Here is a 71,582-nt window from a genome sequence, read left to right as displayed (position 1 = left end):
GGTGGGAAATTAGAAAGGGAGCTTTAAGAAAGAGATAAGTTGATGTGTGCAGTGAGGCCTCCAGACCTCCAGGACCTACTAGGAATACCGCGCTCCTGATTAAAATCACAGCTATCATTAAAGCAGCGCCCAACTCGACGTTTTTAATTGAGGGGTTTTAAACAGACACTGTGACTTGACTACAAAACACAGAAAGCAGAGGCTGAGCCCAAAGGCGCTTTCTCTGTGCTTCCAGCTGCTCAGGCCACTAGTGTTAATGATGGATCCTCCTGCTGTTCAGGCCACTGGTGTTAATGATAAATACACCAATTAATTTTTCAAGAAGAAAATGCATGACAAATACCCTGTGAGTTTTTGTGCACAAACATCTCATCAAAGTTGTTTTATTTACTTCATGATGCTTTTTTTTTTCTGCAGGTGTTTCTCCCTGTCTGCAACGTTCTGATTTATCATTGTTGCATTGTTGTTTTTCTCCTCTTATTTTACATCAGATGAATGCAATCACCGCACAACCAAAATCCCCCATAATAACTCAAGCCTGTTTTTCTACGCTCAGATCCCCCGAGACGTTGCCAGTGAGACATACGAGATGGTCTCTTTCATTGGTCGAGGCATAAACTGAAACAGAATGTCAGGAGTATTGCAGACAAGAAAGCACTTTGTAAAATTTTATTATGCCTTGATAGATGATTTGCACCTGTTCTGATTACAACCATAAAACACAGTTCCAAGCTTCATCATCCATCTCTTGAAGCGGAATATGCTTGGCGCTTAACTCAAATCCCCTATTGTGAGATAATAACACAACAAAAGATTTTGTGCTTCGGAGCTTTGGCAGGATTTAAAGTTTTTTTTTTTGGCGAGGTAGATTACCTGTTTTCTGCTGTCTTCTCTTGTTAATTAACTCTAACAACAGCACGGTTGTACTTTGTCAGACACCCAAAGCCATACTAACACCCCGTGGCCTCTCTCATCATCTTGTCTCGTCTCTCTCCTCCTTTGCTCTCCTCTCCCATACTTTTGCAGTGTAGCCAGAAACTTAACCAGAGGCCTCGCTGCCCACTATCGATCTGCGTGTCGTAATGATGGCTGAGAGATTGCCTGCACCAGGGAGTGATCTGGGAGCTAGTGCAGGATTAAGGAAGGCATGGATTGCTATCGATTTCTATCTGATACAATCATTTCATTTGGGCTCAAATCTCCTTCCTGGTGCATTGTGAGCCAATCCACAGCAGAGATCTTTTAATTCACCCCTCCCCTGCTCCTCTCAGAGGAGCCTAATGCTGTAACATGCCTCTTTACTAACAGGGTTAACACCTCCTGTTGTTCTCAACATTACTACAAAACTTATTAATTAAGGCCAACCCGAGGACTAAGACCTCAGGGCCCCACCCCCATGAGAGACCTGAGATACAATGAGGTCTCAGGGAAGATCTCAACTTGACCAGCCGATAGGTCGGATGGTTAATACAGCAATGCTCCGCTGTGACAGATTTGTGAATAGCAGGGTCATTTACTCTGATTGATTGTTTGGTGTTGAGAATGCCCCATTTTCCCCCTGAAAATAAGGCCAATTTATTGAACAGCGGTGTCTCATGGGTGAGTGTTTTTAATTTGTTGTCTCTGCTGATGAGATGTATCACTGTCACTGGATTTATGTCCTCAGCTCAGCATGCAAGGGGGCCCTTTTAACACTCGCACTCATTTTACAGTGTGAAAACATAGATCATTGATGCTACTCTGTGGTAGATAAATGAAGAGGAACATGCTTGATACATAGTGCCATGAAATATATCCCTTTCTGCTACTTAGAAAATAAAATGTGAGCTATAACTCCACAACCCAAACCGAGTGTTGCTGTTGATGCTGCAGTACACCCACGCTTATCACCGAAATTAATGTGGACGGATGTTATCAGCTCAAATGCAACTAATATTGTGTTTATCCCTTCTGCTTTTCTTTCCAGGCTTATGGCAGCTTATTATCTCTAGCCTCTGCACTTCTGGGTTGATGAATTTCACATAGTAGCATGCTGACACAGACATGCTTTGTAAGGGGCTTGTTTCCTAGCATGCTCTTCAATTAGTCCAATTTATGTAGCAAGGCCCGGATTCACCTTCAAAGCTGGGGAGCAAACAGCCAGGCGTCTATTGATTCGGCCCTGCTTTTCCTCATGGCCATTGATTAAATCTCTGGCATTATTTGCTATACAGGCCAGGGGGGTGGCATTATTGCTCTGCTGTTACCTGACAGTTTTCAGCCCTACCAGACAGAGAAATAAGGCCACCAGAGGTAGAAGAGAGAGGGATGTGATGAAAAACAAGAGGATCCCCCACTTTTCTCTTCACCCCCTCTCTTTTTTTGAACTACGGGAACAGATTTGTCCCTTAATGAAGGTCTCACCGCGGAAACGAGAGTGGTCGAGGGGGTCACAGGGGTTCCGGGAAACGCCCTCTTATCCCGGGCTGGCTTACCCCCACAGCCACTGGAGATGACAGTGCCCCAGTCCAAGTGTTTGACCCCTCAGATTGATTTATCGTAATCAACTGTGGACCAGGAAGAATCCGGAGGATGCCTGTGTAGTGGGGAAAGGCACCTTGGGACCATACAGACAATCACTAGACCCTCCATCAATTTAAACATGACAGGAGCCAAAGACAGAGAGACAGAGAGCTGCCGCTGGTGAGGGCGAGAGAGGAGGAGGTTCGGGCGGAGGCAAGGTGGGGATGGATAGATGAATGCGTATATATGTGTGTGTGGGTGTGTGTGGATGGGTGGTGATAGTGGGATATAGGACGGAGGGTCCCTAAGGCCAAGACAGTTAATTAGCTTTGTGAGAAAACAATCACACTAACAAGCCAAACAAACTTATTAGACCAGTCCCATTATCCCTCCTGCTCTCCCAGGGCCACTGCCAAAGTGGCAGTTTGAGAGACAGCTTTTCTTCAGTCGCCATTGTAGATTTACACCTTTGCATGCTGATTCTGGTCAGACACCGAAACGCGCACAAACTCTCACATATTCAACAAAACAGATGACTGCCCTTGTGTGGAATAATACTCACCCGTTCAAGCATTCTTGCTTCTTTCACAGAACATTTTTAATCACCACTGAAATGTAGCCTCGATATTTGTTTTGGCAGGAAATGAGAGCGGGTTCAATTATGTGTGAGATACAAAGGGAAATGATTCCACAAGCACCCCTTCTCACTTTCTTCAGGCATGACTGCACCACTAGCTTTATGTCACTGGTGTATAGTACAAGCCGGTGATAAAAATGAGCTTGGCGCATAAAGCAGCATCTGCCCACGCAATCTGCACCACACTGAGTGACCAGTCTTGAGCAGCCACTGGAAGCACAAACACCCCCCTCCATTAAATAATGCTCGACATAAATTCTAAAGGAAGGGAGGGGATCACCAAATTTGGACTCAACTCTCAGCAGACAGTGTGATTTTAAGTATTTATATGCTGACCCATAAATTGTAAAAAGGTGGCCTCTGCATGCATAAACACACACTATCTCCCATGTCCATCTATCACACATGCAAACACAAAGTCACGTAAAACCCTGATGCACATAATCAGAGATGTATTTGTTTAAGTTTATGACCAATGTGAAGCACCATGGTCTTGTGTTAAAGCACGTGTAGTCTGGTACCACTGGCATATGGGCGCATGGGACGATATGTCATGCTGAACATAAAGGGGCCAGGGTGTAGAGTGAGAGCAGATGCAGTCCTCCAGGGGTGTGGCTGGCACTGGGCTGCTTTCCTTGGCCACTGTCCATGCTCTCCCACTGGTGCAGGACCGTAGGAGATGCCTTTAATATGGCTTTAAGTCCCATTGAACAGTGGGGAACCTAGGGATCCAATTTAATACCGGCCAGCTGCCCAACTCTCCTGCTCACAGTCTGCCATATGTAGATCTTGGTGCGAGTGAGTGTGAGCAAGTTGTGCGACTATGTGCGTGTGAGTTTCCATGTTTTAATGATGCATGTATATAGAGTGTATATGGGGTTGATGTAAATGTGCACACAAGTGTCTGGATTTCTTCTTAGCTCATGCATGTTTGCAATGCGAAACCTTTACAAACCAGAAAAAAACATAGTGTAGTCGAGAGAAATGTGATCATCAAATCTGCTTCAACTTGATGAGATTTCCCAAAAGTAAAAATCAGACCACCTCAAAACATTAAGAACTAAAGAAGTGATATAAGCAATGAAACAGAAATTCTAGATAAAGGTTCTTAAATATAATATCTCATTTATTGCTCAGTTTAGCAGTTAATAAGAGGAATTCTTGAGACAAGAAGTCTTCTGTCTGATAAACTTTTTAGACTTGTCAGCTATAGCCAAAAAATAGACTGAATATCTCACTCACACAAAAATCAAGATCAGTTACCTTGAAAACATGTTTAATCATTTATCTTGCATAGGAAAAAATAAAATGTAATAATCCTAAAATAAGATATTATGACTTCACTGACTTGCCCTTTTTCCAGTGTAAAAGATAACAAGGAGGCCAGCAATGGGTACCAGCCATGGTAAAGAGGATGAAATCACACTCAAACTATGCTCATTTAATCCAGCGCAGTTCGGTGCCTCTCTGTTCTGGTGGGTGCGGTGTACAGAGCGGCTAAAAAATGTGGCATTCCAAGAACGGAAGGGCCCCACAGTGCTCTCCCTCCTTGGGCGAAAAGCCAAACCCCGCTGCCCAGCTCCTCCTCCGAGAGCGGCGAGAAGCTGTGAGAGCTGAGGTTTGACACTGGGCCACTGGAGACCAGCTACCCTAACCTCAACCCTGACCCCCAAACCACTGCAGGGCTCCTGAGGCCACCTTCGCTCGGAACACGTGGCTGACATTTATTGTGCCGTGGAATTCACAGCCCCCTCCGTGATCTCATAAGCTGTATATGTGTACAAATGGGGGTTTGCGTGTGTGTGTGTGTGTATTTCAGGTCACCATTTTTACAGAGGGGAGCTAGCTTTTGCTACATGCTTCATTACTTACAAAGGCCCTTTTGAACAGGGCTGTGTCATCGTTAAAGTTTGCTGACTTTAACTAGTTCCACTGTGTGCAGCTTATCCTCCCTGACTGATATGAATGAACAGTGTGTGGAGAGGTGAACCAACAATTGCAGATAAAGTGTTTTTGTGTGTGTGTGTGTGTTGTGTGTTTGTGCATGTGTGTGTGCCTATGGTGAGTGCAGAGTAATGATGCGCTGTGTCTGACCAGAAAGTCACATCTTAATGATGGATGGCCGATTATAGAGGGATCTCGTCCCCAGCCCAATGTGCTCTGTTATTAGCATGCATATAAATGGATCATACCCAGCAGCCTCTTCACTCTCACTTGCTAACTCCATTAGATATGCAGCCCTGTCTCTCCATCAATAAAGCATAGTCATACTGGGAATTAGTGCGTGTGTGTGTGTGTGTGTGTGTGTACATTATGTGTGTGCGTATGTGAATGTGACAGACAACAGCTCTCAGTTCACATTAACTCTTTAAGACCTGACCGAATGTCACTAACATCTCTCTCCCCTCTCAGGTGTCATAAGGGCTTCTTTCCCAGGGTTGCGTGCATGCGTGTGTGTGTGTGTGTGTGTGTGTAAGTGTGAGGAATGAGTGTTTTTCCAGACTGTGATTCTAAACCCCCTTTTCTAGTGACGTCATGGGCCCTTTAAAAAGAGTGAAACCTTGTATTGTTAAAAGACTGAAAACTCATTTCACAGGAGAAGCACATGTTGTGGTTGAGGGCGGGGTGGAGATTCTGGTTTCTTTAACATTTGTTTGTATGTGTATTTAAGTGTGCGTGTGTGTGTGTGTGTGTGTGTTCACACATGTGTCTTGTGTGTATCCATCGATATATATATCATTACATATTGGCAATGGTGCTGCTCAACCCTGTAACTAAACATAGTGGTGAGCATACAGTGTGTGTGAGTGTGTGTATAGGTAGAGGGTACACTCTTTGCCAAAAGGCATTTCCTAATTTACTACCTGGCAATCCTCACTATGGAGGAAGCACGCCATCCAGGGATGCATAAATCTTTCTAACATGCAGGTTATTGCTCTTTTTATGTTGAAATTCTGCTTGCTTTCGAATGTTACAAACAGTGTTTGCTTTAACAACACAATCTGTTCTACACAGCCACCATTTGTTTTATGGAATATACGTTTTAGAGTTACACTCACGAGCAACAGACAGACTGCGAGAGATATAGCGGAGCATAATGAACTGCCTCCCTCCCCAATAATCTACAAAGTGACATCAGCACCATATTTAAGAGGAAAAAACGTGAATTATGTAAAATGTCTGGCAGCATTTCCCACCTCATATTGCTGTGGTAAATCATTAGAGAGCATCATTGAGATTGCTGCTACAAACAAGAATGTTTCATAAATCTGTGTCTGTAATTTGTGTGTGCATTATGCCAGTGTGTGTGAGTGTACTTGTATCATTAGACTATACTCTAGTCTCCTTAATGATGCTGATGTTTCTTCCTTTTGAGCCACTATCTGCCAATTTGGGACAAGTTACACATAACTCTACTAACAAAAATGTTATCATTAGCTCTTTGCTGTGACCTTTTGTGTGTCTCACAAGACAAACCAGCAATTTCTTCCAGTGAGCTTCGATTGAAGCATCTCATAATGTCTGAAAGTGTTCCCCAGTATGCTCTCTAGAAATAGCAACACATGCAGCACAAAAGGAAAAGCAATACTGAAGCACTTGACAGCATTTGAACTTTCTTTCACCCTCAGTATCTTTTATTATTACAATATCTGCAGGCCTTGACACTTCCACACAATGTGCGAGTGAAACGTTCACGACATGTAGCTGAAACTTTGACACCATTCTCAGCCAGACAAATATGTGAAACAGGAGATAGCAAGAGGTAAGTCACTGTAAGCTTTTTTTATTTTTTACCCTTTTGGAAATAATATTGGGACATAAAGTAAGCTTGAGGCCTCTCTGGTTTATAGCCACCAGCAGCAGGGAAGGACCTCTGAGTGGCAAGCATGTCAAGTTAAATATGTGCTCTGGCTCCTGACACTTCAACCCAACAGTTCACATGTTGGCTTCACGAGGCAACCGCTGTTAGGGCAGGCTTCTCGGTGTGTGTGTGTGTGGTAGGACAGAAGAGAGGAGGTTGTAGAACAGAGGGATAAGGGGTGGTGAGGAAGGTAAAGGGAGGGTGAGGTGAAGGGCGGTAATGGGGTCAGCCTCAAAGGTGAGGGCTATAATCCATCAGTAACCTTTCCTCCCACACATGCACCATACAGCCATGTGCAAGGTATGCATCTTTAAGCACACATAAACACACTCACACTGACATACACACTCTCATGTAACCCCAGCATCAAACCCAAGCCAAGCGTCTGTTGTTTGATGAAAACCAGAATGCCCAGCCAGATCACACAAATCCCCCTTTAACTTTCCAACAACTTTAGCATTACAGGCCAAACTGTGTCTGTGTTGACAATACTTAATGCCCAGGGATTATCCTTAGAGTTCAACAAAGAATTTAGACCGCTGCCGTCTCACTGTGGGTTTACACAAGCTTTTGATGGATACCCCTGAATCTATTAACCAGCTGTGTACTGTAGGTGTAGCTGTACCCTCTGGAGTGCTGCATCACTCTTTAGTGCTCTGTAGTTTCATGTTAATTGTACCAGGCTCCATCTAGGTGCCAGCTGGAAAGGATGGAATATCCCGAGCTGTCATCAGCAGCTTGTTCTTAAGCCCCAAAAAAACCCAGAGTGTTCATATTCAGTCATCTGCACTTTATTACTGAGCTGAAAATGCTAAAATGTTTGCTTCTCTTCTCTTCAGTCACCAAATGAGATGTTCAACAAGTACACCCAACTGAGATCTGTAAAGTAGTGACGAAGATGCCAGAAACGGTGGAAAACCTCAAAATCCACAAGCTTAAGGTTTAAATTTAATTTGAAACTGAAGTGCTCCTCTCTTTCCTTTTAACAGCGAATTAAAGAGAACAACCCAAGATTGTATGATGCTGTTGGAATAATTCATTTTTTCTGGTTGCCACATTGCTTAAAGGGTGTATAGGCATTGAAACTTGGCTGGCCTTACAAGTGAGAGGAAGAGAGCTTTAAACCTCCGGCCAGGTTCTGCCTGGAACAAGGCAATCTCCTTCGCTCACAGAGCCTGCATTTTTAATGAGAACATCTGCTCCGGTGGCCCTCTGGTGGAACCGAGGCTTGCTTAATCACACAGTCGAGCCCCTCAAGTCCCTCGCAGTGGGATCTGCTCAGCCCAGTGATCAGACAAAGCTGGCCACTTCGCACTAGAGCAGAGTACTGGCTGGTGGGGAGAAAGGAAAGGGGGGTGGAGAGGGCATTGTGGATGTATTATATTTGATGTGGGGGAAAAAAACTCATCCATATCTAGTGGAAGTTAGAACAAGACAGTGAAAGAATCTGACTGAAAAGAGACAAAGAGTGTAGGGGAGACACAGACAGAGGTTTATTAGTGCAATATGTGCAGTCTGCTTCCTACAGGTGGGACTGAGGCCAGACTGACACTAATAGGGGAAATTTTGAAATGGCATCTATTTGGTATTTTGCATTCACACACCTATGGCAGCTAGCTACCATGCAAGGCGCTGAATATGTGGGGATTGAACCACCAACCCTGTGATAGGCGGACAACCTGCTCTACCTCCTGAACCACGGCCACATTTCTCTCATTTGGACCTCTGTCCTCACTGTTTTCTGCCCCTGAATACTGAGCTTTCCGAAAGTGATCATAAGAGTGGATCCATTTGAAAAAGTTGGTGTGTTTTTATTGTTCGGACTGGAAAAATTAAGGTTTTCTAAAATGCTGTCACATGACTGTTAGCTTTCAGATGTTGTTACGTAGCCCTTTTCCACATATTGCAACAGTAACAGTAAGAACCTGTTTTTATTGCTTCCAGCTCTCCCTGTATATCTTTCTGTATCGGTTGTTATATGATTGCACAAGCATAACATAGTGTTGTGGTCAAGTGCCTTGTTCTAGCCACCCAGGAACGACTGTTAGTCTTGGTTGGCAAGTACAGTAGCTTTATTGGGCCTCAATGAAACCATCATTCTGAACTTGTGCTGAGCAAAGAAATAACAAGATATGTCAATGACAACATTCATATTCATATCAGTCTCTGACCAAAAGGAGTATCCAGCCATCAGTTATCCATGTCACAATCAGGGCTGTAATGTACAGTTCTAGAGGAAGAAGAAGAGGAGACTCTGTTGTTTTGGTATTTCATCGCAGAAAGAGAGCTTTTTTTTAATTATCTGACTGAAATTGTGTGGACAGAACCATGTTTACCGTTCATGTTCCCAACAGTGTTTGGGATGCAAAATGTGTTTTAAACAGATCTCCATCATGTGAGAATGGCCAGGGGGAGTCGACAGTACCTGTGTGAGAACTTTGACTGGAGGATCTCTCTCAACCTTCAGGGAGCTGTGACAACACAAGATCTGTTACGCAAAGAAGGGCTATATCAACGCATAATAAACCAATCAAATCAGCCAGTGCTGAAAAAAAAAGAAGCTTTATAATAAACATGAAATATGTTGTAATGAAACAGTTATAAAGCGGTGCTGTTTCTCCCATCAGGTGATAATAAAATATTGTCTTTCTCTCTATTTTTAGCTGCAAAATATAATTGAAAAAGTATAAGACAGAGAAAGCGTTGTGTGCTGAAATTATACATCACTGAGCTCGCTTATTCAAAATGAAATCTCTGCTGTGCCATGTTGTTAGGCTTTTGCTCCAAATCTGCATATTGAGAATATTTTCTTCCAGCTGTTGAATGTGGCTAACCACAAAGTGCAGTGGAGATTTTGAAGAGGCAAGCTCCATGAAGTAAGTGCATTTTAACTATATTATAAATATGGGGTTAAACATATCAACTAAATAATGAATCACTAACATCCAGAGTATCAAAATCCTTTTGTTTCAATTTGCTGCGTAGGTCCTGTCGTGTTTTTGCTGAGGGTGGCACTTTTATACTCGGCAGTAAAGAACACTGATTAAAGTTTGTTAACTAAGAAAGCAACACAATTAAAAAGAGATTAACTCACTCATCTTCTTGATGAAGAAAAGCACTTTACCGGCATGAGATCACTGAAGTGCTTACATTGGAAGGAATTTGGAAGTTTGAGTGTGTGTGTGTAAGTCTGTGTGTTGCGGTGTCCACATGTGTATCTTGGCACATGCACAGTACATCTGTAAGAGTGTGAATTTGTTTGTGATTGTGTGCGACTGTGTTGTCAGGTGCATATGTCCCTGCATATCCATTCCATCCATTTCATATAGTGAACGGAAATCTGGAACGGAAATGCATGTACATGTGCACACACTTCTGTGTGTGTGTGTGTGTGTGTGTGTGTGTATAATAGCGACAGACAGACTGACCCTCTTAGCACACTGAGCGCAGTGAAATACGAGCTGCTGAGATGCTATGAGACTGCTAGCCTCTGGTTGAACCTCCAATGAGGCCCACCTCTGCCTCCACCACCACCAATTAGATAGCACCCATAATGCAACCTGAAAGATGCACTGAGCCTGGTGGCTTTATAAACATCCTCCCTGTCTACGGCTAACGCTCACAGCCTCGTCTTTCCAGCTCAACTTTGTGTGTGGGTGTGTGTGCGGCAGGCGTGACAGTGTATGTGAGTTTGAGTGTTGAGAGTGATAGATCCTCCCTTCCAGGGATGCACTCCCATCCTGACAGTGAGTGTTATAGTCATTGCTCTCTCTCTCTCTCTCTCTCTCTCTCTCTCTCTACATTATCTTATCTGATTACTCTCTCAGCCGGGATGCGCAGACATACTGGAGACTACAGTGTAATATAACATGCCTATATGACTTGTGGTTGCTACATGAGATATGCCACCACACACATCATACCACCGGTAACATCAGACCTGTCTGCTTGCCTCTGAGACCTGACAGCTTCATTGTTATTAACCATACACAAGAGCCAAGGCACAGACAGCCCGGCATATCAATGCTGCAGCAAAACTCTGTAATTACGCCGTAAATCAAAGCAATCTCCGGCCAAGCTCCGACCAATTTATCTGCAGACCTAGATTTAATGTGCACAGGGAGGTTGTCTTGCCTCGTGACTTGTGTACACCTCAGAACGGAATAAGGAACTAGCGGTGGCGTGTAGAGCACACTGTACGGCAATGAATGATGCCACCGCCTCATGCATTCTCCATCTTTTCAGCTGAAAGATAGCTTTCCCAGCTTTGGCTCATAAAGTGGCAGTGAAACTGTAGCCTACCATCAGTATACAGCACTATTAAATAATCCACAATGTTTTCAGTGGCCTGTGGGGACGACGCAGAGGATGGTATAAACATTAGAGTCAGGAACAGCCCTGCAGTAAGCCTTTTTATGCCATGTGAACAGGTGTGAACTCTGCCTCTCTGCTTTCAAACAATTGTTAGAAGTAATAAGAGACATCAAGCTTAGGATTCTGCTACAGGCTGCAACAACACATTCTCCTTGAAGTAAATCCAAATGATGGTCTTCTTAAAGCTGTATAATAACAGCTTGTGAATTTCATCCTATAAATACTGTCTGAATTTTAAATAAACTCAGCAGCTTTGAGTCTTGTTGTTTGCATGTAGCTGACACACTTGCATACTGCAAGGCATAGCGCTATATTGCATCAGACATACTGTAAAGTAGAGGACTTAACTTTAAATGGGCCACCGTGTTGCACCGATCCATCATTCACAGAGCAGTCTGACTCGTTTGAGGTCAGGGGAAAGGATCAGTCGTTTAGGGGGGGCAGAAAATTGAGGTCAGAGGGAAAGAGGAAAGGGAGTGTGGGAGGATAGGAGTGAAAGTGATAGAAAAACACATACCAAGCACTCGCATATATATATACACACACAGCTATGGTGGTCTTCATTGTAGATGCTGAATACACCTTCTCCTGATGTTGTACATCAGGGTAGGTGCTGGCATCAACTGAGGAATTAGTCTGAGGTTTTAAAAACATCAGAGTAAATTGAAGATAAGTTTCAAGTGAGGTTTCTGACATCAGATTTTAATGAAGACAACTTTGGCTCAGATTTAACCATAAACACAAAATTGCAACATTCGTCTCCTAAGCGACACTTTCCTGTCTTTATCTCTCGTTGGCCATAACATAGTGTCAGTCACAGAGAGACGTCTTCAGACTTTGTGTGATATAGATTATTTTTCATGTTATTTACCATCATTTAGTCTCCATTACTGTGGCTCTCTGCTCCTCTCTCCCTCCATTTGCGCCAAAGCATGCAGTAAATCCAATGCTTTTTGGCTGCTTCTCCCTGTTGATACTTTCATGAGGTCTTGCACAACAAGTCAGTAAAGAAAGAACAGTGAGATGGGGTAAAAGAGACAGAGAAAGGGTTTAGAAACGGCGAGAGATTAAAGAAAAACACGTGAAGAGTCAAAGGGACAGACAGAGAGTGTTTTTTGGCCAAACAACATGGTGTCAGATTCTGCTGGAGAGCTGTGTGGGTGTCTCTGGGCTGACATGGCTGTTACAGAGAAATCCAATGGACCAGTGACTTTTCAAATTAAAATGTTGCACTGCGCATATTAATCACACCAAGATAGAGGACTATTACACCCTTAGGGTGTTTCAGTTACTTGCCTATTGGCGAGTATCCATTAACTACCTCAGCGTAGGAGTGTTGATCTAGAATTGGTTTTGCTTAAATATTAAAAGCAGTTTGATGGCTAGTGGTTTTACAGCAGATTATTACTCCTAGTGCTCATTTATTTTATACTGTTTTCCATCTTCACTAGTCTACTTCAGAATGGAATGGTTATCAGAGGCATTTCCTCCCCTGTTATGAATGTGTGCAAGTGTTCATGTACGTGTGTCCGTGTGAGTGGATATGGGTGCATGCATCTGTAAACCCAACCTTGTCACCTCACAGTAAGACGGTCCTGGGTTTAAATCCCCGCTGGGGAACTCTTCATGGAGTTTGCATGTTCCCTCCTAACATGTATGTTAGTTTAATTCTGTCAGTGCCCTTGAGCAATGCAGGGAATGGATTTCCCTACAGGGATCAATAATGGATAACTTAACTTAGTATCTCTTCCTTTTGTTGCCAGACTTCCTTTCCAGGTAACCCAGAGGTCAGTCTTTGTCAGGTGATTTTGAGATGTACCAGTTACATTTGCCTTTAACTTCTCTGTGAAAGATGACTCAATTGCTTTTGAACTAATGCCATTAGCTTAGTACTCTTTTGGAACGCTGGGCCATTGTGATAGAATAGCTTAATTTGTTTTAAAGCTGTCTTTAAAACTATCACAACTGTTGCCTCACTGTACGTGTTAAATATAAACAAAGTTCTAGACCAAACAGAGGTAACTTTCTTGCTAAACAGCAAAACTAAGAATGCAGTAATTACAGTGCAAATGCCTCTGAGACACTAGGATTTTGAGAAGAAATCCCAGCTCTCTTACCTAAATATTTCACTCCTGTAAGTGCTTCTATATGTGCATGTGGAGTAGAATACGCTGACAAAATGCATAGTACATGCAAATGCATACGACTTCTGTCTTCAGGCAAGATCTACACTATTTGAAATTAGCTGACTCCTCCACAGATCCCCCGAAAACATTTCAGAAAATGATTTTTTAAAGACAACAACAAGTCATTAAAATGAAAGATCATTTTAAATTCACTGTTTATTCTTTTCCATTGCTCTGCTTTGAGAGCTCTTTAAATTAGGTGAAGTGAATACCTTCAGGGGTACTACTGTCTGTGTGTGTGTGTGTGTGTGTGTGTGTGTGTGTGTGTGTGTGTGTGTGTGTGTGTGTGTCCCTCTCTCAAATTAGTGTTAATGATACATCAGTCAAAACTCCTACACATCTTGACAGCATGGTGAATTTTTAATATATACTGTTGTCACTGTATATTACCATTAATACTAATGACTCTATACGATATATAAGCAGAATAAGATTGATACAAAATTAAGTGCATGCGCTAACTTAAAACCTGCAACAACAAAAAATGCATCTATCGTTGGAAAAGGACCGTGACCCTTTAATTGTCATAGTGAATGTTTTTGAGTGTATTTTATAATACAGCATTGTCAGGTTTTGTCACGTTTTGTCACATTTTGTACGGAGCAATTTTATAGTGTTAAATGTTTTGGTTTATTGTGTGTGTTTTTTAGGTGAGGATTACATAAATGTTATCATAGTGATGATTCTTTACAGCTAAATCACAAGACTAAACTGTCGATTTCGCTGGATATGTGCTCAAGCTTGAATGTTCTTTATAGGCACGAAGTGCCAGTTGTTTCCTCCATACAGTATTTCTAACAAAACTTTTTTTGCCGTAGCACAATACCCACCTCAGTCTGATAAAAAGAAAAACAGTCTACCCTAACTCAAACATGATGGTGCATCCAATAGGCAGAATTAATCATCTCCCTGCTACCGAGCTATAGTGGGCTGCTCCATCTTGGCCCGGAGGAGACATCAAACGCACTCTCCCTGCCCGCCTGCCTACTGTTTCCCCTGGAGAGACAGAGATGGGTTAGAGAGTGGAGACTGGCCTCTGGTAGTGCAACTCTCTGTGGAGTCCATATTGATTACACCTGCCACTGGCGGCTAGCTGGAGCTGTGTACTCTGACAGCTGGCAGCACAGGGCGAGATGGATAACTGCTCCAGCTAGGCTCTGGCCAGCTACATCATCACTTGGCTTTGTAGAGGGTGTTTGGAAGGCAAGATGTTTTTTCTTCTATTTTCTTTTTTCTTTTTTTTTTGTCACTGGTGCAGTTTTAGTTTACCTCTTAACGGTGTGGTTTATCTGTGTGGAACTGTTCCTATCTCAAGTCTTGTTTCCTGAAAGTGAGGTTTCTTAGCTTTTCTGTCATGGCACTCTACATCATTGGAGACTCAAAGAATTAAAACATACAAGATAAAGCTATCTTGTATGTTTTAATGGCTGCAAATTACGATATAGGAAACACTGAAAGGATAGTAGCTGTTTTACAATAATATCCATTCTCCACATCGTATTCTACACATGGTGGACCGCAGGCTTGACTATTAAAGTTTTCTTATCAGGGACGGACAGCATAGGAAGTGCTTTAAAGTGAGTAAGTCTGAGACTTGTGAAAACATTTCTACTCTTATATCAGCCCCAGAGGACTGCTTGCTAAACTCTGTTTAGAAGGCAAGAGGAGTGACTTGTGGGAAGAGTTGGGAGGTAAAGCCAGTGTGAATCCTTCTCCCCTGTTAGCTCGCAGTCCCTCTTGTAGGCTGCTGGGTATATGGTGTTTATTATGGAGATGAGTGGCTATAAACTCAATATTTTCCAAGGTGCAGTGAGAAGACTGTAAAGTAGGCAAATGCCTCGGCTCTCACGCAGGAGAGCCGTAGAGTGAGCAAGTTAAATGGGTGTAGAGGGATTCAGATGGCTTAGTCAGGATAAGGGACGGGGATCTAGTGGTATGTTTCTCTCATTTGTGTCTCTCTGCCTCTCTCTCTCTATCACTATCTGTTTTCACACCCCAAAGGCCTTATTTACAGTCCTTTACTCCTCACACTGCAGTCAGTGACAGCGGCAGTGGGTAACAGAAATTGAAACGTAAGCCTCACCAAATCCCTGGTCATCTGGTTTTAGAAAATGCACTCATGAATTCACAATACGCACTCAACTTAAGCAAGCATTTGGTACGCTGAGTTAACAGCATTATAATTAAAAAGTAATTTGATATATGACAGTCTGTGGTGCACTTTTACAGAGTTGTCCCACTGAAGAGCAAACATTTGCTCTGCTTAATGATTCATATTCCTCAGTATTATTCTCACTTTCTTTGTCAGTTCTGTGCATTGTAATTTCTTCTTTCCCTGCAAGCGCAGCTTCCCCCAACCGCTATGCATCTGTCTTTGGTAGTGTTCATCAAAGACCAGTGGCTCCCCTGACACCGTTACAAGAATCCAGGATCAAGTTGCTCCACTTTTATTTATGTATAGTGCTGCGTGTTTAAATATCTTCTTGCGATCTGAGAGCTTAGTCTGTTTTGACCCAGCCATTATTTCTGTGGTAGGGACCACAAAAAACCAGACCTCTGTGTCTCATGAGAGACCAAATCAAAGAGTAAGACCAGAGATAGAGAGAGGGAGAGAGAGTCAGTCAGTTTCGGTATTTTGAGAGTCAGTCAGCCACTTGCCTGTCAAGAAAGTAGCTTCTCAGCTGTCTGCTGATGCCTGATGAAGTAGGAGACATGCCTAAGCATTAATGGAACTGAAACAAAAATAAACCATTTTCAAGTATAAAAAGAGATGCACATACACAGCTGCGTAGAACTTGGCAGTGTTGCCTTTGATTTATTCCTCTGGGGGAAGAAGGACGGTATTTGTGTGTTTGGAAGAGGAGAAAAACATGGCACACAAGGAACATTCCAAGTTCGCCACAGGAAATCAATTTATTTGAGAGGGCAGCCAGGCTAAAAATAGGGAAGCCCCAAACAATAGAGTTGGAATTAATTGCCCAGATTTTGTGAGAAGGCAAGAAGACTCCAGAGAGCCAAAGTTTGTTCTCTGCCTTGTTTTCATATGTGTGTTATGGAAATATTAGTCTGGTCTAGTTGTCATGTTATTTTGTTTTTGGCATATTTCTGCTTGTTTGCGGCTGTCAAAACAGAACTGAATCTCAATCATTTTCCTTCCTGATAAGACGACTTACCACTTGTCAACACCACTGCCAGCTGCCTTATTTGACAGGATATGATGATTTATCACAAGTTCTCCACAGTAAATAGACAATAACTGTTTTGTCACACTCCACTGAGTTCTAACTGGGTTTTCGGGAGTGTGTGAGGTAGTGCTGTAGGGGCCTTATGGGGGCTGATGTGCCGTTTTTAATGAGATCTCACAGCAGTGTTTAAATATTTAACCGTTCCTGGTGAAGCCTCCCCCAACAGCCGCCAGGCAAAACTGGTGAGGTTTCATGCAATCATCACAGACTATACAGCACCTATCCCCTGAAAACATCAGAAAATAAGCACATCCTGAATACACAGCCTGCTGTGCCTAATATCCGCACCTATCGACAGAGATGCTGTCTTTGGTCCTGCAAATAAGTATTCAGACACCATGACAAATGGTGAGCATGATGATGAAAAACTGTTGAATTATACATCTGTTTTTTGATGGGATATTTTCAAACCCCCCCCCCCCCCCCCCCCCCCCCCACACCCCCACCCCCATCCCTGCCTTGCTTTTGCCTCTTCCACCTCATTTTGAGCTTTCCTGTGTGTTTTTGACAAAATTTCACCACCGATCAGCGCAACTCCTGCACCCTTCATGTTTTTACATCCCACCACCCGTCATTCACAGAGAACTGAGCTGGGGTGTCTGCCACCACCTGCTGTGTTCAGAGGGAAGGGGTAGTGCTGTGTATGCATGTGGTGTGTTTATATGTGCAACTATGGAAGTGTGTGGGGGGTGGTTGCATGCTGGAGGAGTAATTGTAGAGAAGATTGGGCTGGATGGACAAAATGTTGGTAGGAAGTGAGGGTCAAAAAGGCAACAGAAGGCTGAGAAATTGTAGTTGTGATCGTTTACTTTAATTTAGTCTACTGGATAACTCAAACACAATAATATAATCTGATTATTTCCCCTCAATCTTGTTTAAAAGTCTTTAAAAATGAGGTTACTTGAGAAGGCTATTCTAATCTTAGATTTTAAATGCCCTCTTAAACACACTTTGGAATTTTGTTTTTGCAATCACTCTGTTTTAATCAGATTTTTCTAATCCAATTTGGTGTAATGCCTTCACACACCAACCCTGGCAGTTGTTTAGGATGTTCAGGAGGTTGAGGTTGGTGAATATTTGGGAAAGACCCTGGTTGGTATGTCAAGCTGCTTGGGGAATGTTACATACTGTATTTGTGGGTGAGGATAGTATTTGTGAAATACTCTGTACCTGCCAGCTGGAGGGATCTGGAGGGACCCGAGCCCACAGATGACAACATCCGCAGCATTTCCCTTCACTCTCGCCGACCCCCCTCCCTCTATCCCCCATCTCTCCTCCTTTTCCTTCTTCCCCTCGGCTCCTCTACCCTCGTATACCCCCCCTCCCCCTCCCCCATCGCAGACAGCCCATCCCTGCCTGTCTACCGAGCAAACTCAGCTCTCCCAAAATCCACCATCATATCCAGTCACTGCTCTGAGGCCCCACTGATTGAAAGGAGCATTATTAGCCCCTGCTAACCTGCCCACTCACTGTGTAAAATGTTGTTTATTTGACAAGGGATGTATATAGACATTGCTGTAGGGTCTTTAGAGTTTGGCAGACTCTTGGTGCCAAATCATATGCATGACTCCTCTTGCCATGCCGCTTCATGTGGCTGCCAAGTGAGGCCCACTGGGGTCTTTGCCAGGGGACCCAGACTACTATTCAACCCCCCACCCGACCACACTCCTTACAAACCACACACACATACATTAAAACACCTTGTGCCCTCTCTCCCTCCCCCAACCTGTACCAGCCCTATGCCCTCCCATTCCCCTCCCACCCCTACCCCCTCGGTCTCCATACCACACTCATTATTAATGATCTGAGGGACAGCTTTCATTTGATCTATTACTTAGGATGGGACGGCGGCTGCTGTGCTGCTGCATCCCTGCTGGATCTTTAATTATTTCATGGAGGGCTTTCCTCCTCTCCGCTGCTCCTTCTCTGTTGTGCAGATGAAATATTGAAGTTGAGGAGTGTAGTGCAAAGTGGCCCCATACAGGGTGAGGTGTGTGTGTGTGTGTGAGAGAGAGAGAGTGCATGTGTGCTCGTCTGCTACTTGTACTGCTACTTGTGTCTATGTAGTGGAAGTGTACTGTATATTTGTGTGTACAGTACAGACGTGTGTGTAAGGCTGAGCTCCTCCTGCAGTTTTTTTTTTTTTTCCATAAATGTGGTTCGGACTTTTCTCTTGCAACTTCAGTAGTGAGGTCACAGATTGGAAGCAGATTGAGTTCATTATTAACTTTTTCCCCAAACCACAGTTCAACTTTCAAAACGCAGACATTAAACGTGTGAAATGTGCGTGTTGTTGTTATTGTTAAGACCTGTGTGTACCCTGGCTATCTGACAAAAACAACTCAACAAATCCTTAATGTTTCAACGAGGAAAAAAACTCTTGACAAATGTAAAGAGAGTTATTTCAGTGCATGTGTAATGTACTGTGATTATGGGCCATTAATGTCATATTACAGTCATGTTGAAGGGGCAGTAATGGCATGATATCACCACTTACTTTCTGTTGCCAAGAATAACAAAGCTTAACAACATCTGACATGGAAGTATGGCTCACACCACAGACACACACAACTTTGCATTTAGGTATGATGTATGGCGTGATGCCTAATTGCTTTGCTCTCCTACTTCATAAATTTTGGACTCTCTCGAGACAGAGGCTACTGTGTTAATGGCAATCAAAATTCCTCACAGGTCTGGGCTACATTCATTTTGTGTCACACCGCACATCCACAGCGTCACCAGGCAGCTGAGGGCTTATGAATTCAATAAAATGTTCTGAGATACTTACCTCATGTAGGAATCCATACTCCATAAACATAATGACACCTTATTTTAGTTTATTTGATTACATGTGATGCTATGATTTGCATCCACAGCACCTCTCCACTCAGTAAAACATTGGATTGCTGTAATTGGTAGTAGGAGTAATCCATGCGCTTATGTGGGGGAGCACTGGAATGACATTGATATACAGCGCTCCATTAATTGCCATATGAATAGGGTCTGCAGTGGTTGGCGCTCTGCTGATGCATCACAGTAAAAGAGATGGGTCACTCTGTCTTCTCCAGCCCGCAGCTTTGCCAAGCTCATAATTACTAAAACCTCCAATTAATCTTCCCATCACATAGGCCAAATATACACTTCCTCCATATACAAATGAGTTACAGTATATACTCTTAGTAAATGCACAGGCTTGTGTGTGTGTTTGCTCAAGTAGGTATGCATGTGCACATTTATGTGTGCACACTTGTGAGAGCCTGTGCCCATGAGAACAGCAAGTACAAACAGCAGTATATGTTCTCAGTGCACTCTATAGCTCCACTGCGAGCCACACAGGTTATCAATACAAGTAGCATCTGTTGTGTCAATATCACACAGTTGAACAAAAGGGAATTGCCATCAGCAGTGCTTTTTAAAGCAAAACAGTGTGTTCACAGAAAGTTCATATGCACTTATGTATAAGCAAGCTAGAAGACAGACATACTGGTACATACAGTTTGTACACATACTTCTTTAGCAGTCTTCTGTCAGATATAATCAAACACTCCAAACAGGTATTTAGTGCAATTGCCTTTTAATTTGAAACATATTTTTAACTAATTAAAAGTCTTTATCTGAATGTAAATTGCATCTATCGGTTTTTTTATCAATGTTTTCATTCTTGCGGGTCTGTTGTATACTTTGAGATTTGGATTGTGCCTGGTTGTGTGTTTAAATGTTTAAACTGGCTGGTGGTTCTTATACACAGTAAATGTTTCTATCCTCTTCGGTCTAAATACAAGCGCTTGTCAATATGTGCAGCTACACTGTGTCTGATTTCTGAGAGGTCACAACAGCAGTTAAATGCACACTTCTTCATGACAGTACTTGGATGTGTGTGTGTGTGTGTGTGTGTGTGTGTGTGTGTGTGTGTGTGTGCGTGCGTGTCGACATGAATATGTATTATTTCTGATTGTAGCATGCAGCTCTGGCCCCTGGCCATTCAACCTTTACTCATTCTGAATAGAACCTCTTCTCCACTCTCCAATCTGGCCCCCGTTCCTCCTACCATCGCATTCACAACACCTTACTGGCACCCAGTGGTGAAAGGAGGTACTGCATCCAATTGATGCTTGGCCAACAGGGGAGATGGAGAACTGTTTACAAGTGGCATTTGCCCCTAATTAAAAGCTGCACTTGTTGGAGCACTTGGTCTGCAGAAGGACTAGCATCCACAGTGACGCAAGCTGGGCCGATGATCCTCCGGTAAGCCTCCTCCACTCTGCGGAGAGACACACATGCACATATTGCTGAACAAGAGAAGAAAATAAGGAAATAAACATAGCAGCTGACACTTTACATTACACTGAATAATCAGTTTTTTTGTCAGGATAACTTTGGGTATTTTGACTGCTCACAGTTTTGGTGAACAGTGAGGGGAGTGCCAAAATACACAACATCTGAGAAATTTAGTATGAGAAACAACACAGATGGCTCAGAGCGCAGCCATTTCCAGAGACAAATGGAAGAATAGTCCTTGTGATAGTGATTGACCAAGTCTGCAGAGTCTCTCACTCTTTCAGTGGCAGACAGTCAACTCCCTCCGCTTTCTAATTCTGCTGGCCCAACATCTGGCCGTCCCGTGTGGAAAGGCCATTATGTCAGGATCGAGGATGAATGAAAGTAGCCATCGACCTGTCTGCGCAGCGACTAACTGGGCCGGCAGTGCCTGCGAGTTTTGACCAGCTTAATGGAGCACAACAGCTCTGCAACTAATCACCTGTTCTTTCTCATCAGCTGCTTCCCCCACGGGACAGTAATTGATTGTTAAGTGTTTGATGGATCAGACTAAGACGGAGCTGACCTGACTCAGTGAAACGTGCAGCACAGTTTGTACACCCATCTGTGGTTTTATGTTTTCACACACACACAACTTTTTTCATCACAGACTGCAGAACATTTTATCCACACATGTCACATGGCTAAGTGTGTTTCTCGCTCTCTCTGTCTCTCTCTCTCTCTTCAGTTTACAGTAGTACTGTCATACTGGACCTCAGTCACATTAATAGGATGTGCTTATGATGCAAGACAGCTACATTATGGGAACTATATTTATCATAAAATGTCCATCTCATCACATTATTTATGCTTTCAGTTTATATTGTTTAGTGATTTACAGTCTCACAACATTATTTTTCTTAAAACCAGTGGAAATGTTGGAATTACTGCCAGTTTCTTCCCTTGCTTTAGGAAAAGTAATCCTAGTATTTGTGCTGAAACGAGAAGTCTTTAGATTAGAGATTAGTCGATCTCCAAAAAATTTAATGCCAACTCTTTTGATAAGCGATCGTTTAAGACATCAAGCAAAAATGTGTTCTTCAATCTCAAATCTTAACATTTGTTGCTTTTCTCTGTTTTGAATGACTGTAATTTGAATATATCTGGGTTTTGGACTGTTGGACGCACATAACAAGCAATTTGAAGACATTTGTTAGACTAAACGATAAATTGATTAATCTAATAATGAAAATAATTAGCCCTACCCAGTATTTTAATTGCCTAATTATAAACCTGTGAACTCAAACTTTTATGTTTCCTTCACATATAATATTATGTGCATCATATCTCACCTCAGTCTGAAAAGCTGGTTGTGGTCCAGCTTTTCCTCCTCATCAGTCTTTCCTTGACCTCTGTCCCTCAGCCTCCTCTTCCTCTCCTCAGGGTCCAGGGTGAGTAAGACCACCAGGCTGGGCTGGAGCAGGTCACTGGGCCAACGGTAAACCTCCGAACCCTCTGCTGGAAGGTTGCACACCGGACCGCTCACTGCTGTGGCGATGGCATAAGCTGCTGTGCTGTGCCAGAACCTGGGGACAGAGAATGGATGGTGGATGGAAAGGTGAATGATGGATGGATGATCAGGTAACCAGCCTCACAGAAGTGGGAGAAGTTAAACATTGAACTTTAGGTCCAGATACCTGTGGAATGTATCTATTCTCTATCCCCTCTATCACAAAACAGGTCACAAAACAGGCAAACTTCACAACACCTGCAACATCTCAGCTGCCTTTACCTGTCAACAATGACAGGTGTCTTCATGCCCTCCTGGCCTATCTGTTCTGCTGTGATGTAGTTCCCCAGAGCGTAGAAGGCCCTGCGGATGAGGGGGGGCTCCTGATCAAAGCGGGCCCTCAAGGGGGACAGGCACTGGGGAGGGGACCGCAGAAGAGCGGCCCCCAGACTATCCCTCAGAGACTCAGTCAGAGTGGTCTTACCTGTGACGGGAAGAGGGAGGGAGGAAAGAGTCACCTCGCAAACAAAGAAGAAACACAAAGACTTTGTAAGCTTCCACACAGCAAAAAGGTAGAATTCATCATATATTTTAAAGGTAATAAGGGACTGAACTGACTCTTGAAAAGTTGACAGACCTAAAACTCCCATCCTACCTACATGGTTGAGGTTTTCACGAGGTTTGCAAAGAGTATTAGATGAGCGAGCTCCTCAATAAACCGCTTTCACAGTGATGTAACTTTCCTGAGGTCATGATACATGATATTCCATTAGGCGAAGCTCACTGGCAGATAATGGCTTTAGCAGAGAACAACGGGCCATCACTTTAGCGAGACATCTATACATCAAACTGATCCCGTATTTATTTATGAGGTAATGGCATTAACCTGTGGCATCCAGGCCCTCTATGACAATAACAGGGAAGTCTGGTTTACTTCTGGCCTCTGCTCGGCTGGGCAGCAGCTCCAGTGCAGACGTCGCCTCTGGGATGATGTCACCACACTGCAGAACAAACACAATCATTCTGCTGCTGTGAGAGGAGGCAGGAGGGAGACATAAGACTGTGGTGCACATGAACACATGCACTACTGTGGGCCACCTGGCACTGATAGATAAATGGAGGAGGGGTTACTTGGTTCACACTGCTATACCTTCCTCTACCACTTGAGGGTGCCATTTTTTGCAAATATTTCTACACCATTTGTAAAACATGTCTGTGCATATCATTATGAGACTATAACAACCTCTTTTAGAACTTCCCAGGCCTCCTCAAAACTGTAGAAAACATCAGAGTTGATGATGTTGAGAGTAGATGGGTGATATTTTGGCGCTTCTGAGGGAACCACGTAGTACTTGTTTGACGTTTCCACTGTTTGCCTGTCTGCATGGGACCACAGATGCTGAGTCCACAGTCGGCCGTCCTCACCTCTCAGGTATGAACACACAAGCACCGGATCGTGCCGCGTTAAATCTCGCAGAAGCCTCTCTGACGAGGATGAACTCTCAGAATGATCTTTTAAAAAGTACCCCTTGATGAGAGAATCCTTGACATTTGGCAGAAATGAGGACATGGGAGACAAATCGCACTCCGGAGGCAAGTCTCTCAGCAACTTCTCTTTCAGCTCCCCGTAAAACTTTGCCCGTCTGATTCTGTCGCTGCTGCAGACGAGGAGAGAGTAACATCTGCCGGAGTCTCGGACTTTTCTGAACACCCGCGGCGCCTCTTCTCCCCGGTGCTTCTCTTGAAGTGAAAAGTAGAGGGGTGCTCCATCCAGCTCCACTGAGAAAATACGAGAGGACCACTGAGGAAGAAGAGACATCGTGCGCCGTGCCATCTGTTACACGAGACGTTTTGATCAGTTTCCAGTCTGGCTTAGTGGCACACTCACTGCGAGGCACATTACATAAACTGCAGGGAAAACGAAAGTTACCGGGCTGAACAGGCAAAACGAAACTTTGCGATCACACATCTGAAGGGTGGTGCAAGCTAAAGAGTGTGTTACTGTTACTGTTCACAGAAGAATGGGGAGGATAAATAGTTGCTGGTTGTGTCATAGTGAGGTGGTGTCTCTGACATCATTTCGGCAGGTGCTCACCTTCTCAATCAGTCTCATCGGGGCAAAAGCTGGGGGCATTAAGGGAACTAGGGGTGCTAAATTGTGGATGAAGGCATAAAAGAAAACAGATGAATACAGGTTGGCAGAGAAAACACATATCCTCTCATCACATATACCCTATGAGCTTCCCATAAAGTTCCTCATTCTTCTTGGCTGATGCGTCTGCACAATGACGGACGGTGTGTTCGCTGTATAGTGATAACTTGGCCAGCAGCATCACATTTTATCGCTCTGTCATCGGCCGGTGTCTGGGTCGTCCTCCCAGCTGGGTTTCGTTTTCGATGTTTGTAAACAGAAACTCGGTCGCTCCGCTGATTTACTTTCCCTCTCCCTGCCCTGCAGGGCTCTATATAAGATCTGCCAACAGTGCGAGCAGAGCGGGTGTGATTCGGTCGCTTTAAAGATGCAGTTCTTCTCTATGGTCGCGTCTCCGAAGCTGCTGCTGCAGCTCTGCATCAGCACCATGCGCTACATTATGGCGAGCGTCTTCTCAATAGTTGGTTACTGGAGAGCAGGAGTCTGCAAGGGAACAGCCTCACCTGTTTCCCCCGTTGACAGCAAACCAGACCAAAAAGGGCAAAATGCGACGACTCCAACAAGTGTCAACTACCATTTTACACGCAGGTGCAACTACAAATGTGGATTTTGTTTCCACACTGCAAAAACCTCCTTCGTTCTGCCTCTAGAGGAAGCCAAGAGGGGCCTCGAACTTCTGAAGGGAGCAGGTTAGTTTGACGCATCGGTATGTGTTGGTGTCAAACCTCTTGCAGTGCAGTTAAACTCATCTCTGTTTTCTCAGGCATGGAGAAGATCAACTTCTCTGGAGGAGAGCCTTTCTTGCACGAGAAGGGGGAATTTCTGGGGAAATTAGTTCAGTTCTGTAAACAGGACCTCCAGCTCCCAAGCGTCAGCATCGTCAGCAACGGGAGCATGATCAAAGAAACATGGTTCAAGAAATATGGTAAGACTCCTGGTTTGTTTGAGCTTTTTTTTTTCTACTACATTGCTTGATTATTTTTAGTCAAAGAAGAAGAAAACTTCCTTCATATGACACCAAAGCAGATGTTATGCAAACGTTAAGACATGCTCTCCCTCCACCAGGTGACTATCTGGACATCTTGGCCATCTCCTGTGACAGCTTCGATGAGGCAACCAACCAGCTGATTGGCAGAGCTCAGGGCAAGAAGAGCCACATCGACAACCTACACAAGATTTGCAGCTGGTGCCAGCAGTACAAAGTGGCTTTCAAAATCAACTCGGTCATCAACACCTTCAACATAGATGAAGACATGACGGAGCCCATCACCCAGCTCAACCCAGTCCGCTGGAAGGTGACGATAGAAAGGGGAGAGTGTGTAGGTTGGGTATGTCTTGACTCACACACACACACACACACTCACTCCCTCTCTGTCTGTGCTCCCTCTGTTCAGGTGTTCCAGTGTCTGTTGATCGACGGGGAGAATGCAGGAGAGGATGCCCTGAGAGAGGCAGAGAGGTTCGTCGTCAGTGACCAGCTGTTTCAGGAGTTTCTGGATAGACACAGCAGTGTCTCCTGCCTTGTTCCAGAGTCCAATGAGAAGGTATGAGACTGTTAACAGTGGAAACAGACATGTTAAAATTCACAAACTAATGCCCACGAACCCACACAGAAACATCTTATTTTAGGTAAGCATTTTATACCCTATGATATAAATCAGTGTTTTAAATTAGGGCTTAAATCTCACCACATTTTAATTACATTTTGATGACTGAGTGAAAACATAATATTCCATTTTACCTGGGGTGTCCTGCCCAGATCATCTCTCTGATTTTACAATACCAGGGTATAAATGGGAAATAAACAATGGAAATGTTAGAGTGAATGGAAAAGAGATTGTGAAGTGTTAATATTAAACTTACCGAGGTTGTTTCTAAGCTGACTGATCAAATTCAAGGTTATCTGAGAAACTGAAACAAGAGTGGAAGTGTATTACACAACCACGACGATCAAGTAGCTTGTCAGCCATATTCATTGAACCAAGGCTCAACCAAAATGCACCGTAGCAGAGACCAACACATCCCACATCTTGTGAGCAGTAACACTGATTTGTGTGAAATTTTCCATTGGGTTTGGAGCAACATCAGCTGTGTTGTTAGCTGGTAAACAGTGTGACAGTGTTGAGAATTCAGGCCCTAGACTGACGAGACTGAAGTTGGTCTTGCTTGCTTGTCTTCACAGATGAGGAACTCCTACCTGATCCTGGATGAATATGTAAGTACCTTATATTGTTTGTGGACTAAACTACTACTACTACTTTTACAGGTCATTTAAGTCTTCCCTTAATTTAACTGTTGCTGCGACAGGGCCATTGAGTTTGCTAAAAGAGTTTTTATTTTTATTAGATGTTGAAGTAAAAGCACTTCCCTCCAAGTTTGGGGCAGTTAGAGGTCATTAAATGGTGGTTGCTTGAATGGAGTTCAAAGGCTTAAGTTTGGCTTAATTCTGAAGATTTTATTATAATTGACTGAGGAAAAATCAAAACAAATGTTTTGCCTTCTAACTGTTCAATACAAAGGTAACTCACCACATCTGATGAGCCTTTAAATGTGTAACTGATTAAGTCTTTCTTCATTTTTCAGATGCGTTTCCTGGACTGTCGAGAGGGAAGGAAGGACCCGTCCAAGTCCATCCTCGATGTCGGTGTGAAGGAGGCCATTTGCTTCAGCGGCTTTGATGAAAAGATGTTTCTAAAGAGAGGAGGGAAATACGTGTGGAGCAAAGCCAAGATGAAGCTGGAGTGGTGAAAATCTGCAGCTCCATTTTGATTTACCTTTGCTGAGTTATTTCACAGATAATTTTTACAATGTGGACGTTTTTATCTTTATTTGTGTTTGTTTTCTTGTGTTTTTCTTATTTTTATATTTTGTGCATATTTTTATTTCTAAATTTATGCTGCTTTCCAATCTTGAATGGGAGCACCAGTGCTGTAAAAATTTCCCTCCGGGGATCAATAAAGTATTTCTGATTCTGATTCTGATTCTGATTACTTATTATAACTTAATGTACTGCTTACGTTAGTAGAAAAACAGTTTTCAGACTTATTTAAGTCAAAGTTTCAAGTTTTTTGCACTTTCTTGTTGAATAGATAGATTGATAAATTTATAGCTTGATTGATATATTATTGTGTCCTTGCACTGCAGAGCAAATATAATTTAATAAATAGTGTTTTATCGTTGTATGTAGCACCCTGAGTTATCATGAAAAGCCACTTTCTCCCAATGTGGCCAATTAAAGGCCAGCCTAAAGGTGCTGGTTAAACAACTTCAATATAACTACATGTTGTTCAGGAAGAATTTGTTTCCTGAAATTCCATCACACAGTAGTAATGAATAATAATAAACATATAAGATGTATGCAGCACTTTTCAAACAAAGTGCTTTACAAGGTTGAGGCAGGATTAAAACATTTCAGGTCTGCAATGAGGCAAAAAAAAAAATTGACAATTAAAATACAAAAATAAAATGGAATAAAATAACAATAATGTAATAGAAAGTAATATAGATAAAACAATAATAAAACAGATAAGACGTGTTGGACATAAAACAGTGGGCTAGCTTTAATAAATAGCTGTTTTAAAAAGATAAGTTTTGATTTCATCAGCACAGTAGAGCAGAAAGATGTGAGTTCCAGTAAAGGAAGTTGAACTGGATGAAAGATGACTTTGACAGCTGAAAGGAATTCTAACCATGTAATCCTCCAGTTGAGCAAGAACTAGTCCACCCACTATCATGAGTTCAGCGTCACCTCAACAGGAGCTGGACCAGGCCATCAAGTGGACATTTTAATCCTATCTAAACTGAGCACACTGGTCTGTCCTGTTATCTGTACTGTTGAGGAGAGATTGTTTTAGCAACCTGGTAGACAACATCTTTTCAAGTACATTCACATTGTTCTACTGTGCCTTTTGTGGTTAATTGACATTTTATGTGGAAGTTCACATCATGAGAGCTGTTGCAATATTTTGATGACTGTCTTGATGAAGGTAGGTGGACTGTGTAAACACCAAGGACAACAATGGAAGTAAGTCCAGGACTTTGATTGCTCTGTCCTTGAAAATGTCTGATATGTTGTTTTCTATGAGTATATTAGAACGTTGTCAGTAAACCAAAACCAAAAACTTCACATTTACATGTAACAAAGGTTTCACTTCAGAGTGCAACTGGGAGATTATTTGAGTGAAATGAAACTGAATCTCATTTTGCTGGGGACTCTGCAGGCTCGAGGGTCTGGAGCGTTCATGAAAATCAGCTGACTTTTTTTAAAGGGTGGACTCACTCACACAAATTCACTTCAGTTTTTATTTGTCTGTCACCCTGGCTCCACCCAATACAGTGGAGGCATATGAAATGTAGCTATTGGTACATAGAAATATCACACCAGAAACTAAATTCTGTTCACCTCCATTGTATTAGGGTTGTATTATTTGTCCAGCATCTCAAAACTAACTATCTGCAAACCACAGTATGTGCATGGCTAGATATCACTGCCCTAAATTATATAACGTAAACTATAAATGTATGAAAGGTCGCCTTCTTCCATTCTGACCAATTAAAGGGCAGCCTAAAGGTGCTGGAATAAGATAAACAAGATGTCTACACGACTACATGGCCTGCCACTAGAGGGAGGCGAGCAACTATGTTTGTCATTAGGACCCTTATAAAAGGCGATTGCAGCGTTTTGACAGCAGGGGGCGCTGCTGTTTGTGAAACGGTGGGTGGGTGCTGAGCCCTCCTTAAAGCGGCAGCGCAGGACGGCAGACTGGAAGCCTCTCACGCACAAATGGCGTCTCTCCAGTGCGAAGCAGCTGATTTCCCAACGAGCAATACAGCAGGAGCGGCGCAGAGGTAAACACACCGCCCCCGGAATCTTTGCAACAAGACTCTTGGTTACCGCAGGATTTTGTGTTGCGGGCGGACGGCTGGACGCTGCGCACTCTTCTGCAACCGAGAGAAGAGCGCTGTTCCGGTGTACAAACAGATCCCGCTGTCAAGCAAAACAGAGAGGAGAGTGTCAGTTGCAGCTTGTGTTTCCCTCTGGTTTGCTTATTTATCTACGCTGTTTTCTGTTTCGTTTTCTTCCCTCCCCCCCGGGGCCTGATCTCACGCGCTGTAGGCGACAGTAGCGGGTCAAATGTTTCCACCCCGACGTTGGAGGGACTCATTATGAACATGGGCATCACCCCTTCAGAGATAGCCTCCTCCTCCTCCTCCTCCTGCTCCTCTTCCTCCTCCACCGCCTGACTGGTTGGCCGCCACTTCGTTAATCCAATTCAGGAGATCATCTTCTCAACCTTTCCTGAGGTTACACCATCAAGACGGCGTTATCTCAGAAAGCCAGGTAAGGTTCTGTGCTTTTATTCAGCGGGACGCAGCAGCTGATCATCTCTCAGCCTAGAAACTAGAAACTGCTGTCGCATTTTATTTTCGCCATTTCCTCCTTTTTACAGCATGATGTGCTGTACTGTTCGAGATGTCTGTGGTGACTTGTTAGCTGTAAGTGTGAAGCTTTTTAACTCTTTGTTGGGCAAACAGCTGTGGTAAATAGATGACAACGCACTGGCTGCAGGGAGCTGCTTCAGAATGACATCAGTGAGGCTTTCGATGCGTGTGTGTCGTTACCGTCTGTGTGTGTGCGTTGCTGACACCTGATCAGAGTTGCTGCAATTGTTGTTCACCACAGCCTTTAAATCATATTCGCCTCCCATGCAGCAGCTGCAGAGTGTTGCATCTGAACTCCAAGCACAACACGCTCAGAGTGGATGGCTCCACTGAGCTCTGAAAGGTCACTCACTGCCCTGCTATTTCCATTTTAAGCAGCAGGTCCCCCCTCAGGGTACAGTCAGATTATAGGCATAGCTATGAAACCAGGCTACTAGACAAACACAGCGTCCCTGCTGCCAGCACAGGTCAAGGCTGTGAGGTGTGTGTGTGGCACATGAAATTAATTTCTAATGTCTGTCCTACCTGTACACAGTGTTCTCGTCTCTCACGCTGTCTTATCTCCTCTCAGGTAGGCTGACATGTTTGTATTGTACAGAGACTGACTATCCTTTTCAAAATACTGTCAGTATGCTGTAAAACTAATTTGTCCATTAAATGTCAGACGTCAGTATGTAGGGGGAAAAACTGGTTCACTTCCTCACGATGTGTTTAAGTGCCTGTTTTTGTCCAGCTTCATGAAATACATTCTACATATGGAGGTCCATCCTGTTGTAAACCTTGGCTTTTAAGATCCCTCTCATTGTGTGCTATTGATTATCTCTCCGATGTCATGCTTCCAGCCAGGAGCCACATAGTGTAACACACACTCTTTCTCTCACACACACATTGGACACATTAAGGGAATGTTGTTTATTCCACATGGAGTTTCGCAGGCGATGTTGTGATACACTTTTTTATCTCCCTCCCGTTCTCCTCAGAAAGAGCCCGTTCCCATCGGGGGAGGAAATGCGTCAAGCCACTATTCGCTGCCCACTGCAGATTTGTTCAAAAACAAGAGAAAGATGTTTCGTACAAAACAGTAACACATTCCTCAGAGTGACCGGCGGCAGTCAGACCGTTCCCAAAGGAGAGGGGAGATGAGTTTACTTAGGAGTGAGAAAGAATGAGGTTGTGATGCCCAGACCTCGGCGTGCGTTCTAGTCGAGGGGGAGTACAGCCATGGTCAAAAATACACGCACAGGAATGTACATGGAAAGGCATATGTACACATGCGTGCACATATGAAGGCCGTTATATATAAACAAGGAGGGGCTGTGATTGTCTTGGTGGGCCGTGTTAGCTTCACAGAGCAGCACAGGCCCTCTCTCAGTGAAGACTTAATGTTTATCGAAGCCTTCTGTGGGTCTGCCCGGCCTTGGCATTGCCATGTACTGAAAGATATTACTGCTACGATTTGAAAAAGATCCCTGCTGAACATGTTTTTGTGATGATAAGAGATATTCTCATTGCAGGGAAGTCTGTCACTAGATTTGTTTTACATTGACGCAAAGCAAAGCATGTGACACATTTGTAGTTGTATGCTGTGGTGATGATGGCACTACATGGATGAAAATAATACAGTAAGAGTTGAAACTGTCGCCTGCTGTACATACTTTGTGGCCCTTTTGATTTGTCGGATGTCATTTTACATTCTGTAGCAATCACACAAGTGTGTTTGGGGAATAAACAAGGAAGCGCTGTGGTTTTCCAGGCTTGAATCAGTCTGAGACACATTTCCAGGCTCTCTGCCTGCCTGTGTAAGAGTTATAACTCAGCTCTACTGTAGATCACCCAGCAGCACCTAATGTTAAGGAGATTAGTCGGCCTGAGACGGAGTTGATCTAGAAATGTGACACCCATTTTGTTTAAATACACTTAACCAGTAATTAAAACTCAATCCCTGTCAGTTCCTCATTGCCTTAGTCTTAAAACCTGGTTTCAGTGAATTAAGGCGGGTCTGTTAGGGCAGGACGACTCCAAATGTAAAACGTCCGTGGTTAGGTAACTGGCATTTCTAAAGCGACTTAGCTGTCTCACATATGCAGTACATTACTGCAGTGCACATTTGTTGAATCGCTCCTTTTATTCTAGTAACATTTACACATCTAGAGAAGTCATTTTGGTGTAATCTGACTCCAGGGGTTGTAGTCTGCCTTTGTGCAGTCAGGTCGCCAAGGATTATGCAACAGCTTAAATGCCATTTCAGAGTGCTCAGGGTGGTGCCGGTTTCCAGGTGTACTGTGTGTGTTTTGTGTGTGGGGCTGGGGGTTGAGGGGAGGGTGGTGTTCACACCGACAGCAATGTAACCACTTGAGTTCTAAATAGCTCCTGAAAAATGATGTTCATCGCTTTAGCCCTGTGTGTAATGGCTTGTGTTCAGCTAGTTAGGACTGCGTTGGGATGAGATGGGGATTGTTATGAGAGCATTATGTGATGCTCGCATGTGTGTGCTGTGCTTCTTCCAGGCGGCTGCTTTTGGCATTGACTGCATTTTGAACTGTTCTCGAGAGCTCCATTCTCTCAGACAGGTAGGGCACCTAAAGCGAGACACTGTTATGTAATGAATGCACCAGAGATTCTGCTGACCGTCTGACACTTTCCACGATTTAGCATTTCAGGAATGTGTAAATTGCAGCAAGCCCTTCGGGTTGAGTGAGTTCCACACAAACAAGCAGCGAGCACAGGCCATTTTAGACAAGGAAAAAAAAACGGAACTTCATCTGAACATCCAGGTTTTGCCTGTGAGCTCACAATTATGTGTTCATCTTCATCGGGCATTGAAACAAAAAGCCATTTGGCACTGTCCTTCCAACACTCTGTATGCGTCATACTGACTGTCGAGTCGCTTTCATGCTGTGATATTTTAGCTCCATCCATCTATACATATAAATACAGACGGCCTAATGAGGACCGCAGCCAAAATGTTTTTAGAAACAGATGTCACAGAAACTCTGGATACATTTTTATTTGGTGGTAGATTTTACTGACTCCTGCAGAAAATGCCCTGAATATAGATGATGTAACATCATTATGTCGAGATATTTCCAGTGCAGCTATAATGGAGTTTTACAGGAAGGAGAAAAAATTAGAAAAGCTTTCTAAAACATTTGCAGTTCTGAATTTGGTGTTCGTCCCACACATTCACTCTACATGAGTAACTAAAGTTACTAATTTTGAAAAAAAGTCAGGAAGAAATATTTAGTTGGAGGAGACAGTTATTCCTCCTACGGTAGCCTCAATAGACTATAGTCCAACAATCATGTTTCATGTTCATTAAAGGGGTACAACTCACACTTCAGCTCAACTGGGAATAAGCCAACCCTTTGCTCTTACTACGTCTGTCTCTACCACTGATGCTCTCCACCTACACATGAAAACAGCAGAATCGAACACGTTCAGGCTCGTACTCCGCTGAAAGTCATTCTCTGAAAGAAATGTTGGAAATCACCAGCTGAGGTAGAAGTGGATGAGTCAGGAGGTAGGCCGGGATCTGGGAGTGCCGGTGATGAGCCAAGAGCTGGTGCAACCTGGCGTGCCATAAAGCACGAGCCGATGCCACGGGGGAAGACAACAGATGAACAGCACAGTGACTAAAGCGTTCAGGAGAGATCTTATTACATTACGACTGAGCTTGCTGTTATTCCTTGGTCATATGCTCCTAAAATCTAACATTCTTGCTAGTACTTTGTCTGCCTTTGGAAGGGCCTGACTAATACTTGGAACACAGTAACTGTCTAAGCACAGACAATTTTTATGTGCCTTCGGCCTTATAGTTCTATCAAGACAAGTTTAATTCTTAAGATTTCAGTCCTGGTTGAGGACCAGTGGTTACCGTGGTAATGGCAAGTGCAGGTTAACACTACAGCAAACACAGCTACTTTGTCAGAAATACAGAAGAAGAGCAACTAGTGTTTCTGTTGACAGCGCACACAAAACAAAGTTTGGTGTCTTTAATAAAGAAGTTAGTCAAAAGTAATTGCAACTGCGATCTGATTCATGCTGCACTCTGCGCGAGTAGTTTTCCACCCAACAGCAGGGCACAATAAAGTTGGCTACCTTGCTGAGGAGGTGGAGGTGTGCAGCCTTTCGCCTGCAACTCTTTATCTAAGCTTAGCTCACTGAGGCTGCTCCTTCTTGGTCCATTACTCTCTCGGAAAAATAAAAAATGATCCGCTGTCCAAAACATGCTGAAAGCGACCGCCATCTTGTCTTCTACACAAACGCTCACACTTACACACACTAACCCTGGTGACAAACACATTGTGTTTCCTTTGGCTGCTCCACAATAAAAGCTGTCACATGTTTGGTCAGTTGATGGCTTTGAATGTGAAGCAGAAGAAGCTCTGGTACGGTGTAAAGAGAGTGAACAGTAAACAGTGAGGCTGTTATCAATGAGATAAAATTGTGCTGGATTACATGCATACATCATTTTCCTGTGAATCCGTCGTTCTTTGGTAGGACATCTAAATCCAGTGGGGGAATGGCGGACTCTGCCACTACCAATAAAAGCTACTATATAGAAGGGCAGGGTTTGATTTCATGATAATCTTAAAGATTATAACTTGGTGTGAAAATGTTTGGCTGGGCTTTGCTTGTCCTTCTGAGATGTTACATGTACATTTCTGAGCTGCTGTAGTAGCCGCAGGTTTTTTTCAAGTACAACTTTTAACAGAGGACATGAAGCAGTGCAAAGTATTTGATCAGTGTGCCTTTATGGCTGCTCGTTCTTTGAGTTTGACCTGCAGTGGCAGGTTATCTGAAAATAATAGTTTTATCAGATTCCTCCTATGCTTATACTATCTGATATCCCTGTAGTATAATCTGTTATGTCCCAACCCTGACAGCGAGTGCCTCCCTTGTGGCAGGCCTTTACTCTGGCTGACTAGAGAAACCTTAAAAAATCTGAATCCCCTGAAAAGTAATATAACATTTCTGAATATGGGCTATGAAGTCTTTAATAAGGCCAAGTAACCAGCAAAGCACATGCACTGTAATTTAATCAGTGAAAAAAGATGAATAGATGAATACAAGCAGAGCTCATAGCACTCCCTTTAAATGTGTCACCATGGTGTTGTAATTTCTCAGTTTCAGACTCTTTTGAAATGTAAAGTCAGTCAGAGATATCTGCCTTTTTGAGTGTTTCCTCTCCTCTCTTTTTGTGGGTTTACATCCTTTGTGTATCTGCAGCAGACCCAACAACAGGACGTCAGCGCATTTCCTAAGGTAGTTTTTGGCTTCCTCCCTCCCATTCTCCTGCAGTTGGACTCAGAGACTGGGTTTGCTTTACAAGGCAGCAGCTCACCAACAGCAAGGATGAGGGCTGCCGGGCAGAATGAGAGACAAACTGCTGTTGTGGCGAGGTGTGTAAGATGAGGCAAAAGTGGGTGCATGAGATCCTGGGATGAGACACAAAACTTGAAAATTCTTAAGTCTATACCCTTTTGTTTTGCCTGCATTGCCCTAACTCAGCGATTACTGAAATTGCGTGTGAATTGTTAAGCCCACTGCTGGTGAGAGTGTCACCCTACCCTGCAGATTAGGCTCTGAGTGCCTCTCTGTTGGAGTGGCTCTCTCCTCCCGTGCCTATGAAACCTCTATTGTCCAGTTGTGACAGCAGTCCTCAATGTGCAGCAGTTGCACTCGTTCTCATTAAAGTCATTTCAGTTAAAGGATGAAACTATTGATATGATAGAACTCGAATTAAGTGCCTCAGTCAGTACTATGCAATCACTTTCTAAGTGAGATAAAATGGCGCATACTGTTTTTTACTTCTTTTCTCATTACGTATAAGCTTATTGTAGATCTTGCTGCGACCTGCTCAGTTCCTTTAGCCTCCACATGTGTAATAACTGTTGGTATTGTGCAGTGGCATTGTGGATTTGTCCCCAGGGAGGTGTGTGTGTGTGTGTGTGTCTGATAAAGCTGATGTAGTCTCAAAGGATCCAACAGAGAGTCTGTGCATTAAAAGTGAAGATATGCCAGGCACACGCTGAATGTTCAACCTCCTCATTTGTTGTAAAAGAAAGCAATTGTATGGGCTCATTCCTAAGTGAGTGCTAACACAGTGTTCCAAGTGACCTCCACCAAAATGAATGTCTTTATGAGACTGTGTGTATGTGTATTTTTCACATCACGTCACAGTAGGACCCACTGTCTGATGATTAAAGAGTAATGCTGCCAGTTTTTATTATTATCAACAACTGATTTTATCAAGAACTAATTCTACGGACAACTATTGCCTGTGTAGCCAGACTCCATCGTCATTTTTCTTTTTTTATTAAGAACACATGAAAGAGTCATACTGTTGTAGTTAGAAACACATTCCTTTGTTGTCAAACACAGACCATGTTGTTAGTGTCCGTCTCAGCCCATCAAACTTACAAAACTGTGTAAACAGAAAATGGCGTCACCTGCAAAGGCAATATTCATGTCTTAAACATTTTAATCTGGTTATCTCAGTCAACTTTAAGGTAGGAATTTAGTAAACATGACTGGATTTTGACACATACATGAATGAAATTTCGGTGCATTTTCTGAATTGCATTGTTGCTATACGCAAGTAGCAGCATGGCTACAGGTGGTGGAAATACCAATTACATTAGGTCAAATTCACCAAATATCCTATTTAACCTCTTTTTGTGGCTCTGATAAGAGGTTTTCTATAGGCTGCCACACATTCTACTTAACTTTAATCAAATACTCCCACTTGCCAACAGTGTCTCTATATAATCACTTTTTGACATTAGGCATCTTTTTGTTTGTCTCAGAAATGCTGCCAGAAGTGTGTGTAAGTGTCCACCAGTTGCATCACTTTCAGACAGCCTGTGAATACAGCTCTTAATTGTTTTTCAGCCGCTGCCCTCGGTGGCTGTGTGACCTTGTGTTTGTTTGCTGGGTTGATGAAAATCTAGATTATTTTGTGAGAAAAGAACTGTCCATTTAGTAAATCTATTCATCCACCATTAACAAACAACCAACAGTTTTAGTTTTGGATGGAAATTCACAAGGAATTCTAATGAGGCTTACTTCAAAGATGAAACTGAAAGCAAAAAAAACCAAACCTGGCAGAAAAACCACTATGAAATAATCAAAATTAAGCCAACAACATAAACCAACAAAATCGAGTGAATCTCAAAAACAGCAAGTTTTGCCAGCTGATTTTTGTTGGATTCTGTTTTGGCTTGAAGTATAAAGGGAATTGGATGGATGGATATAACTGTCCTTAATGACAAACTGAAAATAACCTCCCATGATAACACAAATAAGAGAGCAGCTCAGTCCAAACATGTTTACAGTCAGGTGAGTGGTTTCCGGCCGCTAGAAGAAATGTTTGTACTCCGTCGGGACTGGGTGTTTGTAAGGTTTTGCTTATGTAAAAACAGTACAGGTAACATTCAAGATTGTCAGAACATCTACAACAATGACCTGAGAGCTTAATCAGATTATTCCCTGTAATCTGGTTATAGTGTACATGTAAACATAATGACTGAAGCTGTAGAGCAGCGAGTGACAACAGATTGCCAGCAAAGTCAACCCTTTGCTCGGGCTCTCTGCATCTGTCAATAGAAATAGGCTCAATGTGGCATGCCTGTCGTCTTCACTTAGCTTCTGAGACGCTAACGTGAGCCTAGATGGCTTTTTGGAGGGGAGAGCCAGCCTATTGTCACTGCTTAGAGCTTTGTTTTAGGCTCTTGTGGAGTTGGCAAGATATGATGTCATTTGCCGCCGTCTCAAATAAGGACGTTCTTCTTGTCGTCTTATCTTGTTTTTTTGTGTTCTTTATTATTCTTTGTATTGCAGAGAACTGTATCTCGTCACCCTTGTTCAGTACAGTCTATGGCTATGTCGCCCTGGACAATAAGACTTTGTGAGCTGCCTCTTGCTTCAGCCACTTGCCTGAATGTTTTGCTCTGTGCGTGTTGCTCACCAATACGTCAAAGTCTGAGGGTGTTTTTCTTTCTTCTGAAATCAGAACGGAAGGGTGTGTATTATTCGCTGTCCCTTCTCCACCAGGTACTGAGAAGTTATTTGGGGTGTGGAAATGAACATCAAGTGGGGGGAAAAAACATTCCAAATCTCACTACCAAGTGGAAGAAGAGCTTAAGGAACTTGAATGTCAATGAGTGTCGACCAACCTCCGGGTCCACGTAGGCAAGCAGCGACTTTTTCTTCAATGTAGACTCTTTAAAACTTCAAGGAACAAACACAGAACATTTAAAATGCTACTAAAGCTCATGAATATTTACAGTCAGTCATTAAGTACTGCCAAAGCCTCAGCTCATTTGCCTAACGGCCTACTTAAGAGGTTTACAGGGGTGTGGAAAAGAGTCCCTTTTTTTTATTACAATTTCACATGATGTCTTGCGTTTCCTCGCATCTTCTTACTGTCTGTCTTTGCTTTTTTACCCAATTTCACTCTTGTTTTTGCGTGATCACTGATGTTTCCTCCCCCATCTTCCGTCCTTCCTCTTTCTTTTTTTGTCCCAACTCGCTCCTCTGTTTTGTGTCTGTCTTTTGTCTCAGGGCAGCTTTTATGGTTTCTGCGACTGGGCGGCATTAACACAGCATTGTGAGATTGTTGTCTCTGCTGACTGACAGCGGTTTGTGGTAAATGTGGCATAGCTTTGCTGTGTTTGCAGAGCTCACAGTTTCCTCCACCTGTTGACAATGTTGCAAACATAATAAATGTTAAGCCGTTGTGACTTCTGAAGTGACTGCAGACTCATTTTCACCCCTCCATCAGTGAATGCTGATAAGAGTATGAACTGATCCTTGAGGCCACACTAGACTTCTCTGCCCTGGTGCTGGAGTGGTTATGATGTAGATTTCTGTTGTATATAGATTTATTTAATTTATTTAATATTGAATTTATTGATAGAGAGTGGTAGCAACACTTGTGAGGAGAAGGACTAGACACTGTTTGCCAGATCAGAAATAACAAATTTAGCATTACTGAGAAAAAAAAGAGATTACTTAGCTTTTCTTTAGCCTGTTCAGTGTTGTCATCACTATCAACAAACCCAACTGAACTGGCAAGTTAAGTAAACACAAACCATCTCAGGCAGACCACAGCAGTAACTGCATAGAGAGAGAGGATATTTAGCTTGCATTGCAGCAGAAAAATGGCAAGAAACCAAGTAGACATGAGACTACGTTTTTTTTGCCCTACATAACCAGCTATGACCACTGTCAGTGTCTGTCTGACCCAAACTGCAAAATGGACTTTGACTTGCTACGCACCACGACACACACACACACACACAGCTTTTCCACACCACTCACGATGCCAAAATACATCTGGGTGATTGTGTAACTCCTTAGGGCATGGAAAAACTAGGCCTATCACCACTCTCAGCTGCCCTCTTAGCGCTCCCCCTCCATGTCAAGGACAGACGGCGACTGTCCCCAACCGCCGTTCCTCCACGAAGGCATGTCACCTTTCACATTCAGCGATTGAGCCGCCCAAAAATAAAGTCTCTGCACTGGTACTTAAGGTTATAAATGTGGTTAGTCGATAGTTGATCAAGAGAATAACACACTGGGGCATCCTGAGTGCGTGGGTTATGGCCGGGCACAGTATGACCTTAGTTTTGTTTCAGTACTGTATGATTTACATCAATCTATGGCCTACATAAACTCATGACCTACATTCTGCTTATAATAAAAGTGCTCCAAATAGACACTGGCATTTATCAATGTTATGTGTTCATCAGGTGATGTTAGTAGTGACATGTCCCACGTTGATTTTGTTTTAAGACAGCACAGATGAGCACCAATATACTATGTAAATATAACAAGGGTTGTACATTTACTCACACGTATTTTGTTATTTATTGTGACTCAATTGTTTGCCTTAAGTGTACTTCTTGGTTTTGCTTCCGCACAACTGTTTGAGAGGAATCATTTACTCATATCAGTATATCAATACATCAGTTTCCACAGATATGTTTATGTCTCTAGTTAAGAGAAAGGTTGTAAACCTCATTCCCTGTGTTGGAACTCAAAGTTATTCTCCAGGTGGCCATCAACAGGTAGACCGTTGCATATTATTTATCTTCTTGCACGACTGAGCGTTAGGGTCTACTCTAGGTTCACTGTAGTGCTCGTGGGAGGATCTTATGTGCCCTACATTGGTCATATTGTGTATTTACAAACCATGCTTCCATGCTGTCACCAGGAAGTGAACGCAACACCATGTAGAGTATAATGCAACAGAAACACTTTGCTATAATACAAATGTCCTGGCAGAACACATTTTTAAATACAATGCAGTCCAGCACTTTAATGTATTGCTATACAATTTAACAACTCACAGACACTGTGACATCATTTCATTTACATGATTATAGAGGCAGCACATGATCTTTTTCTACTTTATACAGGCATTTCTTAGGCTACAGCAATGTGTGGACATAAGAATAGGTTAGACTTTGCTTCAGCCTACAGTGTGTTTCTGTTCATCTACAGTCTGATTTTAAGATCCATGTTTGTCTTCATGCGTGTGTGTGTGTGCGTGTGTGTGTGTGTGTGTGTGTGTGTGTGTGTTGTCACTGTGATCTGTTCTGCCTGTTTGTTCCGTTGCCCAGTGGGAGCTTTCACAACAAGGTGACAAGAAGTAATAGCAGGCAGTAAAGGTGAGCCAAGGGAGTCTGGAAAATGGACGAAATTGGCACGTTGCCACTGTCCTCTCTCTCTCTCTCTCTCTCTCTCTCTTTCTTTTTACTCGGTTTCTCTCATTTTCTCTGCAGCACTGGACACAGAGAGGATATGACAGAAACAAAACTTAAAGGCCCCACTAATTGGCCATGAAGAGCAGGGCTGGCCTTTTTTGAGGGAGGAAATGCAGGAAGGAACAGGGGAGGGAAGAGCAGCCGGGCAGGATCACTAAGTGCTTATTACAGACCATGAGCTCACTCAGATCCCCTGCACAGACTTTTCTTCTTTTTGTTACTGCTGCTGTTCATTGTGCCATGATTTCAGGCGATTCAACATATGATTTTGAGGTGAATGAAATCACGTGCTTTGTGAACATACATATTTGTGTGCGAAATGCAATTACAGCAACGACAAAATGTAGTTATCGCAGCAATATGCCAGACGGAAATGTTGACAAGAGTAAACTTGAGGTTATATTAGGTTTCGCTGATAAGGCCAGTCGGGACAAAGCTTGTTCGAGTCAGCTAGTATCATATCATGCTTCTCACTACATTAATTCTGCTGCAGCAAATAATGACACAGTTGAACATCTGGCTGTATTGGCGTGTCCCCAGACTTCAGGTAGAATATCTTCAGCATGGCCTCGGCCCTTATTCCAGCCCTGCCTTCGTCTCCAGCTGAACACAGTGTGGCCTTCAGTTCCTGCTCTTCATCACACTCACTCCGACTTGTGTAATTGCTTGATGGCACATTCTTGTATATCAGCTGATGGACAGCTTTGTGCATGTGGTGAAATAATGTTCATCTGTGTGTGTGTGTGTGTGTGTGTGTGAGTGAGAATGAGCATGAGCGAGGAAAAATGGTGTGGGCTGCTCTCACTCTCAGATCTGCTAACAGTTGTTAGCAGCTTTCTTTCACATCAGCCATAGGTGAGGCATATAAATAGAGTCTTATGCAATGCTTTGATGTGACATTATATAATTACACACAGTAAAAGCTGTCAACCCAGGTGAAAATGGAGAGCTGAAAGATTGTTTCCCCCTTGTTTTTTTTCTTTCTCACATTGTTCAGTGTTCAATGGCCACAGTGTTCTCTCTCTCTCCCCTCCTATAGGAGCAGATGACGAGGTAGATTGGACACACTGGTGCATTGAAAGCACGTAGTTGAGTCAAGTTCCTCATGAATGTAAAGCCTGCATCGCTATGCAGTGTGAGGCTTCATGTAGCATATGAAAAAGTGCTCTCACTTGCCATCTCTGTCTGCTTTTTACGCTCGGATGCAGCATTTATTTGAATGCAGAGCGGGGCCGGTCTCTTGTGTGGACACGGACAGAGTAACAGCAAAATCGCTAAGGGTGCTGTATTAAATATCAGTCTAGTGTCAGTCTCATTTTAATTTAAATATCATTTTAAAAATGATATAGCTGTGACTATTTTCATAATTGATGAATTATTTTTCAATTATTTTTTTGGTCTAAAAAATGTGGGAAATGCACATTACAGCTTCCCAAGGCCAGACCTCTTCAGATTGCTTGTTTTGAGCTCCACCAGTCCAAAACAAAAAAAACCCAAATAATTTACAATCATCTAAAAAGGCAAGTTTCTCAAAATCTCACCTCTAGTGAATTGAGACTGTAGCTGACTTGAATCCGACATGCTATGAAAATGAAGACAAATGGAAGCCACAATATACAGGCCAGTGTATATGTAAGTTTGCTTTTAAGATTTGACTGCTTTGATATAATATCTGTTTTGTGTACTGTAAGTGACCTTTATTTTTACACAACATGTGATGTAGATGCAGAAAAAGCTTTACTGGATGCTATCATGTATGCTGCAGCAAGAAATCCCTTTTACTTCGAGCTCCCCAGAGAAGCTCCCCTCAATTGCCCCTCCATGACCATTTCCACCCCTGTTACGCAATGGATTGTTAATGCATGTCTGTTGGTGTGTGCGTGTGTTTGTTTCGTGGATATGGAGTCATTATCGCATGAGTGCTGCTGTAGTCAGTTATGCTATGAGTGGAGCCCCCCCCCCAGACTGATGACTGACACACGGTGACCACTGTTCAGGATGGATGTTTGACTTCTGACTCACTTCTGACTCCCACTTTATTGATTTTTAGCCCTCTGACTTGACTTATACTTACTTATACATACTACTTGACATATAGTGGCACACATAGAGCATGAGAGGCCTGCATGCACCGTCCCATCGCTTGGAATATACTGTATATGTCTGCTTCTCAGTGATAATGGACCATCTAGTTAATAATGCAGCAGGGGGATAGCACTGCACCACCTTTTCTCATGAAAACTCATTTTCCCTTTGTTGCTCTTTCTCTCTCCCTCCCTCTCTTCTCCTCAGGCCATCCTTACCAAACAATTTCATTTGTCCCCATCGACCTGATCTGTCAGCATTTGCACAGCCAATATAAAGTCTGGGAGGAGAGAAAGAGAAACAGAGTCAAATGTATTAGAAACTGCTTTTTACTTTGCTTTTTTTTTTGGCCACAGGGCTAATGGAGTTCAGCAGCTCAGACAAGAAGACAGATAAAGAAACAGACTAATTTCAGTCATTCAAGTCATCACCTGTACAGCTTTTAGACTCTACCACAGAGGTGTGGTATAGTTATTAGTGTTTAGCACCTGTCCTGCGAAGTGTCTGTCACAGTCCTATAATTCTTCCTCTTCTTACGTCTTCCTCTTCGCCTGTGAAGTTTGTCCATGTTGGCAGAATAATATTGTTCAAATTTGAAAAAGACCGTTTTTTTTATGACTGATGCTGCTATAATTTTTGCCTCTTTTGAACTCGTGCTTCCTGTTGCTTTGACTGTCAGACCTGCTTTAAATCTGACTCATTTGCACTCAGCTACGTAAATGTAGCTCTCCTGTGCAGCTGCATTTCCAACGGTGATTTAATTACTTCAGTGGTGATGTCCTCTTTCGTGTATTATTTTGGACCACCAAAGCACACTGCTTCCCACATGCTCCCCTGGGGGTCATGTTTGCAAGTCCTTGGCTCCATCCTGATAACAAATTGCCATTTAAGCTTTTGTATACGAGTTCAGCACCTACATAATAAGAGATTCCGCACCGCTCAGTGCTTTCTGGTCAGTGTGATGGATGGTGGATGGATGGAGGAATGCCAGGTGATCTGAGTGAGTCAGACATGAGGTGCATCACATTTTTCCATTTTGTCCTCTTCGGTTTTTCTCACTTGCAATTTCGTCCTCTGTCCTCCTACTTAAGACATGATGAAGAGATGCGAGGGAGGAAGAATTGAGGCAATCTGATTTTATCAAATGAGAAATGTTTCCTTGTCACTTATCACTTACTGAAGTGTGTTTCTGCCCAATATGATTGATTACTCTACATATGTTTATTGTATAAAGAACACACCAGAGACAAATCAGCAATGAGACCAGATGAAGATGTTCAAAATATAATAATGTGCCTATTCAGGGAAAAAATAAATCAATGGACTTTTAAATTCCTCGACTGTGCTAACATTCATGTTAAAGTTGTGAAAAGAAGATGCCATCTGGCTTATGAAACCCTCACTTAACACACATCCAATACATTTGTCGAAATGATGATGTAAGAAATGACACCTACATTTCTGCATTTCTGTCGTTTGACAAAACTGCAGTGAAGTGTAGTGATGCACTTGGTATCTGCAGCTGCAGTATCCAATCACTTACCGATTTCCAATAAAGTGTCTTTCTAATAATAGACTTCCACAAAGGATGCTCTCTGGTATCCTCACTAGAGTCTCCTTTGGGAACCTTCCTATTTCCTCTCTCCTTGCGCCACTGAGCAGCATTGAGAGAACTGAGACGTCCTTACTGATGGCAGACCCAATAGTTGTCCGTGTTACTTGGGTACAAAGGAATAATGAGGTATGAAATAAAATAAATTAGATTGACACATCACCTTGCACCAGGTTACAGCCCATCACATGACTCCCTGGTTTTGCCTCATTACAACAACACATCAGTCTCCATCACATTTTTATTTTATTTCTCTAGCATGTATCATCTGTGGATGGCCTTCCTCTAGCACCCGAATGAAGTTGAGCCATGGTGGATTCAACAGCCTGCATATTTCCTCCTCCTTTTAAAAGCGTAAATGTGTTTTTAAGAGAGGTGATGTGAAGTGATATCATATCTCTACTAAACCAGAACACACTGACTGTCTCTTTTTCTCTCCACTCCCCTCTCTGGGTTGCACATGTAGACGGCACAAGAGTCCATGCAGCGACCATGTGAGCTCTTCAGCACCTCTCCTCCCACTCGCTGTCTTTTTCTTGTGTGTCTGTGAACGGGCAGCTGCACATTGAGGCAGACTGTACCAGGACCAGTGAAAGCAAACCTCCCTGTCTCTTCTCCTCTGCCATGCTTCTCTCTCCCTCCCATCCACTGGCCCCTCCACCTCCAAAATCCTCCTTCAAGCCGGTTGCTAAGCAGCACGGGGAGAGCTTGACTGTGTGTGTGTGTGTGTGTGTGTGTGTGTGTGTGTGTGTGTGTGTGTGTGTGTGTGTGTGTGTGTGTGTGTGTGTGTCCACTTCCTGTAAACAGCCGAGTGGGTGCTCTTTGCTCTCAGCTACAGAAGGAAGGAGAGAGTGAGACGAGACGGCCTAAAATAACCTTCTCTGACTCTCACAAAAGAGACGCGATGACGTGCAGTGAAGGGGGAAAAAAGTGTTATTTCATCCCAAGTGAAAATTTCACAAGGAGCTGAGATAGCTGATAGCTACAGGAGTTTCAGGAGCTTTTGAACTGTAGTTTCTCTTTTGCTTTTTTTCTGCCAGAAAGCATGAGGCTTAGAATAAAAATGAACGCAGCTGACGAGGGCCATCTATACAGAAAGCTGGTGCCATTCTGCACACAGCTGGCCTGTTTGTGTGTGTGTGCACCCTGGTATTGAGGCATTTTGTATTTTTCTGATCTTTTTAATGCTAATCGTTTTCAAGTTGCACCTTTCTCCAACGTCACACATTCAGGTGGGCAAAGATTTTGTTTTTTTAAATATGTGTGCACCCCTCACCCTGACAATGCATTTTCATTCTGTGCTCATATAATCTCTGTCTGCAACTGTCTGCATATGAATGCAGAATCTGCTGGCAAGGGACAAGATTTTGGAGTCTTAAGCGTTCTAGTTTCCATTTGTAGTCCGAGTAGTATTGACCAATCATGTTTGAGCAGGCTTTGGTTGCATGCAGCTAAACAGTACATGTGGAGAGCAAAAGAGGCGGAACGATTTAGCTTTTTATCAACCTCGGAACCCCAGAGATTAGCTTTTTATTCGCTTTTTTAGCCGAAAAAAGACGATGGCCGATGGGTTCCAAGATTAGTGCTTCTGTCATGCTGATTGTGCCGCAACAAATAAAATACTTCTCGGAGCCACGTATATATTCTCACTGTCCCTTGCATGCATTTGGCTTCATTAACCATAGCTCTCTGTCCTTTTCCCCCTCTCTTCTTCTTTTCTTCTTCTTCTTTCGTTTTTCAGCTCGGTGGCGGTGAAGATGACCACGGCACGGTACCGTCCCACCTGGGAGCTCGCCGTGGACCCCCTGGTCTCATGTAAGCTGTGCCTTGGAGAGTTCCCTCTGGAGCAGATGACCACCATCACACAGTGCCAATGTGTCTTTTGTACACTGGTGAGCAGGACACTCTACGGACAGCAAGATGTTTCCTGAGGCTGCTGACAGAATGATGACTTAAATGAAAATAAATCCACAAATCAAGTTTATTCTATATATAAAAACTTCCTGGATCACAGTCTGGGTGGCGGCAGAAATGACCAAAGTTCAGTTAGTGCAGTTTATTCCACAAAGGTCAACCACAATGTAAACACAAAGATTTGATTTCTTACTTAACCTACTTTTTTTTTATCAACCATTTGACACTGATATTTCTTTTTTTAAATGTTGCTATAAAAAAAGAAAACAAAATACAGAGTGTAGCAAAATAAGTGAACATAGAATAGAGGCTTATTAAATGTTTGTCTTTTAAAATCTCTCACAATTAGGATCAGTCATTGGTTGTTTCATAAATGTAAATTTGCAAACAAAGACATCTCACACACGCTTCCCTAAAAGAGCTTCTAGTAGAAGTTATATGCTTCAAATGTGACTTTTAAGTTTGATGTAAAGCAGTATTAATTGATTTTTTTTTTTTTGTTGTTGAGCAGAACAACCTGAAAACACAACATAGACATATTTCCAAATTATAGACATGAACATGTTAACAAACAATTGCAACATTCATTTGGAGTCGTGATAAGTCTAATATTCACTCTTCTTTTAGCTCTGTTTTCAGTTCCTGGGGGAAGTATCTGGCTCTTTAACTGTTAAACGCTCCATTTTCTTCACCAGCTAGTCACAAATTTTGTCTCTCTGCCATTTGGTGGTGGGCAGTTAGCATACAGTTATTTTAGGTTTGGCTGAAAACGGCTTCCTCTGCGGCTGGTGAGACTGAACCAAAAGAGTAAACTTGTGGGCCGTAAAAACCAAAATGATGAGCTTAAAGAAGCTAAAACGCTTCGTAGAACTAGAATCAGGTGATATTTTAATGGATCCGTCACTGCCAGCGTCATTTGATCCATTATTTGTGTAAAAATATGAATTGGTGCCGCTTTTATTTTTAAGCTTTTCAACAAATACTGTCACATATTCATCACATACTCATGCCTTTTTTTCCTGAGGCAACAGACAGAGATAGAGATCAAGGGAGACTCATAGGCCAGTGTTTGTTTACCAACTTTTCTGATGCGTGGTCTGTTAGTTTTGTTTTTCATCTAACTGACTGACTGGATATTGAACTAGGTCAATACTGTATTTGTCTGTCTGTCTGTCTGTTTTCCCCTCAGTGCCTGAAGCAGTATGTGGAACTCCTGATTAAAGAAGGCCTTGAAACTGCAATTAGCTGTCCAGACTCTGCCTGTCCCAAAAGAGGACACTTGCAGGAAAATGAGGTACTGATTAAAAAGGAAAGATTTTTACTTTGATCGTCATTAGATGAATTTGTCCTTTAGGTGGTGACTGGTTGTCAATATCAGAATATCCCCTGCTGCTCCTCAGGCTCACGAACATGTCTAATAAAGTCCAATATGTCTTTGTCACAGTCACTTTATATTTTCACGCAATGGTGTACAGAATTTTGCATGGAACTTACACAACAAGCTGCTGTATCCACATGCAAATGTAGCACATGTAGAACTGGTAATGCATGTGTTTTGAAATGAGCAAAAAAAACAGTGGCGTGTTATCTCTACAGATCAATGTTTTCCATGTCATGAACCATGACAGGCTGGTCCATCATGCTGCTCTCACTAAAACCAACATGTTAGTTAGTTAGTTAGTTGCAGTTAATTTAACACCTCTACGCCGACTCAAAGCACTAGCTTTACCTAAGATGACCACTGCGCTCCACCTGTCAGTGTGTTTATTCCATTATAATGGCCGTGACTGCCTTCCTAGCGCAGGTCAATCTGAGGGCAAAGCGCTCCTCATCCTCTGGGCAGTTTGGTTGATGGACTCTCTCACTCTCTCACTTGGTCTCGGAGGCCCGTGGGCACAGCACGGTTCAGCACACCACGGCCTTATGTTTCTAATCAATCAGTGTCACTGGCCCTTAATGGAACCCCAGCTACTCCTGCCAGTCAGGCAGAGCATGCCTCATCCCCGTCTGCTCTGACAGCAATGTCTTCACCTTGTAATTGACTGCTCTTTTACAAAGCCTGAATGCTCATTTCATTGCCCAATAAATGAGAACATTTAACCTTGAGCTGGCCTATGTATGCACCTTGAATACATCCTGGCAATTGGATTCTCTTTCTCTATGTGAGAATGGCACAACGGCCTTATTGGTAAGCCAGTGGCAAGTTCTGATTTTGTAGAAATTAGAATTTGACATTGTTCTGGAAATGATATCCACATACTGAATGTGTAATTGCTCCGTGCAGCTTCTGTCTATAAATATGCACAATGACCTGCTTATTTCCCTCCCACTTCTCTTCTCCTCTCTCCCTGCAGATCGAGTGCATGGTGGCCACGGAGATGATGCAGAGATACAAGAAGCTTCAGTTTGAAAGGGGTGAGTCAATGCAAAAGCAGCTGCAGTACGTCAGTGTTGTCTCCAGAGCTTCTCAGTGGGTGATGTGTGGGCAATGACTGTGTGGCGCAGAGACACGTGGACCCTCCTGTCGTCCAGGGATACAGTATTTTACTGTGACACACAAAAGGATGACGACAGTCCTGTCTTGCAAGTGTAGCCAGACTGCTGCTCACTCTGTCTGGAATCAATCATTCACCCCCTGTGGACATTTTTGCTATTGAATTATGCCATGGGGTATCTGCTAATAGAAAATATTTGAGCAATACTTGTTTGCCCAGTAAATCTTCACTGACAGGTGTAGTCAAGTTGTGTTTTCTCTCCATGCAGTTCACCATGTCGGCACTAAACAGCAGTCAACCGATTCAGAATTGAGTGTTTTCAGTTTTGACTTCTGACACCAAATGTTATGGATTCAATACCATTCATGAACTGCAAATAGTCATGCAGGCCGGAAATAATCTTGTGGCAGGTGCTCAGGCCTAACATTTGTCTGATTTGTACTGTAGTATTCTGACTCAACCCTGTCATCCTCATCAAAGTGTAACACCAGCTCCCATCAAATATGCATGAAAGGGAAAGCCTCCCAGACTTTGTTTAAAGAGATTCTAATTGGATTGGTTCGGCTCTAGACTCGTACACTGTCTGACTGACTGGTGGAAGCAGGTCTCTTAGCATAGCAAGATATTATAGTTAAATCCTTTTTATCTCTGTTTCAGTGTGCAGCTATGTATTCGATGTCTGCGGTTTACACTGTTTGTAGAATAAATGTTAACCTACTGCTAAAAGGCTTGGATATCAGTGGTGGAAAGATAATGGCAGGTCTGTGTTGCTTCGCTCCATGCGGTCAACGTAGACATGCTAATCAGTAATATTAGAGTTCCCTTGCTACCAGAGAAAGCAGTAACCAAGCCGTGCTATCACTCTTTGATGGTACTCGCCCTGCAGGTTCTCCACCTACACAGACGCTTGAGCTGTACACAGAACATGCGGATCTCACTAGCGCAAATAAATGCATGAACACAAAGACAAACACATGTATGGGAACACAGAGGGGGGTCCTGTGAATGAATAAAACTCAGAAAGAGTTGTTGATGCTGCCTGGATAAGGGCAGTCAGCCGTCTCATCAATGTCCCTGTCCAGTGAGGCAGAACAGTTGCTGTAACCGTTCCATATTTCTTCGGCTGAGCCAAGAGTGCATGTGGAATGTGTGCTCCGAGTTCTTGGCAGAGAGGCGAGGGGAAGGAAGGAGATGATACAAGGGCAAGTGCATCACGCTATGAACAGAACTGGTACAACGCACAAAACCTGGTTTCTTTACCACCTTTTTAAAAAGTCGAAAATAGACAATCACACATCATTCAGACAGAGTTTGGAGAAATGAGTCACAGCAAGACAGAAATTAACTATTGTATAAAATCAATTTTCCAATATAAGCAGGAACTAAAACGAACCTTGTAAATTGAACATTATATAAAATATCTGTGTAGGAAGCCTTTTACTTAAAGCCGTAAGTCGATTATCCCTTCCTTAAAATGTCTGTTCACCCAAATCACAAAAAGATAGATTTTCTCACTTTTCATCCCTCGTGGTATCTAACCATGCACATTGTTCTGGTTTTAAGATACCTCTCAAACAACAGCTGCCACCGCAACAATGGAGCTGACTGTCATTTTACAACTAACCTTCTACCAAAAAAAAAAAAAAACATCCCGATATCTTTGTGATTTAGGTTAACTCACCCTTTTAAAAGAGCTACTGTCCGTGACGCTGGTTCTTACTTTGTGCCATTAGAGGTGCTGCTGGACCCATGCCGGACGTGGTGCCCTTCCTCGACCTGCCAGGCCGTGTGCCAGCTAAAGGAGGCAGATTCTCCAGGGCTGCCCCAGCTGGTCCAGTGCGCCGTCTGTGCCCTCGAGTTCTGCTCAGCCTGCAAGGCCAACTGGCACCCCGGACAGGCCTGCCAGGAGAACAACCTGCCCATCACCTCCTTCCTACCAGGAGAAAACAGGTACTGCCGTTCATGTGTATTTCTGGTGACACAGCTCTAGCTAACACTTTACAGTTGCTTTCAGCAATTTGTATTTTTATTAGTATTTTTATTTTATAATTGACTTGTTTAAGATATTTCTAAACACAAATGCCAAATTCCCTGGTTTTCAGCTTCTCAAATGTGAATATTTGCTGGTTTTCTTAGTCTTTTATGATATTTAACTAAATATCTTTTGGACTCTTTGCTGATATTTAATAGACCATAATGGAGAAAGTAATTGACAGATTAATCAGTAAAGAAAATAATAGTTAGTTGCAGCCCTAGTATCAGCTACTGGATACAGAATGTAATAAAAATAACCTTGAAATTGGTCAGGAGTATAATTATAGATATAAATTAATTTAAGTGATTATTAGCCTACTATATTTAACTGTTAATGAATGACATTTTACATTGACAAGTAAATGACAAGTGATGGTTTAAGTATACATTTTGGCAAAGTTTTATTAGATCAGTTAAAGGTTTTATATATCAGCAATATCCAGTCCAGTAATAATAAGTGTTTTTACTACCTCTTTAAACATTAAAAAGATATTTTATTTCGTTTTGACATGTTCTGACAGCATCAGCTGCTGTAAAGCCTCTGCAGATGCAATACCTGGAAATGATATTCATTTTCTCAGAACTGGAGTAGCAATCCACACATCATGTTCAGCTCCCCTGACTGGAGTTCAGAGCCACTTGTCAATATACAGCAGGATTCATTCACTGCGTCCTTAAATACAGACTGACAGCCGGTCTGGCTGGCTGCTTTGCAGCCGCTGCTCAGTTGAGCGTCAGCCAGGGCTCAAGCACAAAGTAATAGGCAGATATAAAACAATCTGCTGAAACTAAACTGCAGTAGAGCAGTCTGGGGTGAGCCTATTATTCATTTTAAGGATACAGGATCTGGATGTGAGGGCAGAAGAGGGCTGCCCGGAGACTTGCGCAGCTGACCCGTTGCTTTGTGATATCCTCTTACTCTGGAAACGTCATTAGCTCTGCAGAGCTTTTCTCTATCTGCACAGGTTCAGGACCAAGCTCAAAGGCCACAGTGGAGGGAGAGAGGGATTAACAGGTCTACTCTGAGTTGTAAAGAGCCTCCGGTGTTTGAACTACACTTGTTCACTGTTCACTGTTCAGGATGTCTCTAAAAGCTGGATTCTGATTCTTCTTTACGCTCTAAGCATTTTATTATTGCTTTGAGGAAGAGGACTGGAGGAACTCTGAGCCTCCTCCTTTGAATGATACCCCCTCGGTTTGCTGTCCTAGGACAATGCCCAGAATGACAGCTACCTGCTCGCCTCCAGATTTGAGGAGTCAGCACTTCACTGAAACAGGAGAAATGGATACAGACAAACCGACACCAGCAGGAGGGATGAATGAGAGTGTGGGAGGGGGTTCAATTCCATTTAGTGACTGGTGGTTTTTAGAAGAGTTGTCTGCTCCTGAACTAAAGATATCCACTGTCTCACACAATCCTGCCAAATATTGTAAACATTGATTACTGCATTAAAGCAATCTCATCCCAAGCACTTCTTGTAAAGTGAATGTTGAGTGATTTTGGATTTTATGTTTGGAATAAAAAAAAATCACATCAGGCTCGTGTCTCTCTTCTACCCAGCTCTTTCTATAAGAACGAAGAGGATGATGCACCAATCAAGCGCTGTCCTAAATGTAAAGTTTACATCGAGAGGGACGAGGGCTGTGCACAGATGATGTGCAAGAACTGCAAACATGCCTTCTGCTGGTACTGTCTGGAGTCCCTGGATGTGAGTTTGGTCTTCATCATTTCTTTATTCCTTGATATTCACCGCCATAGAGCTCTGAAAATCTCTACAGTTTAATATTTAAAGTTTGTTTTACACACTGATAATCCTGGATGTAGATCATTTGTTTCATTATCACTTCCTTCACGGTGTATCTCAACTTTTTAAAGGAATAGGATGTATTTTATGAGCCATGGGACCTTATGTAATCTTAATTGTGTGAGCACAGACGACCACGCCACACAGGTCATTTAAAAAGCAATTTTCTCAGAACATCTGTCAGTGTATTTCAGACTGATAATGGTCAATCTTTATCTGTATTGTGTGTGTGTGTGTTTGTGTGACAGGATGACTTTCTCCTGATCCACTACGACAAAGGGCCCTGTCGAAACAAACTGGGCCACTCCAGGGCATCTGTTATCTGGCACAGAACACAGGTGAGAAACCCATCTTCCTCGCCTCTCCTTTCTACTCCCCCCCGTCTCTCACACTCACTCAGCGCCCCCCCCCCCCCTTTAACCACACTGTAGCATGTGGCCATACACGTGCTCCCTGGTTCTGCCTCTTGCTCTCTTTCTGGCTCACACACATGCATTCAGTGACAGGCTTATATTATCTAGACAGCACAATAGGAAAAGGACAGCTTGATCCGCGTGCATCGACAAGTGTCTGGTGGTCAGTGTCCTGCTGTTTCCAACTAATCCCATTACGTACACCTTTCACTTCACTTAAAAAAAAGGGGGGGGGGGGGGTTACGTAACCAAGGTACTTCTTTACTGATGGGTAACCAAATGAAATTATGGATTACATGTAAAGGATTGGACAGGATGTCGTTTTCCACATGTGAAATGGCGGATTACACATGAAGGATTAGATGGGACATATCACTTTCCACATGTGATTTGTCTTTTAAGTCTATAACAGAGGCCGACTCCATTGTTCAGCTCCCAAATTTCTCCTCAGTATCTCTCCTTAGCCAAATAATCTATTCATGGGGTGGCATGTCCCTTTGTCCAACATACTTGTTATTTTGTCAACATTAGCATACACACTGGCATCTGCTGCCCAGTGGGGCAGGCTTAGTCATATGATTACAGTTCAGCTGGTGGAAGCCAGCTATAGCTTCACTGCTCTGTGTGTCTTTGTCTCTCTCTTGCTCTCCTCATTTCACCCCCCCCCCCCTCGCTCCTTCACATCTAAAAAGCCTCCCTCTCCCTCCCTCATAAATACGAGATGCACCAGGGCAAACCTATCCTGCAAAAACACATCTTCTCTCCCTGTCTGTGTGTGACGACATGGGGTCTGTGTCCCCATGGGAGTCATACCATCAGTTACAAGGAAGGTCATATCCTAAACATGTAAGCAGCATGAGGCTCTGTTAATCAGAGCAAATTGTGCTCAATACACTGTGCTCTACTCTACAGCACAGCCCATATACTACCGACGGATAGTTAGTAATGTGTGTTATAACAGGCAGAAAACTGTTTGCAAGTGATGTCCCAAAAATACGTATTTTTGCCCTCAGAACGGGAGGAAAAGCAACATGCTATTATAAGTCGCTGTTGCATGTGACTGCATGTTATGTATTCCATTTTGTGGCTCTGAACTTGCTGGTGTCTGGCTCCCCCATGTGGTGAATTTACTGACTTGCCATGCTCATAACAGGAAGGACAGTATCCAATGAAAACATCAACTTTATCTCTGTTTTACCTTGATACTGTCAACAGTGCACTGTGTAAATTAATAGTTGTTCAGACCATCCCGTATGCAGAACATTGATCATGATTATGTCACAAGATGCGGGAGCTCCTTGTCAACGCTCTCACTGCATTAACGGCAAACCGCAGTAGATTTCAAGTTCCAACAGAAAATAAATAAACAAACAATACATCGGTGAAAACGTGCCAAGATCATCTGTGGTAGTTGCCAGCATCTTGCACATCATCTCAAACATGGCTGTCACCGAGTTTAATGTCAGTTTATGTCTTCGTCCGAGCACTGAATCCAGAAAGTCGAAATGTAGTATATAACAATTACAGTCGCTGTAATTTGCAGTAGGTTTTTCTGCATTGTTGCCGATCTACTGCATTAGATTATGTGGGTTTGTCCACCACTTCCCATATTTTTGGTGTATGCCTGCGTTTTCTCTAACAATGTCAGAAGTACAGCACCTATCCATGCAGGATGACCGAGTATAGGAAGCAGGAAGAAAAAACATAATTTATATCCTGTTCATTTTTTCTAAATTAAATAAAATATGCCTTAAAAAAGTTACTGGGAAAACAAAGCTTTCTGAAGCATTTTGAAGCAACTGTGCTGAAAAAGGTTCGTTGTTTTGAAGCATTTTCCGCCATCTGCAGGTCAACATGTGATATTGCAGTTGATTGGAAGAATTCAAGGCAAGAACTTGTTGACAGGGAAATGAAAAAAACAAAAACACACCACTGTCATCAGTACAAGTTGCGCAATAAAAAGTCATTTAAAAATTTTCGAAAAGGTGCAAGTATCTGACCTACTCATCTCTTATATGTGTGATGTGTCAAAGCCTTTTTTGGCATGCAAGTGAGTTACTGATACAATACTTGTGTTCTGTAGGATGATGCTGTCAAGTAGTCAGCTTCAAGTGTAACATCACTGCACCTGCTACTATATGTATAAGAGTGTTGTATTTAAATCAATGTATTTCATTTTTGTCTCCCTGCAGGTTGTGGGGATCTTTGCTGGCTTCGGCCTGCTCCTGCTGGTTGCCTCCCCCTTCCTCCTTCTGGCCACTCCCATCGTCCTGTGCTGCAAGTGCAAGTGCAGCAAAGGCGATGACGACCCCTTGCCAACCTAAACACGCCATCAGAGCTGGAGCGGAGAGCCGCTTCAAGGATGGGCCATCTTTTTTTCCTTTTCTCACCCCTTTTACATTCTTTTCCTCCCACCAGCTTTGAGCGCTTCGTTTTTTTGGGGGGGGCTGAGCCTGCACCAGCCCCGGCCGCTTCGGGAATCCATCGCTCTGCATGAGAGAGGCATGGTAGAAAAGCGGCCCTTCACCTTGACCTGAAGAGAGGTGCAGGGTCAAAGGTCAGAGGAGGTCGGACTTGTCTAAGGGCCGGTGCGTCCGTGTGTGAGATGTTGGGGGTTTGGGGACGTGGAGGAAGTCTGGGCCACTTCAGGTTGTGGCCTCAGTCGTGCATTACTGTGGTGTGGTATGTTGGCGGGTCATTACAAGCAAAGGAAAAATCAAAGTTAAGAAATGCTTTTCTCTTGTATGGACAACATCATGCAGGAGCCACCTTTAGAAAGACCTTTTACTTTATCGCTCTGTTTTGTCGGTTTGTCGTACGCAACAAAAGCTTTTTCCCCGCCACCACACTCGATGTAGCTCTGCAGATTCAGTCCGTAGCATTAGAGTTGCACCACGCATGTTTGGTGTTCACTCGATTTGCACACGGAACGTGAATTCTACGTCACGTTTACGACTGAGGTGGAGACGAGAGGCTGTTGTCACTCTCAACTCAATGTACAGCACGTCCTCTTGATGATGTCAATGTTTTATAAGCTGTTGCTTTTAATAGAACTGTGCTCAGAGTAGTGTCTATGTGTTGTACTTTAGAGTGTTTTCCAACCTGTTAGGTACACTTATTAAAGGGGATTGCCACTCAAAATCTGAAAATACACTTAATTTTTGTTCAACTTTCAGCTTGTTTTATACCTTAAGACCTTTTTTTTCATTATTGCTACCATCTCTCTAATTCCTTCTCCTCCAGACAGTATACATTGGAGTCATCTTCGTGAGAGAGAACGAGCGAGAGAGTTTTCCCGGAGGATGTTATGGATTTTTATGATCCATAAATTTCCCAAATTTGAGTGGTGCTCCCCTTTAAGTTCAGCATTAAAGTCTGTCAGAAGACTTTGTATCCACTTGTTGTGGAACCATTTTAATACTTACACAAAAAGAGATGTCACTCCTATAATTCTCAGTCCCCAGGTGGTGGTTTAGCCAAATAGAAATGAATAGCCTTAAATTGAGAATAGCCAAAATCAGGCATTTCCCCCTGTGCATTAAAGAGAGATAAAAGTCAAATCCAAATAATCCCAGGGAAAGCATGTTTAACAGCATTTTAAAGCATTACAGACAGTCAGTGAAGCCCTTTATATTCAGATGATTCTATGATGTCATCCATATGCGACACTGTTAATAGCCATACTGTTAAAAAAAAAAAAAAAAAAAAATGATGTTTTGTGTGACCTTGGGCCTGTATTTCCTAAGCCTTTTTGGAGCAGGAGAGCTAATCAACATCCACCCAACCATCATCACAAACGATCTGAAGCTTAACTCAGATCAGATCTCCTACTCTTTGAGACTTAACAAATACCTGCCGGCCCAAATTGCAAACTTGCATATGTTAGTGGTCCGAGTGTTGATGTTTTGTTTTGTTGGCGGTTAAACCTCCAACAACAAGCAGCTATTCCTTTGCAGGGACGTCAGAAAAGCCTATAGAGTAAATATAAAAGAATGTTCCGGTTTTTCGGGCACATAATTATGAAGCTGCTCTATACTATATCACTTTATCTATGCAAGTTTGTACATTACCATTCTTAAAAGGCTATTGATTGGTCATAATCAAGTGTGTGTCATGGGTCATATAAGCTGCAGAATGTCACCATACATGTGCATATCATGGCTTTTATTTAATCAGGGAGTTATTCAGCAACTATTCATTTTCTTTTGATCATCTAAGTTGCTGTTATCTGCCTTTTAGCTACATTTAAAGTTTGTGAGCTTGAAAACCAAGACAGAATTTGGCCATTTTTCATTTCATAATGTCTTCATTTTGGGGGGCAATCTCAAAATTCTTTTATAGTTAGTTTATGTTAAGTTAGTGAAGGAAAAAAGTGAAACCTTTTAATTATGAACAAATAATTTCCGTATGTTCACCTGTCTGTCAAATAATTTTACAATGCATAGCCATTCTAATGTTTTGAATAAGCCATTTACTACTGCGTACGTTCCCCTCCTTTCTGGTGTAAGTTACCAGTGTTCATGTAGCATTTCATGAGAGGTGTGGCTACAGTTACCAAAACAGGGGATCAATAGTTAACAACAGTAGCTAATCTGCAACTCACTCCTGTCCTCGTAAATTTAGCTCCGCTATTCAGTATAATAATCCTTATTATTAGTAGCCTTAAATTTAGAGTACCTTACCTGTAGCCTGTGTTGCTTTCACTGACCTCATCTACTGTATGAGCATGATAATTTGATATAAAAGCCAGTCCAATTTCTACCTTTTTGAAGTTTGGTGCTTTCCCCAAAAATAGTTCCAACAGCTTTTGTTGTTTTTATGACAATCGTGCCAAGCAGATTCCCTGGAAGGGATGAGGAAACGGAGCTGTCTACTGTACGTGCATTTTGACCATGTATTTGTAATGTGTTAACAGTTTAAATATTTTAATGCTTCTTTATGTAAACGCTGCACTGTATATGGGTTTCATTGTTTTACTTCTTGATATGATCTGTGACGTGTGTGTGTGTGTGTGTGTGTGTGTGTGTGTGTGTGTGTGTGTGTGTGTGTGTGTGTGTGTGTGTGTGTGTGTGTGTGTGTGTGTGTGTGTGTGTGTGTGTGTGTGTGTGGTGCCTGCTGTGTTTTAATGGAGGAATTCAGCAGCTGAAATCAATGTCAACTCAATAGAAAGGTCAATACATATGAGAGATTGCAACCGTACCTTTTAAGGGGTTTCACAATTTAATGAATTGGGGCTCTGATATCACCAGGATAAAGATCAATTTCAAATAGTGCAAAATATTCATTTAAAATTCAAAAATATAATCAAAGTCTTGAGCTGGCACAAACGAACTAAAGTCGAACAAAATCGTGGCCACTTCCATTTTTTTTGTCCCACAACATTTTTCTTTACCTATGTTTTCTGGCAACACTGAACAGAATACTGATACTGTATTATGCAACAAACATGAAAAGGGCCAAACAGTAAATATTACAATCACTGCAGTGTCACGTTGTATAATTGTTTTCTACACTGGGGCCAGGAGAGGGGGCTCTATGTAAAGGCCTGTAGAACCACTTACAGCAGATGAAACATCAGCACAGGAGTTGGAATAGGACAGTCTGACTGGGTTAAGGGCTTGCCTCTAAGATTTGGGAAGCAAGGTAAAGATTGTTTTACAAAAAGGCTCAAGATCTCCTTTGCAACTATTCTAAGATCAAGTTTGGTTACGAGCAGCGATTTATATTTTATAATCTGTTGTGTCAAGAGATGAAGCTGCATGATTTTTCTCTGACTTCTACATGTTAAATATTACAATATTGTAGCCTCTAAAAGATCTATGGAATGGTAGCGTTGTCACTCTATCACCCAGCTGTCTGGTTTTTATTTGATTTTTTGTTTGTTTTTTCTTTCCCTCCCTTTTTTTAAGAAAATATGTTTTGATGTTCAGCCATATGATATATAACGTTGGTCAGCCTTCCTCAATTCAGCAGGTTGGCTTCATGTGTCTGTTTCTTTATTTTGTTGAATTTTTTTTTTTTATATACGCCTGTGTTACATCATAGTTTGTTGTATTTGCATTATCTGTTTTAAGAGCGGAAATCTTCAGGCATGATTGGTCACCTCAATAAGTGGATTATTGTCAGAGGAAATGCTGTCTGCATACGAGACGTCTGTATTTAGAGATGCTAAACAATGTCTCTAGTTTAGTCAGTAATTGAAAGTTCATCGACCTGGGTGATACAAAGATAAAAAACATTGTAAAATGGCATATTTGGATCAGTTCTGTACAACTTAGACCCGGCATCTCAGTATATCTACAGTTCCACTAACACTGTGACACCAGGTATTAAAGGTTGTTGTTTTTTGTGATTCTGCTTTCGTTATTCATTCACACCAATGTACTGAAAGTTTTGAATCTCAAACATACCATGAAGAAGTCTTGTGGCCCCATTTGGTTGTGAAATGGCTCCCTCTGGTGTTGAAAGTGGATAGTTCTCCTTTCCATTAACAGGGAGACCTTTAGTACAAGATACGCACAGATCATGAACATTAGTTAAACAAGAAATTCAAATTTCTAAATTAGTCTGCAAAAGATTGGATATAACTCAATACAAAAATAACAATCAAACATCTTTTTCAAAAGACAACTTTAACACAAAATTACAATTTCCTCTCCTTTATGTTATGAAGATGACAAAAATATCGTTCATTTTTACTATTTCATGGCGATAATTAGCAATAAAGAGAGGCAAGCAAAATATGAAAAATAGATAATGTTACATTCATTCACATTCAGTGTGATTTTTATTCATTTTTAAATTGTTCTCACCTTCCTACATGGGCGGATTAATAGCTTGACTCATACAATAACTTCTTTTCATGCTGTTTTTTGATTCTCGGGAGGCGTATTTATCGTTTCATTCTCTTAACAATAACCTTTTGTAGAAAATGTCCACATCCTCTTACTTGCGTCAAGCCTCTCTCCTTCATATTCAGCTCTGTCTGTTCTATTGCAGCTCTGTCTGTTCATCAGACATGTGTCAGCCTTTTGTTAAGGTCTGCCAAAGAACAGGTTGTTCTCTCCCTCTCTCTGCCTTTGTGTCTATTTCCTGCCAGATGCTGGATTGGGAGCATTAACAAGACAACCCTGAAAATGAAAGTGCAAACGCTCGGTGATATATCATCCCTCACCAGCTGTTCTCTGTTTGGAAGTCTCTCCACCAATCACTGGGCAGGACCACAGGAAGTTACCATCTGTGGGCATCATGGTGACAGAGTTTGTGGATGGGCGTTGAAGCTGATGTGTTATCTGGAGCAAATGAAGTATGATACAGGGAGAGGGGGAGAGGGGGGGCGGAAATGGAGAGATGGACAGAGAGACAGAGAGGAGTGTATCACCTGGAAGACAAAGAGCTGAACCTCAGAGAAACAGGAGATGGAGAGCCAAGCTCCATCGCTGAGAAAGGGATGGATGAAAAGAGAAGAGACAAGGCATTTGCACCTGCTCTGTATAGAACACAAGGTTCTGCTATCACACGTGTGCTGGCTGCAGGCCGATCAGGCTGGTCTGCTCTGGCTTTACCTTCCAACACCCTGCTGCCAAGTCCTCCTCCTGCTCCCCATCAGCATCCTCTCCTCTGCTGCTCTGCACTTACAAACCAACAAACTCCTAACCTTTTAGCCCTTATACGAGAGCATAAATGCAGGAGAGTAGAGAACATCGTATTACAGTCTGTTCATCTTGTCCATGCAGCATAAAATATCTTAAAACAGTAGAAAAGTAGCTAAGCAAACATTTTCTGGATATAGTCTAGTCCAGTGGTTCCCAATCCTTGTCTCCTTAATAACATCGACATGTGACCCCTCATGACAGGGTGCCTGTCTCTGAACTGTGAGCAGTTCAATCACGACAGATTTCCCTTGTTGGACAGTTTGAGTCTTTTTTGAGGCCAGAAGAGACAAAACTATCCAGGATTTCACAAGGAAAAAGATTAAAAGTCTGAAACATAAACATAACATTGTGTAGCAGACTTGAGATTTTCTTTAATTTCCTACACGAGTAATCATGTAACAGCTCTTAGATTCATATCATGACCCTTTATAGGGGTCTAAACCCCGAGGTTGTGAACCGCTGGTCTAGTCCTTGTAAGACCTAAAAAAATATTAATTGCAAATTCAGTGACCATTAATAGACACAGGACAACTTACCTGCTGGAAGCCATTCAGCAAGTTTACATTAGTATCTACACTTCTTAGTATCCCTAGGTCATTTTTTGTCTCTGTTCAAAGCTATAATAGCCTCATTATCTGCACATGTAGTCTAAGAATGTCATTGGATAAATGTCTCTGCTTCATCTTACTTAACATAGCTTGTTAGTATGCTCAGCTAAATACCTTGATGATGGACCAGAACCCAGTAGTGAGACACACCTCAGAACCCACAGGAATTCTGAATTCTCATGAGCACGATGGTATAGCAGAAGGTCATTAAGTAGTGGTGTTGTAATATTATGATTTACTTGATGTTAATGTTAAATCTGCTTGCCAGAAGAGGGAACTAGAGTGCTGTAAAAACAGCACAGCCTGTTTGTCAATAATGATACACACACTGACTTTTGATACATCAAATACTGAGAGATGAAATGTTCTCAGTGTGCAAAGATTAAAATGCAGGTCTGTTCCTAGCCCTCTATAGTTTGAGTCTTCTGCACATTTTTGAAGGCTGCCACAAAGTTTCAAAGGAGCCAGGGTCACATAGATCCCAGATTCATTCTGTATGGTTCAGTACCCTTATTTGTTTACTCATGCATCATTGAGAGCCAGAAATAGTCTTCAGTATTTGTGTCCTCAGCATTGATGCCTGTTCTAGAGGCTCTTTCTTCAGCCCTGACCTGTCACTCTGACGGGCAGCGCTTGCCCCATGCCGAGGAAAGAATCGAGTAAACATACGTTGACATTAAAAGCTAACAGCTCCATGCCTGCTCTCGATGGGGGTTAAGGGTTAATAATAGGCATGTGCATTCACTCATATTTCCACACACAGCACAGAGGACTCTAATTGTGACCAAGGGCCATTGTACATCAGCCAGTTACTGACATAAGATGACAGGGCCCCGCCTCTGATCTATTTTATCCCAGCATGTAGTTGTACTGCTCATTGTCCCCTAAGCCTATGACACCTATTAGCTCTCATTAGCTTCCTGTGGTTCAGCGAGACAAGGCTGTGGCCTGTCAAATCAACAACAAAGGATGTACAGTATTTGTTGATGTTGTTCTGACAATCAATTACTTAGATTGCGACTTGAAAAAGTTAATTTCCAGCAAATAGTTGTCAGCACTGACAGAGAACATTTATGGAATTTATCAAAATATTAAAGCCAGATTTTATCTGATCAAAGGAATAGTTTCAGAAAACACATTCATTTTCTTGCTGAGAGTTAGATCGTTACCGCTCTCATGTCTGTACGGTGAAATGATGCTACAGCAGGGTGATGGTTAGCTTAGCTTAGCTTAGCATAAACTGGAATCAAGAGAAAATAAGGAGCCTGGCTCAGTCCAGAAGTAAAAAAAAACAAAAAACCAGCGTGTTAAAGGAATAGTTTGACATTTTGGGAAATACACTCTCGTAGTGAGCTTTGGAGGTGCTGGTAGTCTACACAACTATAACAACAAATCTATACTGCCGGTTTGATGGATCAAATAATAACAGAATTAAAGATAGTAGTGTGCAACCTACTTTTGAGGGCACGGGTTAACATTGCGACAGGTGGATTTATTATTACTTTTGGACAGAGCCAAGCGGGCTATTTCCCCCTGTTTTTAGTCCTTTTGCTAAACTAAGCTAAGCTAAGCTGCCTGTAGCTTCATATTTAATGGACAAGTATGAGAGTGGTATCGATGTTCTCAACTCTCACCAAGAAAGAAAAAGAGCCTATTTCCCAAAATGTCAAATTATTCCTTTAATAAAAAAAATAAAAATCTAAAAAACAAAATCATGTTCATATTAAACTAAAACATAAAATATGAACTTTTTTTTGCTAGTTTTTTAGTCTCTCTTTGATTTACAGATGCATAAGAACCCTTCAATGTCAATAATTGACTTGCATACCCCTCATATACTCTCTTTCTACCCCTCTTCATGTGTCGTCACATAACTTCTCTCCCTTAGCTTCAGTTTTGCTTGACTTACCCTCTTGCTACACTGTGCACCTTCCACTTCTTCTTCTACAACCCCCCCGTGTTTGCTTTCCTGTACGCTCCACTCTCCCTCCTTTCTCTCGATTTTTATCTGGGAGAAGTTTGCCTGGGGTCATTCACCTGAGCCTCCTCACCTGGCCTCTGACAGGCCTGTTGGGACGGCAGGCCTGCCTGGTGAGGATAACGGTTGTCGAGGGCCGCGGGGAAAGTAACAAACTCTGTTTTCTGTCATGATGACATTCCTGAGAACAGCAAACACCTTAGGGATTTGGTTTGCAATAGAGTGCATAGTCAAATACAAACAGGCTTGAGTTGATTACGATATTGCCAGGTGTAAAGAGAACTGTTGGGAGTTCTCTTTACATTTGGTTTAGCAAGAAACTTTTTTCTTTTTACACAGCCAACAAATTGAGTTTCTTTTAAATACCTGAGGCTACAGTAGAAAAAGTTTTTTTTGTCTGTTGATTTAACTTGAAGTTTGTGAAATGCATCAATTTCCAGCCCGCTGCTCTTTATGTCATGTCAGTCGTGTGTCTTTTAGTCACTGGCGGTTGATGTGTGTTTGATTAGTGGGACTGGAACCGTCAGCTATCAGAGATGACGCACTGTACTGAGCCCTTACTGCTCCTACCACCACCACAGCTTCCAGCCATGCACCTGTTCCCTCAGCCTGCTCTATCTCTCACTCTCTCTCTCACACACACACACACACACACACACACGTCTGTGCCTGTGGTTTCAACTTGGCTTTTTCTCATTAAAGACTCAGTGAAATTTGACAGGCTTTGACAGCGAAGGTTTCCACATAGATCCTGCCATAGTGACAGATATCCGACAGCTTGATGATAACTGCTGCCTTATGGCAGAAACACAGGTGTCCCTCATGGCTGACGACAATAGGCAGCTTTGAGTGATGGACGGGTTTGATGAAAAGTTACAGAGTTGGAACAAGTGAAAAGCGTGCAAGCTGGGACAAAAACAAGATAGGGATTATAAACTTGTCTGAGATCACTGTGAAAGTGAATCGATGATGAGAATATAATACGTTTGGATGTTCACTAGTTGGATTTCGATGCAAGTTTTCAGGATTACTCCGCTTGATTTCAATGTATTAATGAGCATTCTCAAGCTCAACAATTCCTCCAAGCCCCCCTCCATCTTTTTGCACCTACTCCTTGCCCCCCCCCCCCCCCCCCCCCCCCCCCCCCTCCTTCTTTTCTCCCCCCTTTGCCTCCTCCTCCACCTTCTGCCTGTAAATCAGCTCCTTAGCGGCACTTTTAATATTGCTTGAGTGTGCAGTCTTTTAACGCGCTCTGGCGTTCACTCCTCTCGCGTGCCCTCTGTCAACAGTAAACTTTCTGAAAAGCGAGCTTAACAGGCCGTGAAAGGGCGGCACAGATGGCTACATCCTAGGTGGTAATTATCAACCACTTCCTCCCAACACACAAAAAAAGAAACAAGTGAAGGTGTTGCCGTCAGGTCAACTGATGCCGCTGACACGTTCGTAGGCTCTCTGGCAGTGAGCTCAAGCCGACGTACAGGAAAGGGCCTTCTGGAGCCCAGACAGCACGTTGACAGTGTCACAGGTCAAGTACAGCCATAAGAGGATGATTTTTGGCTTCAGTGCACATCAGCCAGACGGAGAACTATATTAAAACACAATTCTGGTTGGCAAGAAAATCGTTTTTCTAATATACTATACTGCAGGCGCTGGTTTAGCTTGATGTCTTATCTTGTTTAACTGAAGTTCTTGAGAAGTATTTTAATTGCATTCTAATGGGTTGGTTCTGATGTTGTGTAATGTACAGTAGACAGGCAATAAAAGCCAATTAGTCTGAAAGTGTTTCAGTTGGCACTAGGTGTTGGTAATGGCTGAGTTTATGCACACTCAACGAGCAAGAGGCTGTGTTTTGAAGAGCTTAACCATTTATTTTGCTGCAGATCTATTAAAATTGAAGGTGACAGCTAATTTGAATCCTCTTTAATTTGGGGGAAATTTAATACACTACAAGGTGATAGGCGAGGCTCCCCCTACCTCCATACAAGCCGCCCGCCGCATGCAAAAATATGTAAATGCCGCCCGTATTAGAATCTTTGTCTGGTTGTCATTCTCACATGGGGCACATCAAAGCCATATGACCTGATTTTGCACCTGCTGTTTAATTAAATTTACAAGACAGACACAGTCTCCACTCCCGGTGATATACAAATCTGGCTTTATTACCCCGGCACTGTAATTTACAAGGCAATTTACTGCTGGGCGGTAATGGTGCCTGCCAAAGTGCTCCCTCTGAAAAGATACACAAACATGCACAACAACAAGTTCCCTTCCTGAAGATGGGACCAAGAATGCCAAGACCACTCTGTGAAATGTAACCACAGGGCTAGTGATTGTGTTGTTGAGGCCCACAAGGCATCTACTGTATGTTCAAGGTACTTGCCTCAATCATCCACTTAGCAGAAAGCCCAATGCCAAAAAAAATTGACAAACAAAAAAAGAAAACGGCAGGAGGATCTCATGGTTGGTTTGGTGGGGAATAACATTTTTACCAGCTGAGACAGCGTGCGGCTGGTGTTGTTTCACCTTGTGAGTCTGTGTGTGTGTCATCACAGCAAAATGTGGTCCTGGAGGCACCTACTATAGCGGGAACTACCACAGAAGCAACTGAGTACTCATGTGTCAAAATGTCAGCATGTTGACGGGCATCACAGCTGCTGTGACCCCATCATAAGACGGTCTCTAGTTTTTATTTGTATTCTATAGAAATCTCAGTGAGACTAAAGGATGAGTGCATCACAAGTGCTTGAGAAAGAAGTTCAAACCCTGCTTACATTCTCTCCGCTCGCCTGTCCAATCACTGCGAGAGGAGGGTATGAATGTTGGACTGACAGTTGCTGAAAGTTACAGAAATTGTTGGACTCCCCCCCCCCAATTCTAACATCAGGATATATACACTTGAAGTGTCTTCTTTAACTAGCTCGCAGGCTTTATTTTTACTCTTAACAGACTTTACATTTCAGTTAGTAGAACAGATTTATTATGTAAATAGAGAACAAAGTTTAGGCTCTGACTTCATCACTCACCGCAAGCGTACACCAAGCTCAGCACAAAACCACATTAAACACTGAGCCTGACAACAGCTGTTACATAGAATCTACTATATCTGGCCTAGAATCCAGCTGCCATGTGGCCATCCCCTGCTAGTCACCTCCACCCATGAAGTGAATATACTATCTAGTGAGCACGCTCTATGTGAAGGTTGGACACCAGTGCTGCCATTCCCCAACAAAGTATCTCCAACCATCACAGAGAATATAAAATCTAGTGAGTTGACTAAGACACATTAGCTATACAGTAGATCATTATAAACATAAGCATATTTAATGCACAAATGTTCATGGCTTGGAGTAAACAAACAAACTCATCGCATTAAACGTTACGTAACAACGATAAGCAGCAGAACAGATGACTCGCAGTACATGGACACATAATGTAAATTTAACATCAGCTATGAGTGCAGCTGAGTAACAGCAGCATTAACAGTGGAACAGTAGCTCAGCAGTTTATATCTAATTATGTTAAGAAGAATAGTAAAACAGGCCGTCAAATAAACACAAAGCTTTGAACTAAAAATGAGCATAAATCAGCAACCACCTGACATCATAACTTTGCCCACAAGCAACATCTGCAGAGGATATTTTAAGTACTGTCTGCTCTTGACATTTCCCTTGTGTTTCTTGTTTCTTCAGGACACTGGTCTTTTATGTATCCAAAGTTCCCACCTTTCATACTGTATGTTTTATATATTCTGTTCTTACCAATGAGGAGCCCGCTTACTGCCATTTCCTTGATTTCTTAACATCTGGCATGAATGCTAATGTTTTTCTATTTCTTTTATGTGAAGTGGTCCTTTGCAGAATTGTAAATGTGTCTGGACAAATGTAATCTGTGTTGCGGTTGCCTAATACATTAATTCATTGTCACCTTAAGGCCCTGTGTGTGGAATTAGAAAATGTCTGACTTTGGCAAATAGCAATGCATGCCACAAATATTCAGGCCATATGCACGTAATAAATTATTAGCACAGGTTAAAGAAACCACAAATGCCAATCATTATATTATTTTATATTTTGCTACTGTTAAGAGAATCTTGCACCCCAGTTTAATAAGGACAAAACTTTGCTAAGGAGATTACTATGAATGAGGTGACATCCTGTAACGCATCATGCTTGAGCGTGGGACAATGTAACACTGAAGCTTCAGTTTGGTCTTCTCGGCCCTTGCTCTACATGGTTTAGGGGTTTGAGCTGCTGCGGGTTTGATTGTGAGGTGAGCACGTGTGCATGCATAAGTGTGTGCACGCAGATTTGTGACTGCATGAGAATCTGAGACATGCCTCTGGTTGCAGTAGAGTGTTCATCTCAGGCAATCCATAATAGATGATGAAATTTGGCAAGCCGTCCAGCCTTATGGTCCTTTCCTCCTCCTGCAGCTGCTTGTTTTCCCAGAACTCATCTGTGCTGCTGACCAAGAGTTGTGTGCGTATGTGTGCATATCTGAGAGAGAGAGAGAGAGAGAGAGAGAGAGAGCAAGACTGTGTCCGTATGTCACTGTCTTTGCCCACTAGCTCTTCCCGAACATCTTTCCATTCCTCAATATGTCAGACTTGAATATGAAAACGGGCAACTTTTTCATCACTCAACCACCATGTGCACATATGGCCACAAAGCTGATGGTGAATGTCAGAGTTGAGTGGAAAGGCCAAGGAGCAGTGACAAAGCGACAAAGCACCCCAGACTATAAATCCAAGCCACACTGCGGTGGCAGACACAGATCACGGTCCAGTTTTAGAGTTAACAGTCAAATGTTAAATGTGATCTTTTTACAGATTTTACAGATATTTCTCCAAAAATTTCCATGGATACGCCTGTAATGAAATACTGAGTCAAAATGTGGAATCTGTGCAAAACATGGATCTTAGGAATCTTTCTGCTTAGAGGGAATCTAATAAGGTGAGACTGACGCCATCAATAGTCATCTGCTTAAACTAATTTCTGCTTAAAGTTCAATTTAAGTTCATTGCAACTTGGGTTTTGCTATCATTACTTTTAGTTACGATAGCATTGTACCCACCTTGTTAAAAGAATAGCCTTGCTCTGTTCAGATGTAACAAAAAACACCTACCAGCACATCTAAAGCTCACTAATTAACACATTATATCTCATTTGTTTAATCTGTAAAAAACAGCCCATTGTCAAAGCCAAACTATTTCTTACCCATTCCTCAAGATCTAGAGATGCTGCAACAAAGTTTTCCTATGTAAAGATGGATTATTAGGACATTTCACATTACAACCTGCATCATCTGACTGCTTGTGTTACTTGCATCCATCTGACTTCATTGTAGGGATGCAGCTATATTCCCAGATCGTCATAAGTGATAGAAATGATGGCCAAAACTTTTTAAATAAGACCAAAGTTGTAATTAACCAGAATTTTCCTTTAAGTGGTATTAATGCTCTGGCCCTTGGGTTCAGAGAGTGGTTAAGCCTCTGTCTGCTCCTGAGTGGGTAACTTTGTTCGAGAGTTGTTGAGGATGGTCAGTGATATATTGTAGTAATTTATGAAACATTATCAGATGGTACGGTGGCCTCAGGCCTTCTGGATAAATTGTTTCAAAGTCACTGACCCACAAAGTTCTAAGTTTCTCCCTGTCTCGCGCACTTGGATCCATACAAACAGCGGTGAGTAGTGTGCCATGATTGATGGGATAGGCTGGGCTGGTAAGGTGGGATGCCTGTGCGCAGGCTGTACAGCAGCTGTTTTCTCCAAGCTCGAGGAGAGCAGAGACAGAGAAAGAGTGTGTGAAAGTGAGAGAGAAACAAAGAGAGAGAGGTCGAATAGAAAGCGAAGGGAGGGCAGAAGGAGGGTGAAGCGAAAAAGCATGTCTACCTTCCTCTTGCCCTTCAGGCAGACCAGGTGTCTGCAGCTCCACGCTGAGTTGTACCACAGAACCTGGCACGGCTGCTCTCAAACAGGTCCTCCTCATCGTTCTCCCCTTCCCCAAGGATGGCCGCAATTAACACACACACACACACACACAGAGTGCACAGTGTATAGAAAACATGCCGAAAATGACAACGCCCCAAGCCACAGCACATGGAAAGGAAAGAGAGAGAGAGAGGGAGGGAGGAAAAATAAAGAAATGAGGGGAAAAAAAGAGAGAGAGAGGGAGCCAGAGAGGCACACCGGAGAGCTTGTTTTATAAAGGTGCAGGTGCAGGATTTGAGTGACTGCCAGGTTGCACTCTCCTTTTGGTTCCATATTAACGTTGTCAGCTTTTTGCCTCCCCTCTCCTCACCTGCACTGCTCCATTCCTCACCATGTTCTGCTGTTCGCTCATTTTCAAGTGCTCCCCTCTCACCTAGGCTCTACAGGAAACACAGCGGTAGAAGAAAGTTTGGCAGAAACTTTCAGCCTTGCAGCCATGCTTTTTTTGATTTTAGAAATCTTTTTTCGAAGTCCTGGATGGAAACAACTAACAAGCTACCATCAAATCAAAGCTAACAGCAACATACCTTTCAGTACACTGCTGTTCGTAAAGGTCAGAGATGCACACGCTTTTTGACAATGTGTCACTCATTCCTGGTGAGTCAGCTGAAGGGGGTACTGTGACATTGTGAATAATTAGGCACCTGTGTGATTTAACAACTGTAAAGACACAATACTAAGCCATGACTTGTCATGTGAGAGTCAGATGTTGCATCTCATTGGGATGATATGACAGACAGGACTGCAACTGCAATTTGAGTCAATTCCATCATCATAGCAGGTGTCTTTCTAATCTAGCTTTCTATTATTTATTTGTAGTTGTAGGTTATTTTCTCAGACAAGACGAGATCCTCCAGAGCCAAAGAAGATGATGAATGATGATTATTTTCACAAGCTGAGCACAACTACAAATGACTAGTAAACTGACCTCTATTCAGTGAAATGTCTTTAACCTGCAATAACATTTTTTTGCCACTTGGGGGCAGTGGAAACAAGCTTTGAACACAACACTGACATATCATCACTTTTTAAGTTGACATGGTGAACAAACAGTTGCATATTTACACATCCCCCAACCTTAGCATTCATTTGGAGCAGTGCTTCTGGCCACCTGGTGAATGTAAATCCAATATTCACTCTTCTTTTAGCTCTGTTTTTGGTCTCCATCAACAAAATATTTGGCCATGGAGATACTAAATGCTCATTGCTAACTTTGTCTGTTTGGTGCTGGACAGCTTACAGTGTGTTTTTAGAGACAGCTCCCTGTGGTGAAAGACAGCAACGACAGCAAACCAAAACAGTAAATTTGTGTACCGTAAAAATTGCTGAAAGATGCTACAAAGTTGCGTATTACTGAGAGGGATACATGTTCATCCCAATGAGAATCCCTATGCACGTATAAGTAGTCGTGTTATCCATTGTTAATATAAAAAGATTGATTGTGGCCTCTTTTACTAGACTGAGATAGTCAACTGTTTCAATGCAAAAATGCATGGTGGTCAAGCTAAAAACAAGGCTGTTTATAGAAAAAATTATATACACAGCACCTGTTTGCACCCTCATTGAAAAATAGCTGGCAGTACAGAGACATCTAACCATGGGCCCTTTGAAAAATATCACTGCACTGGCCAAATCACACTGAATAGGCCTGTGTGTGTGTCAGTGTGTGTGTGTGTTATATCTCCAGTCCCCAGATTCTACACCTCTGCACAAGCTGCTTTTAGAACCTCAATACTTATCTGTGTAATTAAGCTTTCATGTCATCATTTTATCACATCATTTATTTATTTTTGTCCCTACAGATGTTTGCCTTCATACTGAGAGCTATTTTTAATCAGTGAGACAGATGTCTCTCCTGACAAAAGCAAACTTTTAAATTCAATGAGAGGCACCCACATACTGTACACATGCACACACGCAAACAATTATCTTAACTCATTTTGCAGTTTTTGAGGATTATTTCTAAGAATGCTACTCTCTGTCACATTAAATAAATCTTTATTTAGTGTACTGTTGAATTTTGAGAAATGGAAACGTGAGCGTGAATGTGGTAA

The 71,582-nt window shown here is 42.5% G+C and overlaps 3 protein-coding genes across 4 annotated transcripts; 2 read left to right on the top strand and 1 right to left on the bottom strand.

Moving 5' to 3' along the window:
* Positions 1-19,626: 19,626 nt before the first annotated feature.
* cmpk2 (cytidine monophosphate (UMP-CMP) kinase 2, mitochondrial) lies at positions 19,627-24,442 on the bottom strand. Of its 2 annotated transcripts, none has more exons than XM_070920174.1 (5): positions 23,817-24,442; positions 23,460-23,574; positions 22,856-23,057; positions 22,416-22,649; positions 19,627-21,067 (listed from the first exon to the last, which is right to left on the bottom strand). In XM_070920174.1, exons 1-5 carry the CDS (start codon positions 24,405-24,407, stop codon positions 20,947-20,949), a joined length of 1,263 nt encoding a protein of 420 aa, XP_070776275.1. In that variant the 5' UTR covers positions 24,408-24,442; the 3' UTR covers positions 19,627-20,946. The 2 variants fall into 2 exon arrangements, with proteins under 2 accessions (XP_070776275.1, XP_070776276.1); XM_070920175.1 differs by having other exon boundaries at positions 23,508-23,574.
* A 639-nt stretch (positions 24,443-25,081) lies between these two features.
* rsad2 (radical S-adenosyl methionine domain containing 2) lies at positions 25,082-27,700 on the top strand. Its single transcript, XM_070919981.1, has 6 exons — positions 25,082-25,414; positions 25,489-25,650; positions 25,791-26,020; positions 26,120-26,269; positions 26,908-26,940; positions 27,309-27,700. Exons 1-6 carry the CDS (start codon positions 25,093-25,095, stop codon positions 27,471-27,473), a joined length of 1,062 nt encoding a protein of 353 aa, XP_070776082.1. The 5' UTR covers positions 25,082-25,092; the 3' UTR covers positions 27,474-27,700.
* A 1,898-nt stretch (positions 27,701-29,598) lies between these two features.
* On the top strand, positions 29,599-57,695 carry rnf144aa (ring finger protein 144aa). The gene is made up of 8 exons (XM_070920622.1): positions 29,599-30,066; positions 46,378-46,528; positions 47,740-47,844; positions 48,905-48,965; positions 50,779-50,995; positions 52,641-52,788; positions 53,133-53,222; positions 55,490-57,695. The coding sequence occupies exons 2-8, from the start codon at positions 46,394-46,396 to the stop codon at positions 55,619-55,621; spliced, it is 888 nt and encodes a 295-aa protein (XP_070776723.1). The 5' UTR covers positions 29,599-30,066; positions 46,378-46,393; the 3' UTR covers positions 55,622-57,695.
* The last annotated feature ends 13,887 nt before the right edge of the window (positions 57,696-71,582 follow it).

Source organism: Enoplosus armatus, chromosome 15, assembly GCF_043641665.1.
Source record: "Enoplosus armatus isolate fEnoArm2 chromosome 15, fEnoArm2.hap1, whole genome shotgun sequence".
Taxonomy (NCBI): Eukaryota; Metazoa; Chordata; class Actinopteri; order Centrarchiformes; family Enoplosidae; genus Enoplosus; species Enoplosus armatus.
Note: the sequence above shows the minus strand (reverse complement) of the source record. Positions and strands in the feature narration are given on the sequence as shown.

Bases quoted from the DNA above. Each gene is read 5' to 3' on its own strand.
- rsad2 (XM_070919981.1), top strand. From the start codon at position 25,093: ATGCAGTTCTTCTCTATGGTCGCGTCTCCGAAGCTGCTGCTGCAGCTC. The intron at 25,415-25,488 runs GTTAGTTTGACG...CTGTTTTCTCAG, and splicing joins CGAACTTCTGAAGGGAGCAG to GCATGGAGAAGATCAACTTC. The intron at 26,270-26,907 runs GTATGAGACTGT...TTGTCTTCACAG, and splicing joins TTCCAGAGTCCAATGAGAAG to ATGAGGAACTCCTACCTGAT.
- cmpk2 (XM_070920174.1), bottom strand. From the start codon at position 24,407: ATGGCACGGCGCACGATGTCTCTTCTTCCTCAGTGGTCCTCTCGTATT. The intron at 23,058-23,459 runs GTTAATGCCATT...TTCCCGTCACAG, and splicing joins AGAGGGCCTGGATGCCACAG to GTAAGACCACTCTGACTGAG. The intron at 21,068-22,415 runs GTGAGATATGAT...GTCTCTCCGCAG, and splicing joins AACCAGCTTTTCAGACTGAG to AGTGGAGGAGGCTTACCGGA.
- rnf144aa (XM_070920622.1), top strand. From the start codon at position 46,394: ATGACCACGGCACGGTACCGTCCCACCTGGGAGCTCGCCGTGGACCCC. The intron at 48,966-50,778 runs GTGAGTCAATGC...TTGTGCCATTAG, and splicing joins GAAGCTTCAGTTTGAAAGGG to AGGTGCTGCTGGACCCATGC. The intron at 52,789-53,132 runs GTGAGTTTGGTC...TTTGTGTGACAG, and splicing joins ACTGTCTGGAGTCCCTGGAT to GATGACTTTCTCCTGATCCA.